This window comes from Eucalyptus grandis, chromosome 4 (genome assembly GCF_016545825.1).
Source record: "Eucalyptus grandis isolate ANBG69807.140 chromosome 4, ASM1654582v1, whole genome shotgun sequence".
In the NCBI taxonomy this organism is placed as follows: Eukaryota; Viridiplantae; Streptophyta; class Magnoliopsida; order Myrtales; family Myrtaceae; genus Eucalyptus; species Eucalyptus grandis.
The window spans coordinates 16,110,739-16,182,827 of NC_052615.1; the positions used below are offsets into that span (position 1 = coordinate 16,110,739).

The window sequence follows — 72,089 nt, forward strand, 5'->3', positions numbered from 1 at the left end:
CCAATTGAGTCCAATTGAAGTCCATAAAATTAATCCAATGTCACCACACTTTAATTCACATCTTCACTTATCCATAGAATCAACTTAAGTCCCAAAAGTACGACTAAAAGCGGGCCTACTAATTTCTCAAGCTAAATTAGCCATTCTCTAATTATTTTGCTGAAAAGCTCGGCTTGCATGAAAAATCTTCCGAAGATGAGTCAATATTCCTAAAATGATTTGTGACACACCCAGACTTCCAATTTCTGAATTCGATCTCAATTCACGGTTAATTTCATTTTGGCACGATACTAGCGCGGCCCAACCTACCAGGTAGCCTTTCGAAATTTTCATGCATTTGACTTGTGGTTGATCATCTCAAGCCACAATGTACATCTTTGAAACATTGGTGACTTTCAGTTGTCGAGGTAATCTCAAGGTTTCAAATATGAACATAGGGTACTCAATCGATAGAAAAGTTGGTCCAGTGCCGATCGACAAGAATTGTGCGATCTGGTGGAATCACCCACACCTGATCACATGCCTCTGTCAAGTCGACCTATCTCCGATCTCTAATCGATTTTTAATTGTGCCGTAATGACCCTTGCAGATTAGCTCGGTCAAAGGTCGCTTCGGTCAAATTCTCAAGTCGATGCATTAGAAATTCTTAACTGACTTCACCCGATAGACTAGTTTTCACATGAGTGGCCGACTCAAAGAAAAGAACTATATGCATGCCAACGAAATGCCCGTCTCAATTTATTGAAAATAGAATTGGAAAATCGGGATGTCACAAAGAGAGTGCAAAAAAGAACAACTTTCTGTCTTCCTTAATTTCAAGAATGGCTTTCAATGTTTGCATAATTTCTTTATAAGAGTCAAATTACCTTGCAACCGATGTTGCATTGCTCCTACTTTCAACCGTTGAATAAAGTCTGTCGATTTTGCAATGCTAACTTAGTAGGTCCAATCATTTTCTCTCTCTTTCCTCGAGCTTCCTTCGTGGAACTTTGTACCGTTCTTTTATGGCTTTTACTTTGACTTGGTTGGGCATTCGTTTCACCTACATCACATCAAGTAGATCATGCACAATCACCAATATCAGCTTGTGTGGCCTCAAGATTCTTAGTATTGTATAAACCTTGTGTAGGATTCTAGATAACACTTTTAGTGGCAACCGTACCTCGGAACATTCTGTCCAACAAAACTTCCATATCCGGATGTATGCCTTTCGTTCAAAAGACTTTAAGCTTAGGATGACTTGTTATAATAAGATATTTTCGTAAGTTATATCACAAAAGATGAACTTATAAAAAAAACATGGCAAAAAAAAGATAAACACTTGAATCTTTCTCTCCCACTATTCATCACTCGCATCAATGGTTTTCTTCCTTGGATCCCATCCTAGTCCTGTTTCCTTTTGAATCAATTGCTTCCATTTTTTTCATTCTTCCTTTAGATTATCTCACTTACTCTTCATTTGATTTTTATCGTATTTTTTGCCCCTCAACTCCTCAAACTTGGTAATTATAACTGTTCATCCGTCTCTTTTGTTGCTCGCAGGACAATTGCCTTTTCAATTTGTTCAATACACAATCGACAAAACGTTTCTATATCTTCCAAGCTCCAATATGCTTTTTCTTTGGATGAACTCGCCATCTTCCAATAAAATAAACACGAACACATTTGAAAAATGAAAATAAATGAGATTAACTATGACCCAATTTCCTATAGATGAATGAACACATGTGTATAGATAGAATTATGCATAGCACAGAAAAATATTTGCTAGACAGTCTAAGATTTTACTTCCATACCAAACACCCCATCACAAGAGGAAAAGATGAGCTGATCTTTTTGTTTCTTGTTTCTTTTTCTTTAGGCTTTTGGGGGATTTTTCACTAGATGGTGAAAAGGGTTGAGAACGAAAAGCTTAAAATGGGATATTTACTTCGTGAGCTCGTTTCCATGTCTATGTGATCTCTCTCTCTCTCGTCCCTCTGTGGTCAACCCCATATTTGATATTAGGAGGAAGCCTTGACTTGAGCATTGTGCAAGTGCTTCATTTGAGCCATGGCCAAAACAGAACTTGGCACAACTCGGAAGCAAATATCACTTGTTTTTGGTCCAAAGATCAAATTCTTACGACTAATGTTTCAAGTTTGTCTATTATAATTTCAAATCATGGATTTCGGAAGGAACTAGAGCAAAACATCCATTATAATTGAAGCAAAATGTTGCTATTTTAGTTGAGTTGATATATCTATCACATACACATGATATCTATGGTATACACTTGTTCTGGAGTAGTTTGAAAGGGAGGTTAATGCTGATAACCAATTTTGTTTTTTTTTTTTTTTCGGGATCGTCCGAAAAGTGGGCTAGGGTTATTTTCTTGTGTTATAAGTTCTTATTTTTTCTTTTGGTTTTCTTTTCGTTTGCACCTGCTACGAAGCGTGGGTTCTATATATAAAGAGAGATCTAATTCCTCAAACAAAAACAAAAAAAGAAATACTCAACTTTAGGTCTAATTCTAATTTTACCTTGTACTTCATTACTAAAATTGTGATTTAATAATCCGTAAGATAAACAATCATGAGATTTAAAATAACTATATTACTAAATTTGATTTTGAGATAGACTTGTGCATAACAATTACTCACAACAAACAACTACTCATAATAGCTACTCACAACAAATTTGATTTAAAGTCACCGTGGGTTCTATCTCCCCAGTCTTCTCTCACTCTTTCTCAAAAAGTTTCTATTACTTGAGCATCGATACATATACTCATCAAGCATGGCATTAAAAGCATCATTCATGAAATCACCACACACTTAACAATCACAACTAGAAAAAGCATAATAAGAAGAAATCGAATCAAAAGAACCTGGATTTAGGGCGAGAAGAGCAAGTACGTTCTCAGTGTAGAGAGAAGCAAACACGAGAGAGCCGAGCGACTTGATTCAGCGAAGAAAGTAGACACTAAGAGAGAGGAGAGCACTGGGAACTGATGAGCAAAGATGGAAGATGACCAAGCGGTGATCAAATAGCTGAGCAATAAAGAGTAGTGACACCAAAGGCACAGCGAAACCAGAGGCGCAACGAAACCAAAAGCGCATTCCACAGAAGATGGCTTTCGGGTTGTATGGGGGAGCTCGGTTTGATGACAATTGATGAGCGAAGACGGAAGATGACCAAGTAGAGCAATAAAGAGCAATGACACCAAAGGCACAATGAAACCAGGGGCATATTCCACAGAGTAGCAACATCAAAGGCGTGGCGTAGCGAAACCAGAGGCGTATTCTACAGAATAGTGACACCAAAGGCACGGCACAGTGAAACCGGAGGTGTATTCCACAGAGCAGCGACAACAAAGTCGTGGTGCAGTGAAACTAGAGGTGTATTCCACAGAGCAGCGACACCAAAGGAGCAGCAAAATAAGAGGCATAGAAAAACTAGAGGCATATTCCATAGGAGCATAACGAGAAGATGGCTTTCGGGTTGTATGGGGGAGCTCGGTTTGATGACGATTCTTGGTGCGTGCTCATGGATTTGAGAGAGAAGAAAAAGAATATGAGAACTTGCGGGTGGGTTAGGAAGGGAAGAAGAAAGCGTGTGCAGATCTAGGGTTTTCAGTGAAAGGCTTAAACTTAGAATTTCGTTAAGTTATAAGGGCAACAATGGTAATCAAACAAAATTCATTAATGGCGACAACCAGCTTACCGAGAATGCTGAAATACCCAAGGCAGAGGGGGTTTTCAGCCTTCAAAAGGCTGACTTCAGCCAAGGGTGTTTACAAAACAAATTGCCATACACTCATTTTTAGCCCAAAGGACTTTGGGAGCCTAGAGTGGCTTGGAAATGCCACATCCAAACGCACCTTAAATCAACATCCACACAATATTTCTTCACCAATTTTATCACATATTGATAAAGATTCAAGATTGTGATAGATTTTTTCTTGGCAAAAGAACATTTCAAGTGCCATAACTTGGCACAAAATGACACTTAAGTGTCATAACTTACGAAAGGTACACTTAAATACTACATTCAAAGAAAAACAAATCACTTGAGTGACACTTCGACCAAAGTCCAGCCAAAATGCCAACGTGGCATTTTTCTGGCAAAGTAAGTGCAAAACGATGTCGTTTTGCTTGCTGACGTGGCTAAATAATGCAAAAACAACATCGTTTTGGGCTGATGTGGTAAAAAAATAATATAAAATTTAATTTAATTTAATTTTAAAATTATTATTTTTTAAATATTTTAATAAAATTTAATTTAAAATTTAATTTATATTTTTTATCACGTTAGCCCAAAACGCGCGTTTTTATTTGGCCACGTCAACGTGCAAAGCGACGCAGTGTTTGGCCGGACTTTGGCCGGATTGGCACTCGAGTAATCCATTTTACTCTGATTTTAACACTTAAGTGTATCTTTTGTAAGTTATGGCGGCACTTAAGTGTCATTTCTTGCCAAGTTATGGCACTCTAGGTCCGCATGTCAATTTTTCTCAAATCCCAAATCTTGCAAAGATGAGCTCGCAAATATTTTTTTGTCACACTTGCTCTATCCGATGATATTGAAAATCTTCATCACATTCCGAAAATTCAAAATCACTATTTCTCACAAGATAATTTTTTGTCATAAAATAAAATGGGCTTGGGCCAATTTGCTCCATTTGTAGGCTTAGTCCAACCTATCAATTTAAAACTCAAAACCATCAATTCGAACACATCTGTCATCAATCTAATGCATATGCAAATTAAAAATAAATACACCTAAAATTATATGCTATGCAATTAATTTTTTAGAGGTTAAAAATTAATCCTAATTTTTATTCAATAAATAAATGACTCGGTCACCAAAAATTAGGTGTTAACGCTTTACGAGCGTGACCACACTAGAGTAATTAGACTTTGAGGACTTAGGACTGATAAATAATAATGTATTTGAATTGACCACCTTCTTGAATAAGGAACTCTATTACCTTAGGAAGAATCAAATTCTTTGGTGGTATGCTATGTCAAGATTCTTTGATTGTTGGAATTAAGAAAAGGCCAACCTTTTTACCACCGCCCTTTCAACCATTCCTGTCCCTTCAATTGAAAAAAAAAAGGATAATATTATGGAACGAAATAGAAGTTGTTACCCGTAAGGATCTCCATCGAATCATGACTCTTTCAAAACAAGAATGAAAAAGGCAATTAGCATTTCACTTATGACTTTTGTGGAACGTTACAGACCACACATAAGGACAAAGGAAGCACCAGATTTCTCAATAGGACCCGTTTGCATCGCAAAAAATCAATGATTTGAAAAAACAGTTCTCTTAAAATGGCCGCTTTTATCATTTGCATAAGTGAATGAGTTGACAAATAAGACATATATGCAGAAGCGAGTAATTGTGTGTATTTGATATATTATAACAAAGATTTCATCAACCTATATATAAGTTTTATGAAATGACTAAATAAGATAACATATTAATCAAGATATGGACAATCATAAAGGATATTCATACAATCTTGAAAGATATAGAAAACCATTAGAATTACCTAAATATCTTTAATAGAATGAACGAAAGGTATTTTCTTCGTCCACGAAGTATTTAGATATAATTTGTTATTAACAATGAAAATATTTTTCATTCTCTAATTATTTCGAGCAATTTAATTTTTATATAATATTTTTAAATTATTCATTTTTCGTAAAATAAACGCATCCTAAATATTGGAGTGTTTCTCCTTTCAAATGATCCTTTCCTTAGGACCATTACAGAGCCATAATATCTAGTGAGTGGGTCAATCATGTAAGGGCACTGTGCTATAAACTAAATTTTTGGTTGATTTTTAAGTTCAAGGAAATGTCCATGAAGAAGTCAAATTACTTATACCATGCATTAAGACTCGACTTTAGTATTAGTGCTTAATCTCATCAACCTGGACAGATACCTAGAATTAACCAAAAGAATCACTACCAAGGTTGGGTGACCATCAACCTAAGTTGAAGCAACTCCTCTAAGTAGCTCAAAATTCTTAATATCAGCAAGCACAACGCACTTTAAATCCGAATTGTCTTAAAAAAATCATTGCAACCTATGAAGCACGGACACGCTGTCCGTGCTCGCGTATCGTGTCCGACACGTGTCGGAGCGTGTCGGACAACTCGACACGCTCGGACACGCTTGGACACGCGGTCAACGCGTGTCGGATTTTTCGACACGTGGTCAACCTTTTCCCGACACGTTTCGACACGCGTGTCCGGGAGGGAGCAGACCACGGCGACGGCGAGAGACGGCGAGCTTAGATTGAGGCGGGCTGGCCCTGTGAGGGAGAAAGGACCAAAGGTGAGAGGAAGAGGAGAGGAAGGCGGTCGTACGTGCGGCGAGGAGCGGCGAGGAAGGGGGTCGCGCGTGCGGCGAGGAGCGGCAAGCGGCGAGGAAGGGGGTCGTGCGTGCGGCGGAGCGGTGACCAGCGAGGAAGGAGGTCGTGCGGCGGCGGCAAGGAAGGAGGAGGAGAAGAGGAAGGGTCGCGAGCGGCGAGGAGGAGGAGTAAAGGAGCTAGGGTTTCTGAGAAACTCAAAAGTAATTAAAAAAAAATGGGAGTCTATGGGTACATATTTTGGGGGAGGGAAAGTGACGGACAAATGGGGGAAATGGACGATTGTGGGAGGGAAAGGAAAAAAAAAAAAATTTGGGTGGGGGAATGGACGATGGTGGGGACTGGGGAGGGAAAGGAAAATAAATTTGGGAGTGGGGAATTTTTTTAATCAGAAAAATAAATAAATGAGATTAAAAAATAAAAGTAAATCTGGGGGAGGGGGATTTCGAAAAATAAATCTAAATTTGGGATAATGAAATAAAAAAAAAAAAAGTGTAAGATTTATTAATATTATTAGTATAAATTCATTGTAAACTCTTTATTTATTTATTTGTGAATTTGGATTAAATTAATTAAAAATAAATAAATTATTTAATATTTAACGTGTTAACGTGTCGAAATTCTACATTTTTGAGAAATGACGTGTCGCGTGTCGTGTCGTATCGTATCGCGTGTCCAGTGTCGCGAGTGTCCGTCTTCACGTAGATTGCAACAGCATCACCTGAGTATTAGGTTAATCGTTTGCGTGGTCCAATTGCTCATGAGGAAACAACAAGTTGGGCCCAAACATATGCTATAGAAAAGCCTAATGGATTTTGAGGCCGGAAACCACGTCGAATTAGGCGGAGGGCTCTGAACTGATATTATAGACCGGGTATCAAACCCTAATCAAAAAGGCAAAGCCCATAAAATTTCTGAATGCATGATTCCTATTTCGGAGGTTGCCTTTTGAACTTTTATTTTCTGAACGCTTGGAAACTCATCCAATCGCGTCCTATTTGGCGTGGTATCACCAAATTAATCATGCTCCTCTCTTTTGCTAACATGAGAACTAAGGATCCTTTTGCTTATAAAAAAATTTCGAGACACAAAATAACTCCCAAAATATTTAAATTTTTGCCTTCGAATACTGCAAACAAAGGAGGAAGAAAATTGAACAGAACATCATAAACCATTAAATTAAGAGCACATTTTGCTTTATACAATAACTGGACAATTCATAGGCTCATTAAGATAATTCCCCAATTATCAAACTTTAAAGTGATGCTTCTTGAACGCTTTCCTCTTGCCAGAAGCATGATGTAGCTTAATTTTCTTCTTCTTCTTCTTGCCTGAAATTTTCCCATCAGAACCAACGGGTACAACGCCTTCTAAGTTCATCCCATGATGTTTGCTCTTCTTACCCCACGTTTTATATCGAACCTGAGTCGCTAGACTCACCTTCAACTGGGCCGTCGCGTTCGCCACCGCACGAGCAACGCCTTTCCAAATCTGCGTATTTTTCGCCTTCGCGTCTTGTCTCACGTGATGAGTCTTGTCCTTCCCTTGGTAGAACGAAGATATCACATCGTCGGCGACTGGATCTTGCCCGAAAAAGAACGTCATGAGAATGTCGTCATAGTAGACCCCAGAGTCCTTGTTCGAATTCTGAATCTCAAGCTCGTACGTCAACGAACTCGAGCCGTTCTGAATGTTGTTCAAGGTCGGAACGGAGAGGTCCACCACCGCGAAGGAAGGCTGATTGGGACGTAGGCTTAACCATATGCAAAATGCAACGATGGCCAAGAGAGAGAAGATTTGAAGCAGCCATACATAGAAGCTCCTTGCCTCGGAAGTGAAGATTTCGTCGGTAAAATTAGGACAAGGCGATGACATTTTTGGGGGAGGAAGACGATTATGTTATTGAGAGAAATAGATCTATGAGAGAAAAAGGAGGTGAACAGGATGAAAGTGCCAGCTTAGTATTTCTCTGGAATCTCTTTGTTTGCCTAAGGCATAAGCCAAGTTCATTAAAGTATTAGGGGAACAGATGCTTTTCTTCTGAAGCATGATGATGCTTTTCCTCTTTAGGAGCTTGTTTGGGTTAGTATGATAGGAGTTTTTGTTTTGTTCAAAGTCAGCACATCATAAATGTGATACCACATTACGACTATCCAAAATGGATTATGTAAAGAATTTATCTGGTCCAATGTCGATGTAAAATATTTCTTCATCATATTCACAGTTGACCGGTGAATAAATAAAAATGATTTGATTGAAAAGCTAGTCTCGAAAACACACGTGGCTCCTTCAATGTTGAATTTTTACACTGACAGTGGACCTAACAAGAATTTTTGTATAAAAATCGTAACACTTTTAGATTGCAATTAAGAGAGTTCACACATGAAATTTTAAGTCGTAAGGCGGCAAATCAGTCAGACTTTTTATCATAACTTTAATAAGCACTTTTACTTCCAGCATCCAAAAGCTTACAAGAAGAGCTCAAATATGTTGTTCTCTGATGCCGTTTGCCACTAACTCTTTCTTTTCCTTGATTTTCCTAATGTTTTACCTTTCATCACCTTAGCGGTTGTACTGCATAACTATGCGATCATCCCACGGCTGATTATCTAATTCATCTTTCTAGGGACGAGTATACTCATTTGTTTTGAAAAAATGGATTTTTTATTTTCTTCTTGCCGGTAGAATTCTGAAAGAATTTGTATGTATCTAAAAAAAAAAAATCTTGGTAAGAAAAGTTACCTGTCCCTTGATTTCCAGATAGTTCGTTGGTAATTTACAACAGATTATACTCTTCTATTATCTTGTAACTTTTATTTGTCTTTTCTTACCAAAGCTTTATATTTATCGACTATTATATCAATTTATTCATATTTATTTAAGTAACCTACCGGTTTTTAATTCGATTGAATTATTAAATTGTTTTGTGCTTCCAATTCTCATTTTAATTACTCGCAGAATTCTCATTTTAACTACTTGCAGATTTTCATTTATCTTTTTTTATCGACTTTTCTTGTTGTTTTCCAACTCTTATTTGTCTCCCATGGCAGTTAAATTCATCAACTGTGTTATGACTTTGGTTTAATACCACCAAAAAATCCCAAATTGATATACGCATACCATATTTATCCCAAATTAATTTTCGTGTCACAAAAAATCTCAAACTGGTACACAATAATCACATTTGTCCCAAACTTAATTCGTGTTAATAAATATATCAAATTGATACACCCCATGATTAATTTACTTTCAACTAGCTTCTATCCCTCAATTAGCTTCTATCTAATATCCCCATTGCAAAATAATTTGAAAACTACAGCAAGAAAATGTTGATAAATTTATGAAAATTTCATAAGTTACCAACAAGTTTCCTGAACAATAGTTGACAGTCATTCTTTTACCAACAGTTATTATTTCTTTTGCATTTGTTGACGTTTATTGAAATTCATTAGCACGAAAAAAATCTGATTTTTTTTTGGGGCACCCAACAATAGAATTGTGCTCTTACTGAGCAACATTTGTCCAAATCTGATACTTCGCATAAGATGTCACCTTTTTGACAGAAATGTATGACATCTGCAAGTCATTTGGGTTCGAAGTCTAATGCATATCATCGTACGTCCTGCAATTCCCAATTACTTTTTTTTTTCTCTCCATCTCGGTGGCAATTTCATATTGAATAATTGCAAAGACAAATTCCCTCATAGATTCACGAAAAGAAATGATACACAAATTGTACATATGCTTCTTAATCAGAAAAACTCAATTACAAAGTTACCAATGAATTATCAAATGAGGCAGCGAACCCAATTATGACTTGGAAGAAAAGCTAGCAAGAGCCAATCAAGTGAAATAAACCGGGCATCTCTTGTCCTTGGAAGCAAGCAAGATGTTCCCATTGGGTCCCACAGCCACCGTACAGCTGGCGTGCATCCGATGGCGCTTGCTCTCCCACGTCGACACCTTGAATCGGATGGCCGACGTCAGTTCCATCCGGAACGTCACGCTCCCCGCCGCACGATCGCCCAAGAACTCCATCCAGCGCTGACTCGTCACGGTCAACGTGGCCCCACTCAACACGTCGGTAACAGTCGTTGTGGTCTTGGGGTCCTGATGTACCCCCGGAAACAACGACTTCGACCCGATCTTTTGATCCTTGTAAAAAACCGATCCGTCCAATGCATCGTAGTCGATCGAGATGTGCTGGTTCGAGTTCCGGAGCGTGATGTTGAACCCTAGCTCCGCGTTCTCGAACCCGTTCGCTTGGCTCAGGCCCGGGACCGAGAAGTCGTGGATGAAGACCCGGGGCCTGTGCGGGCGGAGGCTCAGCCACAGGATGAACGTGATGATGCCTAGGATGAGGAGGAGGGTCAAGAAAATGGCACACACGATCTTGGAGACCCGGGTGGCGAGGCTCTCTTTGACGCGGTGCACGTAATACCGCGGCGTGTGGTGGGGCTTCACAGGCTTCTGCACCTTCTCCGGCGGGTGTGCAGAGATAATCGGTATCCGGTTAGGGTCCGACATCGTCCCCTTTTGTTTCCTTTTCGTTTTCTTTTGTGGTCTGAGCTCGAGAGACTAGCGATCGAGAGTGATCGTTGATGATTATGTAGACAATGGTGAAGAGAATTTCCAGGAGGGTTTTTTTGATCGGAGAAAGAAAGGAATAAGACTATGGTATCAAATGTTGTGCATGTTATCTACGACACGAAGGATCGATACTGTAGTTGTGTAGCTGAGCAAGCAAGGGAGATGCTACTTTTGTGTTGAGCACTCCATCGTTGTCTGCGGCAACCAATAATAAAGGGTGCTTTTACCATTAGGAATCTAACCAACCATGTGCACATATCCCTTGGCCCTTTTTCGCGTGAGTTGATACCTAGATTCTACTTTATGGCTAAACAAATCACATACATGATATATGTATATATAAACACACACTTATATCAATAAAAATGAGAATTCTTAATTTGCTTGTATTACCCATCATAGGGTGCCAATTTATATACAAAATAATGCTTAACATATCATAAAAAAATAAAATCTATCAATTATCTCTAGCCGATTATAAGAGCCAAACCAATGATTATGCTAACTGAAAAGCAGAAATCGAATATTTAGTAAATGTTCCGTTAATCTCACCTAATACTCTCCCTCAAGTTGGCGCACGAAGGTCATACCCAACTTACTTGGTAAAAATGTCAGTTTGTTGAAGATTAGAGGGTATGAATGCCCAAGTTGTATATATTAATCTCGATTTACTTTGTTCGTTAGTGAAATAATAAGTTTGCCAAGATTTATAAAGCAGTTTGGCTATTCCAATATAGACTCATCAATTCATCGTGCAATACCTTGAGAAAGGCGAATAAACTCCACAACCAAATCAATTTACTGGTGACAATTGCCATAATACAATTTTCAGCTTTAGTAAAGGACCGACAACTTGGTTCTCCAAGACATTGGACAACCACCAAACATGACAAAGTAATCAGGAAGTAATCGCCTATTAATTGAGGCACTTGCCTAGTCAAAGTCACAAAAGGCACTCCAGCAAAGTAAAGGCGGAGCCGATAACGTACCCCCTAGGGTTTTCTTGAGATATTGGGAAGGGTTATATAACGGCTTCCCAGTGCTACTCCTTCGGTTCCTACATGAACTGGGAAAGTATTTGGATTGAATAATGTAATTCAAGACGAGTGATAGTAAGATAAAGTAGACATCCAAGTAGACATCCACGCGGTTGCTCTTTTGGGAAAGTCGTTAGTTTAGCTGCCAATATGTTGTACTCAAATAAGATTCAAGTGCATACTTTCTCTAGCACAACCGTCCACTACACTTTAATTTTTAAAAATACTTTAATTGCTCAAGGTCCTTGATATGAAAAGATTTATCAAGTTATAATTTGAGCTCTGCACATTACTGTGAGTTATTTTGCGCATCAAGATGAGATCGTGAACATACACTAACACAATAGAAAAGTATTGCCATGAGAGTAGGTGACTACGTGTAATCGGCTAATGATTGATCAAAACCATATTCTCTCAATGCATTAGAAAATTTTGAAGTCCAATTTTGAGATGCCTTTCAAAGACCATGTAAGGACTTCCATAGTCGATAGACACTATTTCAACTTGTTGTTGTGAAACTTAATGGAAACTTCATATAAATGGTCTCATTCAAATTACCATATAGAAATGCATTGTTGACATCCATCCGATACATCCAATTACGAGCCAATACAACAAGAAGTCATTGTAATGACTGGATTAGCCGCTGGCACGAAGGTTTTATGGAAGTCCAAGCCTTCTTCTTGAGTGAATCTCTTTATGACAAAATGAGCTTTACATCACTCAATACTATCATCATCTTGACACTTGGATTTGTAAACCCACCTATACCCTGTGGGTTTCTGACCCTCTAGCAAAGTGACCAGAGTCCAAGTCCAAATCATCCCTGAGTGCCTTACTTTATGTCGTTGTTGGTTATCTCCGCAAAGGATTTGAAATTGTCTCCTATAATTCTTGGGCTCGGTATTAGAATCAACAACGGCTAAAAAAGCATTGTGAAGCTCAGTAAATCATTCATAAAAAATAAACTTCTCGATTGAATAGGTAGTACCTATAGAAATCAATAGAGTGAACTGAGGAGTTGCGGTCTTCATTTGGATCATATAACGTGCTTTCTCTACTGCTTGCCAGGCTGTTACAGCCTTGCCTCATTGTTTTCTCGCGCACCTATACATGACTCCGCTTTTTGGGGAAAGAAATCCTTCATCGAATTATTAAAAAAAAAAAAAAAAATCGAGCCATTCTCACTCCAAATCATTTGAATTACTTGATCAAATTGGATTTTATCGAATGATGGAAATTGACACAGATTTGGTACACCTTCGATTCTTTTCATCAAATACACCTGAATTGCTTGACTATAAACATCGACAATAGCTAAAAAAAGTAATGTGTACCCGAGAGATTCCCTATTTGAACGGCCCCCAAACATCAAAATGTTACAAATAAAAAATTCCACCGGCTTTGTCATTGCTTAAAGGAAATTAAGTACATTGTTGTCGCACGACAACATATATAACACATTGGGTCTTTTTATTTATCTCAATATCGGTGATCAAATTCAAAACTTATCATGATGCTACCCTAATTGTTGATGCCAGATGTCAATCTTTTGTCCCTTGATCGCTGGAAAAGCTGAATGAGTGTCAAGGCTAGGACCACCTTTTGACAACTGAGAAAAGAAGAATGAGCATTGCAAATACAAACTCAATCTTACAAGATTGCACTTAAGATTGCCACAGTGTGCAAAACAAAATCAAGCCCAAAATAAAAATTGCAATTTTATGGTGTGAGTCACATTTCCATTGAAGTTCATATAGGATATGCATCCGTGATGTTTCACCATTGATTTAGAAGCAAGAGCCACCATGTCAATATTGAGAGATGACACTATCGATAATTCAATCTATGGAAAGATGATTAAACCGATGCACCTCACCTATGAGTTGATCATTCGAAGTGGATGGTTTCATTGCTGAACAAACTAATCAAATGCTAATATTGATCCCAACTCATTGTTTTCATTGTCTCGATCCCTTGAGGACCTTCTTGATTTTTATCACATTCTTTTCGGTATCGACTCCTGATATTACTCTTCTCTTGCCCGACCGTCCCACAATAGTCACATTTAAGTTTCCCGAACAATGCCTTCCTTGGGGCTACTCTTCCAATAGAGAGAGCAGCACTCTCGATCTTCTCTTCCTTCCCTCGGGCAATTGATTGTTGGCACTCCTCCTGTGTGATTGTAGAATTAACTTTGTCAAGGGACGGGAGTAACCTGACGTTGAAAACTTGAGAATGGACATTCTCAATGTTTAGGCCGATATGAAACTTGTGGATCTTCTCCACATCTTTCTTCTCTGCATACTTCATGGCTACAACAGAGGTACATGGACGACATCATAGTCATCAAGTTTATCCCCTAAGACCTTCCACTTTGTGTAATGTTCCACAACTGAGAGTCCACCTTGCTGAAGCAACCTAATCTCGATTTTGATCCAGTGAATGCGAGGTCTGTTCCCTCGGGTGATCTCTCCTTTAGCTCGTCCCGCATTATTCTTGCTTCTTTTGTGTATGCCATGCTTTCCTATAGACATTTGTCAAGGGAATTGAAAATTCACAACATGGAATTACAAATGCCCCAGACAGTAAACTCGAGTCTCCTCGGATCAGGCTTCTCTAGTGATCCAATGATAAGCTCGATTTTGTATTTCGTCCGCAATGCGCATGTTGTTGCTTCAACCATGTTGTGTAGCTTGTCCCAAGTCAGCACACACAAGACAAGTACGTTACTGGGATTGGCTGAGGAATTGAGATAATACTGCGAGAAAGGTCAATCACCTTTTTTAGCAGATGCTTCCTTGACCATATCGCAAACAAGAGACAGATTGTTTGGTATATTTTAATCTCCCTACAGTAATTCCATGTGAGAATTCGTAACTTGTTTGTGTTAGTCATCCTATAGTGCAAATATATGTGCAAGATAATGCTTAACAGATCAGAAAAGGATTATCTCTAACTACTTATGTGAGATAAACCAAATATTATGCTAACTGAGAAGCAGAAAGCAAATATTCAGTAAATCTACAATTGATCTTCCCTAATTTTATATATAAAATAATCTCGGGAAGGACTTCGATCCGTCGTATAGTTCAATTCCCTGAAATCATGACTCCCTTGTAAACTATATCTCGGTCAATCATCTCCGTGACTGATTATTTCCTGACCTTGAAAAAAATTAATCTTTTAGGTCAAGCACTGTGGATATGGTGTGGGGAGAGAGAGAGAGAGAGAGGTTTTCTTTTCCTAATTTGCACGGTCACTAAATACGTGTACGTGTGACAAAAATTGAGTGAAGATTTAATCTGGATAGTTCGAAGGCTGCCTAACTTCATGCTTATTAAGAGAAACAACCCAAAGTGTATCAATAAAATCTTACATTAGTTTCCATAAATCAATAAAATCTTACGTTAATTTCCACAAAAATAGGCCTGAAACCCTATAACAAATTACAATTGCTTAGGCCAGCCGAATTGGAGAAGGGTATTAGCTGTATAAGCTTAGGAAGAGATCTCTGAATCTCCAGGATGACGACGACTTGTCTCTTCTCCCGACTAAGGCGAGCTCCACTCCAGGTCCATCTCTTCCAAGCAACGCCTCGACGAGCTCAGGCAGCTAGCTTGCATTTGATCCACAGAGGAACGGGTCGCCAGAGGCAACAAGGAGGGAGGGAGGGAGGGAGGGAGAGAGAGAGAGGCGAACCTCTGGTGGGATGGGAGAGAGCAACGGATCCGAGAGAGGAGGAGCAAAGATGAGACCAGTGACACACCGGGAGTCAATGGTTGGCAATGGCGTCGCTGGTCTCGCACACCACGGCTCCCGAGTTGATGGCGGCACTACGGCTTTTCAAAAAGAACATAGTGGTCTAGCGAGGTAGTGACTAAAGGAGAGGGTAATCCTTATCTTATGTTAAAGATTTTCGAGTCCAATTGTTACACACTGTAGAAATTAATATAGAAGAAGAAAAGAGAGCGATGTAGAAATTGATAAAGAAGGAACGAGGAGAATGTGTAAAACTGAAAGGAGGAGAACATGAAAATGATTAGGGTTTTCCACGTCGACACTTTTATTATTAAATAATACTTAATGACCATAATAACCCTCACACTTTGTAACACTCCCTCTCAAGCTGGAGTATAGATATTAAGCATGCCCAGCCTGTTACAAATATACTCAACCTTACTACTCCTTAAAGACTTAGTGAAAATATCAGCTAATTGCTCACTAGTCCTAACATGACTAGTAGAAATAACTCCAGCCTAAAGCTTCTCACAGATAAAGTAACAATCAACTTCAATATGCTTGGTACGCTCATGGAATACTGGATTTGAAGCAATATGGATTGCTGCCTAATTATCACACCACAGCTTCATTAGCGCAGGATCTTCGAATCTAAGTTCAACTAATAGTTGACGTATCCAAATTAATTCACAAGTAGCTTGAGCCATAGCTCTATATTCGATTCTACAATGGATCTAGCCACAACACTTTGCTTCTTACTCTTCCAAGATACTAGGTTTCCTCCCACAAAAGTGCATTAATCAAAGAAAAGACCATGATATGTAAGAGACCCGGCCAATCAGCATCCGAAAATGCTTCCACTCTTCTGTGACCATGATCACCGAAGAAAAGACCACAACTTGGAGTTTTCTTCAAGTATCTCAAAATTTTGACTACATCATCCCAATGAGAGGTACGAGGGGAAGACATAAATTGACTTGTAACACTCACAGAAAAGGAAATATCGAGTCGAGTGATAGTCAGATAATTCAATTTTCCAACAAGCCTTCGATACCGTTTTAGATCATTCAATAGTTCGCCTTCCTCTACCATTAATTTTGAGCCAGCTTCCATGGGTTTATCTAGGGGTTTTGCTCCTAGCATACCTGTCTCTCTAAGAAATCCAAAACATACTTGTGTTGTGAGATATGGATACATTTCTTTGCCTATGTCACTTCGATACCCAAAAAATATTAAATTCGTCACAAATCCTTTGTTTGAAACTATTGTTGCAAATGCAATTTCAATTCATCAATCCCTGTAGAATCATCTCCGGTTATGACAATATCATCCACATTAACCTTAACAATAAACACCCATTTACATCCAATGGTAGTTTTTCCTTCAAGTAGAGGAACAAGATCCCAAGTCTTGTTTTGGTCAAGTGCCATTAGTTCCTCTTCCATAACTGTCCTTCAACCTTGACTAGATAATGCTTTAGCAACAGCTTTAGAAGTAGCATATTTATCAATAGTGTCTAGACTAGCTCGAAAAGAAGTAGACAGACCAGAATAGATGACAAATTGTGCAATAGGGTTTTAGGTACAACTGCGAACCCCTTTGGGTGAGCAATAGGGATATTAAGATCAGTATGTGATAGGCTTACCTTAGACTTGGAAGACGGAGAAGATGAAATAGGCGAAGGTACATCTGCAAGAGGCTTCACATGCCGATGATGACATCTACTATATACATGCTGAACTAGTAGAGGGATTAGAGGAGAATCCGAAGTGGGTTTCATAATGACATATATAAAGGAATCATCATCCATTGTAGGAGGCTCCATTAGTTCATCAGAATAAATAGTCGACTCAAACAAGGAAATATCTGTAGTGGTGAAATACTTATGCAAAGAAGGACAATAACAATGATATCCCTTTTGTGTATGAGAATACCCCACAAAAAATGCATTTAAGAGACTGAGGGTCTAGTTTGGAAAGCCATGGATGATGGTCACAAATATAGTAGACACAACCAAATATACGAGGTGGTAAATGAAACAAGGATTCCGAAGGTAAAAGAAGAGAGTGTGGTGTCGCACCCTTAAGAACAGAGGATGGCATGCGATTGATAAGATAGCATGTGGTCATGATAGCATCAGCCCAAAAAGATTTATCAACCTTCATTTCAAACATCAATGATCGAGCAACTTCTAGTAAGTGATGGTTCTTCCATTCGGCAATACCATTTTGCTGTGGTGTATCCGAACAAGAAGATTGATGAAGGATGCCCCGTTGGGCCATGAATTCAGGAAAAGGATTAGAAAAATATTCTTTAGCATTATCACTTCAAAGAATACAAACCGGAGTTGAAAATTGAGTATGTACTTCGTTAACAAATGCACAAAATAGAAAAAATAACTCAGAACGACTTTTCATTAGATAGAGCCAAGTGGCTCTTGAATAGTCATCTACAAAAGTAACGAAGTACTTGAAACCCAACTTAGAAAGAGTAGGACAAGGACCCCATATATCAGAATGAACTAACACAAACGGCTGAGAAGCCTGTTTATTGACTCTTGGACGATAACTAATACGATGCAATTTGCCAAATTGACATGACTCACACTTAAGATTAGATAAAGGCTGAAACCAAGCATCTAACTTCTTTAAACTTTCCAAGGATGGGTGGCCCAAACGACAATGGATCTGATGTGGGGAAGCTGCGAAACAAACAACACTTGTAGTATCATTAAGCAAGTATAGCCCTCCCGATACATGTCCTTTACCAATCGTCTTCCTCGTCTTCAAATCTTGAAAAACACATAAATCAAGATAGAAAGTTACGGAACAATCATATGCTTTGGTAAGTCGACTGACAAACATAAGGTTGAACAGAAAACTAGGAAGATACATGACTGAAGATAAAGATATGGAGGATGTTAGGGGAATTGTGTCTATCCCCTTCACTGTAAATAGAGAACCATCAGCTAATGTAACATTAGACATAGACTCATGAAAGTCAGAAAAGATACCTAAGACTCTAGTCATATGATCGATAGCACTTGAATCAATGACCCGGGGGCAAGAAGCGAGAAGAAAGACACGCTTTTGCATTATCTCGTCCGAACAAAAGTAGGCGTGGAGGAGGACGTGTGAAACCGGCTAGGAAATCTAGAGTTGATTATACCTAGCAAATTCCTCCTCCGACATTCTAATCAACTTTCCTCCCACAGCGGATTGTGAAGACGCACGAGATCTTAAGCGCGATGTCGGGGTAGTGGGTCCTCCGCTAGTGTCGCCCCCGGGTTTACCCGTCGGTTGCCGGTTGTACGGAGTTCCCTGGGCATAAAAAAAAGAAAAAAAAAAGAAACACTAACAACACTAACAACATGATTTTCCTCCATTGTTGGAAATTGGTGATACCTTGTAACTCCTTCTTTGTCAAACGACTAGAATATGTAGACACAACATCAGCTACTACACCTCTATTCTCCGCCATAATTTGATGTGTACCAATATAACGCAAGAACTTTTAGCACAATAATCAAATTCAAATCCCTCCAACTAATTCAATTCAACAAACTTCCGTGATTTGTTTCAAACAATCCAAATCTCCATAATACTTCAATCAACTCATCCTATTTCATCAAGACAAATGCCCAAACATAGATTATGCCCAACCAGAAACCACCTCATCCAACATCAATTTTGTGGCGAACGAGATCAGCATCTCCATCAAGCAACTTGCTACATTTTTTTTTTTTTTTTTAATAAACTGAGAACAACGAACACACGAGTGAACCTTAGAGGACCACACCAATCAAATCAGCTTGCACGAAGGTGGTGTGAGCTCAACCAACATCAAATCTTGAATGGATGGACAAGACTATGTGATGCCGGACGACATTGGATCTAAGCCAACGAAGCCAAATCTGAGCCAACTATGCTCATTGACATCAAATCTAGACTTGGGAGGGCTAGTGTTTGGGTTGAGTGATGCTTGTTGATGTGGCTTTGATACCATGTAGAAATTAATATATGAGAAGAAAAGATAGCGATGTAGAAATTGATAAAGAAGGAACGAGGAGAACGTGTAAAACTGAAAGGACAACGTGAAAATTGATTAGGGTTTTCCACGTCTCACACCTTTATTATTAAATAATACTTAATGATCATAATAACACTATAAGTGTTAATGACCATAATAACCCTCATACTGTAACACGCACAATGGTTTTTTGAATGGTGGAGCCAACATAGGGCCCGTCCAACTTCTTTTGTCAAAGAGAGATACATGTCGCCCTTACCACCGGTAGCCGGCAACCTCCGCTAGGCATCATGATGCCTAGCAACCAGTGGAGGGAAATAAGAAAAAAATCAAAAAAATTAAAAAAAATTGCAATAATCTTCTACGCTAGTGCAAGTCATGCCACGTAGGACCGGTTGACGCCGACTGGACCACCATATCAATAATTTCGATCAAAATTAATCTAAAAATTGGCAAATCGTCAAAAAATTTAGAATTACATTGACGTGTTATTTAGGATTAAATTACCCAAATTGAAACTATATGACTAAATTAGCCGCTATAAGATTTAAAATTTTTGAATAATTTTTTTTGTCTATATAGAAAGAGAATGCGTTAATCATCATGATGATAGTTAACCAAGATGGGATGGAAGAATGACACTCCTACCTATTTAGAAAGAGAAACAATAATAATCCACTATGGTATTAAACTATAGATTCTAATCATGGTTATCACTTGACTTTGTGAAACTACGCCTGTTGATTAGTCACTCTAATCGACAAAAGAAAATCGATTACAATCACTTAGATACACATACAATAGGATATATTTTCTCAAACTAATAAGGGATAATAACAAAAATGGGTCATGAACTTTGGCCTGAGGTAAATTATAGTCCTTAAACTTTAAATTTGTTTAATATTGTTTTTAAATTTTAGCTCAATATGTAACGTCAGCCCTTAAATTTTTAATTTTTTCAATATAATCCCTAAGATGTCCACTGTTGTCTTTTCATTAATTTAAGTTCAAGGACAACATTGAACATTTAAAATTATTTAAATAATCTAATGACTAAATTGAAAATGTATTAAAAATTTAAGGATCACATTAAACAAATCAAAAGTTCAATAACGATATTGCATGCTAAACTAAAGTTCAAGAATCACAATAAAAAAATTTAAAAGTTCAGAGTCCCTGTCGCACATTAGACCCAAATTTAAAAATTCGTTTACCCTAATACAAGTGACTTTCTAATGTATTATATAAACATGTTGCTCAAACTTCAATTGTGGCCATAGCAGGCGGACTGCTTGTGAACTGCACTAGTTAGTCAAAGAAATGCATTAAGAAAAGTTACTTAGCACTTCATTCTACGTCATCGTCGACATTAACTCACACCGATGTACTAACATCCATAGTACACGTAATTCAGCGTGCTCTGGGCTCCAAACTCGATGACCAGCTGCATTTGCGAGGGAAAACTTGTAAAGCTAAGCAAAACCCTAGCTTTTAGCCTGCACAAACTAGACAAAAAAGCCAGTCGTGTGTCAATTTAGGATCTACAAATCAATGCAAACTCGAAGTTCGCAACCTTTTCTAGCTATAATTAATGGGGAAATAGAATAATATCGTGCGTACGCAATTGAGAGATCTGTGAGATTTAGCCAGCTTTCATTTTCTACTTGTTTTATTGTTTATTATTCACGTTCTAACAGGTACGAACTTATTTTAAGCCAAATGTGAAGTTCTAAGACCATAAGAACCCTAGTCCGGCGCTTCAAGTGTTGACTCTCTTAAAGTAATACCAGAAAACTCTTCATCAATATGGTCAAATGGCACATCCTTTCATGTCCATATTTATACATCATCCCTTGCATAAGGAGAATTTTCAAAGAATCCTTCCTAATTCGGCTTCTGATTTCAAAAACTAGGAATGAAACCGGTCACCTTTGCGAAAAATACCTAACATTTTAATTTCCCTCTTGTCCATTCTAATAAAAAATAAATCATTTTCCACCTTTCTACCCAAAGTTCCGTATTTCCAATTATCTCACCATTTTTCAAACGTAGCTTAGTTCACGACATTTAAAATGGAGTCTCACTAGTTATTATCAAATACAGGTAGAGCGATATGAATCACATAGTCAAATTTGGCAATTAAATACGATGTATCTCTTTAAGGAACCATGCGTAGTTCTTTGTTTTTTTCCTGAGGGCATAAATATTCCTTGGCCTTTTTCGTCTCTCAAAAGATGCTCCTAAACACTGATTCGAGCACAAAACCTATCATATGAAGCGTTTGACCACTAAACCGGTCTCTGGACGTTGAGAATGTATTTCTTCTCTAGCTAACAAACAAATTTCAAGCTGTAAAAATGAATAATTCGCAGCTATTCTTCCTTGAGCAAGGCTGTTCTCCACCAAACATGGACTCAATACTCGCAACACGGTAACTTCTGTTTCGAGCATATCGCATTAAGTATTGACTCATTAACCACGCTTATCTTTCTTTTCCTGCATTGTAATAATCCTCACTCTGGTATGAAATTTATATTAAACGTATGCAGCGTGTTCAAATAGCACAGTCAGGAAGTATCTTACATGATTTGCATTGGCTCTCTTCCGAACCTACATGAAACATTTATCACGTCGGAGAAAAATTTCGCATCATTCTGAGGGCGAGGTTTAGCTGCTACCAGGCAGCAGTAGCAACGCTGCCACCCGCAGCCTGGACGCTCGTTGACTGAGCCCCGTTTCCCTCACCTACATGTAAATTACTAGGAAATTTCCACCCATCAAATATTGAAAATGTGCCCCCTTGATCTCATACATTGAAGTCACATGGTCATTGGCATCATGTCTTTGAAAGAAAACTCTTTTTCGTGCATGCACATGCAGGTAGGCCATGTGCACGTAGCTTGCTTAGTTTCCGCTCGCATGGACTCGAGGAGGTTCGCATTGATGATTTTGAAGAAATCAATTAAGTAAAAGACCGCGAATCCCAATATTAATCGTTCACATCGCACAGGTCTCTCAAGAACCCTCAGCATATCATGGTCTAGAAATCACCCACATCTGCATCAAATAAAGTGCACACAATCTCTCTATATATATACAGAGACGGAGAGGGAGAGGGAGGGAGGGAGAAGACATAAGAAGATCCTACGAGTTAGAGAGAACGCAGAATACTTCGTATAATAGTTAAATCGAGCTATGGCAATCTTGGCTCTTCGGGTCGTGGCGACGGCGATCTTGATGAGCATGGTGGTGGCGGCGGCGGCAGCACAGCTGCAGGTGCATTTCTATAAGGACTCGTGTCCTCAAGCTGAGCTGGTGGTGAAGGGGATAATGCAGCAGCGCTTCAGCGCTGACCCGTCTATTCCCGCCGGTTTGCTTCGTATGCATTTTCACGACTGCTTCATCCGTGTAACTCCTCTCTCTCTCTCTCTCTCTCTCTCTCTCTCTCTCTCTCAAAGATACATTTTCTTTCTATGATATCAACAAATAATTTTCCTTATGTTTTCTCTCTTACTTTCTTTGGATGATTTCTTTTGTCACTTCGTGTACATTTAATTTCGTTGGGACTATAAATGGGATGTATTTTCTCATAGTAATGTTGAATTACCTTTCCAAAAATTTAATCTCTAATCCGATAATTTGGATATTCTCGCTCTCTTCTTATTCATCGTCCATTCCTACGGTTAGCACGGATTTCTAATTATTATTCCATCTCATAATTTTTTTTTTTCTTCTATTGATTATATTATAAACTTGTTAGCTCCCTTTTGAAAAATCAAGGAATAGAGGTAGTATGTGGTTTCATGCTAGCTCTATTGTGGGCCTTTCACCCACCTTCATTCACTCCAAGCGCGGGTGGCTACTATACCAGCCTACCCGACGGTAGCCGGTGCATGCTACCTTTATCACCGTGAGGCCCCCAAATTCTCTGTCCATTTTTGTCTTCCCGACAAAGAGGGAATACGAAAGATAGCACGGGGTCTCCCACCTTAGGATGGTTCTCCCGCGTGTTTCTTTTCTTAAGCCTTTTAAGGACCTGCTCAAGTCTATCTACACATATATATCAAGAAAGTTAAAAAATAATAGAAGACCCCAATTTATATTTCACACAATAAAAGATACTAACAAATTTGTCCTCTTTTTTATTACCCTAACCTCTTGGGAATGCTTCCTAAATTAAGCAATTGACTAGGTACAATTCTCTCATTAAATTATGCACCTACGTATTATATCTTAGCACATGCGCTTTATCATCCAGCTCATCAAGTAGTAAGCATCCAATGCTTGAACTAGGGTACTATACATCTCCAGACATTTTAAACATTTTTCTAATAAACTAATATTTCGTCCTCTTCTGTTTACCGCGATTAGGGTTGCGATGGCTCGGTCCTCATAGACAGTAATGGCAACAGGGTGGCCGAAAAAGATGCACCTCCTAATTTGACCTAAGGGGGTTTGAGGTCATCGACGAGATAAAAGCCGAGCTAGAGAAGCAGTGCAAGGGGATCGTTTCTTGTGCGGATATATTGGCCCTAGCCACCCGAGACGGCGTTGCCCTAACCGGAGGGTCGGCCTATGCTCTTCCCACCGGACGAAGGGACGGGACGGTCTCGAACATCAGCGACGTTCATATTCCTGGACCATCCTTTTCCGTTGCTGCGGCAGCTAGTGCCATGCAAACTATCAACCTCTCCCTAGAAGATCTTGTCACTTTATTAGGTAAAGCAACGTTCACTTGCTCGAATCGTCAATCTATAGATAGGACAAGACATGCTTATTGATAAGAAGATGATATCTATGGCCAGGGGCACATGCGATGGGATTTTGCCAGTGCGGTTTCTTTGTGGACCGGCTCTACAACTTCTTAGGTTCGGGTCAAGCCGACCCGAATATCGACCCACAATTCCTGGGCGTCCTGAGGCAAAAATGTCCGCGACCCGACCCCAGTGTCCCGTTCAATCTCAGTACCGACCCCAAGATCTTCATGACGCCATCGTCCAGCACACCTTTCAAGCTCGACACTTCGTTCTATCGAGGGGTCCTCAATGAACAGGCAACTCTTCAGTTGGATCAAGAGCTGGCGTTCACCGACCTCACGCGCCGGATGGCGGCGGACTACATCAGCCAACCCAACGCGTTCCGGCGGAAATTCGCCAAGGCAATGATCAAGCTGGGGAATGTGAATGTTTTGACTGGACGGCAGGGAGAGATTAGAGCAAACTGTAGGAAATTCAATCAACCAAGTCATTGACTAAATTGTTCTATTATTTGGAAAATGATAGTGTTTGTGAATGCTTTCTGTTCAAAGACGCGAAATGACGAATCGTTACTCATTTTTGGTTATATGGTGTGCTGGCGTGACATCAAATTTTCCCTCTACGTTGTGTACTTTTTCGATCACTATTCTCTTCACCAATCTCCTTACTACATAGGTAAATTAAATTGACACTCACGCCTACATGAGAAATGGGTGACTACATAACGAAATTTCGTCCATGCCTATTATTCTGGCCTAATTTTTCGTTTCTCCTCAAAGAAAAAAGAAAAAAAAAGACTATTTTAATAGGAATAATGGAAGTGGAAATCAATTCAATTAGGGGCATAAAAAGAAAGTCTGGTTTCGATATAACCCAACATCGTCAATTATTTTTCGTAATGAGGTTCGCTTCGTAGGACTTCTGGAATTTGTTTTATGAGTTCATGTCAAGCCGAGTCCCAAATGTTGTATTTTCACTGAACATGCCAAAATGAAGATGTAATTTCGGTTCTAGTGAATTCACTGGGGCTTCGGGTTTGACGATATCCATTTCTGTATACATAGGGGTCGGGAATTTTCGTGAGAACAAACGATTTGACATGTTTATGGAAAATGGAGATGACAAATCAGAAAGCGCCATGAGTGTGGCACAGTTCTAGAATTCGGCATGTGGTGCTTTGAGTTAGGATCGTGAATGTTTGTCAACACTTTGGAAATAGCAATTTTGAAATGAAAACGCTTCATTGGAAAACAAAGAACGAGTTGCCGATATTGCTTTTAGCACTTTTAGCTGTGAAGAATTGATATTTTTACTCGAAAGGCCAAGACAAAAACAATGGAAAATAAAACCCAATAATCATTTCATAAACGATAAATGAATTTCTCTGTTAGATTGGTCATATATGAGAAAAATGCTGTCCTTTTTAGTGTAACAATGACACGATCAAATACATTATAACTATATATAGAAGATTTTTTTACTTAACGTACCAAGATTTGTTAAAACCATATATTATCATAGGTATATTTACTTCATAATATAATGAAAGGACCCCTAATAAAAAAAATTTAAAAAATGCCGTTATATTTCGCATGGATTTGTCAGGGAAATAGTTGTCTTCACGTGAACTCTCTAGAAAACTAGGAAAGTTGCACAAGTTCCAAAGTTGTCAGGACTGGAAAGTTCACGACTGCACATGCATGCGATCGGGACTCGTTGGTTTCCAAAACTAGGATAGTTTTTTGGGGTTTCTATTTTCTTCGCTAGAAAGGACAGTTTTTTAGGGTTGTTTCCATCTTTTTTACCCCTTGATTCTTGCAATTTACCGCCATAAATTTCATTCCTCACGTTATTTAGTTTTCTAGTTCGATCTCATTTTCTACATTTGTTTTTCATATTTACGGTAATTAAGGGAAAAGAGGCATTTTTCTTATATAAAATTGAAAATACACTTTTACACTTTAAAACTAACGGGCATTGCACATACCAATAGAAAATAACGGATAGTTAAAGGCTGTAAAAAGTTGGAAATTTCATTGGGGTTTTGTGTAATTAAAAAATAAGAAAACTATTCAAAGGGGTTAATGATAATTTACTTTAGTAGCTCCTGAAGTAACGATCGACGAGTTTATAATATTCTTTGCCTCGACCTGGAATTAATTCCCCACGCCAAATTGCAATGAAAAACGAGCGAAGAGAATGAGTTGGATTGGAATTTGGGCCTACGTACCCATGGACAAAACCTACTTCCCCCAAAAAAAAAAAAACTCCTTTTTGTATGCATTCGGCTTAGCATTTGAAAAAGTCTTTGAGTAAATATAAAGGATTTGTCTGTCATGCTTTGGCAAAAAGCATCTTGTAGGTTCCCCTTCGACGAAGGAACTGTGGAGGACTCGTGGAAAGACCTCACATGTCAAATTATGAGACCAACGCGACTGGACCAGCCGTCGGAAAAACAAACTTGTTCGATGGAATCAAATCTTAGATGAGACATCAGTGCCTCCACTACATAAAAGACAATGTCTACAGCGGTCCTCAAATTGGTTTGATCATTGTAGAGCGCTACATATTATTGAAGTCTAGGTATAGGTGTCTTTTGTAATGGATATTTCTCAATGAACATTCCCAATCATCATTGAAAGTCGCTACTTATCAACTGCAACTCGATAGCCTATATATAAGATGAAACACTCATTCTATTGAGAGGTGCTGACAACTCTCGCTCTTCCTTAGCAATTAAGTTTCTCAATTTCCCTCTCACAAGTACTGATTAAGCAACGGATACTCAATCTGGGTGCAAACCCGAACGTCTTAACCCGAATTTTGTGGCGTAGATTGGCACTTGAAGCGAAGCTTTTCCCGATTGGTTGATTTCTAAGTTGAGCATAAACACTCTTAGTTAAAGCTAAAAGCTATGATAAAGAAGCAACAACTACCCTGATTGATTCCGAAAAATCAAACCAAACACATCCGAACACATGTCTACATTCCCAAGTTTAGAAGATATCTTTAGCTATTTATTAAGGGAAATACGACTTCTAAATAAGACACTCTGGAAAAACATATATACTAGTACGTATGAATAATTAAAAGGGCCTGAAAGTGGATATCTTATGGATGTTCTTTCATAGTAATTATACGTATTTATTTCTATCTTAGCATCTCCAAAATATCAAAATGAGAGAATAAAAGTATTTTACGAGGTTGGTGCGTGAGCCACTTTTATTTTCTCGTTCTTGATATTTATCTTGAGATTTAAGCTAGCGCTAGAACATAATTTCTTTTTGAAATTGATGAGTTAGTCTCACAAATTTCTCCAAATCCATATGCCCAACTAATTTAAGTTTGTTGACTGATTTGGAGAACAACTACACAATGAGTCACCTTACCAAAAAAAAAAACTACATAATGAGTCTTAAATATATTATACGAATGCCAATTCAATCCTATATTTTTCAACTTCGTCAATTTAGTCCTAAACATCTACACAAATTTTTTTTTATGTAAGCATTCCAACCAATTAGAAACAAAAGTCGTTGACATAGCGGTGTGTCACGTAGAACAAATTTCCAATCAAAATTGATCAGAAGAATTATATTGGAATTTTACGCAAATTTTAGGATGGAAAGACAAAATTGAAACATTTAGAATTGGATTGAAATCTTTACAATATGTTTAAAATTAATTAGATAATTGTCTTCTTCATATGGACTTGATCGACTAAAATGGCAATCAAGAAAGTTCTCATTGAGTGCTCCATGTCCACGTGAGCATGATTACTTTAATCACCGATTTTGCAAGTTATGTATGTCCTCATTCCCAGTCACTCTCAATCAACCTAATCTTGACAAGAACAGATCATTCCTCTCCGGAACCCTCCACGTGGCACTTGTTGAATATTTTAATAATTTAATGCATTCTCTAGTGATAACTCCAAGAACATTAGCTTCCCTAGAAAACCCATCTTCTGCATTTAAATTATGAGTTGACCATGCTATGTACACATAACCACATTTCATCCATACACTTGTAAATCCATTCGGTGGGATGCTTTCACGTTCAGGATGTACCTTTCGTAATATGATTGCCCAATAATACCAATATTATAATATTAAGCATAAAAAATAAAGAGAAAATTATCCAAAAAGTTGAAATTTTTATCACACGATGCAAATTTAATTATAAATTTTTAATTTGACCAATTTAGTCATAAATCTTTTGACAATTACCGGTTTAATCCTTCCAACCAATTCTATTTAGAAATCATTGAAGCAATAATGTATTCAACATTGATTGTCCTATGTGGCTTGAGCGATACTAATAAGTCGAACATGAACAACATGGATGCCCAAAGATATAGATACACTAACCCACATCATAACTAAATGAATTTACTAGACTAAGTTCATCAGAAAAAAATCCTTTAAAAGATAAGGAGAATGAACATAAAGCAATGCTCTATTTGTTTTGCAAAAAAATAATAAATTAGAATTATTTTCCTAAAAACAATCTTCATATCACTTGAAATAGTTAATAATGAAATTTTTTTATTATTGACAACAATTTATGTCTAAACATTTTTAAGGATAATGAAAATATTTTTTTTTATTTTTTATTTTAGTAAGAGATAAAAGTGATTAGAAAAATATTTCTTAAATTATTCTTCTTCTTTTTTTTTTTGTAAAATAATCGGAGTGACTACTTATTGGATGAGAAGACTACTACACAACAGAGAAATGAATTTGAGTTACACCCACGTGGCCGCATCTTCATGGTACGTGGCGAAATCTGTTTATTCTAGTAACTTATAATAAATTAAGCCTTCCAAATGAAATATGCTCCGGTGGTGCGATTTGCTAGATCACTGATCATTATTCTTTAAAAATACAATTGTCTTTTATTAATACAACAATATGTCAACCCCAACAGCAAATACCAGCAATATTCCCACAAACACAATCGGATAAAACCACTTAAAAATTCATTAGTCGAATCCGACGGCCAAGAAGCTATCATGACAATACCGAGTATCAAATCAAATCAAATAGGGAAAGTTACTTGCGAATATCTGAGCCTTGAGTTAGAACAATCCTTCAAATCATTAGCTTCCGCAATCACATTGGATGACCTAGAAAATCAAGAAAACAGCTTAGCCTAACACCAAAAATAAGAAATATAATCGGATATAGCCACGAAAAATAGAGAAATAAGCTACGGCAGAAAATCGGGCAATGTAGATAATCGAAGTTGCTTGGTTCAAATTGCCCCCCACAATAAAAACAAAAGGGAACAGAGAAGATACGAAGGAAGGGAATGATTGCCCCAATGACAGTGGTCCAAACCTTGACGCTGACTCCTTGAGATTAGCCATGAAAATCTGCTGGATTGGCTTAACCGCACAACCATGTCGACTCTCGTGGATGGCTCTCGATGATTGTTCTTTTGTCTTACCTTGGTTCGCACTTATCTTGGGAACAAGCTTGTGGATTGTGATAGACCTATCGTCGAGAACATGCCCAAGCCCTCGAGATTCTAGCCAGAAGAAACCAATCATATTTCACATGTAATGTTAAAATCTCAACATGCATGCATCTGACATCTAATCTCTACACAGATATGTTCACAGCGCCCTGAATTTATAGCAGTACTTGCTGCATAGATTCTTTTCACTGGCATTAGATAGAATGAAAATCGATCTAGAGAATATGGTGGCAGTTGAAAGCAATCGATGATGCATACAAGTACCAGAAATTCCACCAATTAGTTTCAATAATTGACTTGCTAATGTGGATTCTTGAGGTGAGCAACCGGGCTGGTCTAACCCGGGACCCAAACCGATCTGGCCTTATCGGACCAAAGCCAGTTCACACAGAGTTTGGGTAGGTTTCTTGATAAAGTTGGGGAACCCGCCTTTTCCACCATAAAGTTAAACGAATTTAAGAAAAGTTGAGTTCTGTTTGTTCTTTGCAACCTTGCATTATGTTTGATCTTTTTGAATAAATGTTATAAAAAATTTTGTCTATACTTCACTATCGAATTTATAAAGAAAAAAAAACATTTGCTTTCTTACCTAATAATTTGTACTTGCACCGTCTTCATTCTCCCATCATGTGCCATGCACCAAGTTTCTCTACTACATATGCGTATTACCTGTCATTCTCTCTGTCATTGTACGATATATCACTCACAATCTGTCATTCTATTACACATGCAGATGTATCACTCATAATATATTTTCTCGAGGCTAATAAACGATTTTATAGTTTATTTGAGATCGAGGCGACATGTGGTTAGACCTTCATCTGCTAACGTGCCCGATCTCTAATAAACCAAAAATTTGATGCACGCAATGCTTTATGCTTATTGTATATGATCTACTTTCTTTTTTGGGTTTATGTAGGGTTAGCTAGCTTGTTATCTTTTGTCAATTCCATTTTCTTTATGCCATTATTGCCAAAACCTCCCTCCACTCTCGCGACAACAACATTAATAATACGGGAATATAAATCTTCATGTGCTCTTGCTCATGGTAGGGCATGGCATGCCAATTTTGAGATTTTTCTTCTACAAATCGCCCATGAATTGAAGTTTTGCTTCTATATAAGCGTTATTATGTAAACAAGATTGAGTTAATTTTAGACTAGTCAAACGGGTTGGTCGGATTGAATTTGAGTCTAGTCAAAAATGATCCGACTCAAATTGATCCAAAACTAAACTAGTAACTTATACCAAACTCGATCCATATTACTAAAACATTTCCATGTTTAACTCAATCTAAGAAAATCAGTACCCAAATTGAAGTGAGAGTACGAGTGAGTGAGTGCAAGGTCGAGTAAAGATGTGAGAAAGTGAAGAAAAATAAAGATGCCTTGGGTCTAAATAAGTGTGAACTAATTTAACACTTGTATCATTTTAGGCTTTGCTACTCTAAATTTATATATGATTAGTTTACTAAACATAATTAATCCATATAACAACTCAAAGTACATCAAATATGGGTTAAGAAATGGATCAATGACCCATTTTGACGATATTATATATATGTTGATGCGCTAGATGGACCTAATTACATTGTAAAAACCGAATGAAATTTTGCACATATTTGTAAAAGGTCCATTGAAAGGTTCGTTATTCTCTTTTACACGATTGGTATGATTTGATGAAATGAGTCTGGATGGTACGTGCTCCCGTTGTGCGCTTACCCTAGCTAACATCTCGAGAGTACGAGCCTAATCCCTAAACCATTAGGCCAACCATCTTTTAAAGTGTGCATAGATTCATAAAAAACTATCCGCATATTAACGCAAAAATTTCCTTGTATGATAATTTGGACAAATTTATACACCTCATGTGTCACGCCCTGAACCTCGAGCGCGCCAACATCCCACTGCGGTCGATCAAATGCGACATTCCCAGGTAGTGTCGCCGACCCCATTCATTTATTAATGCGCAAGCGGAACGTATTATAAAACCCCTGACAATAAAATACGGGATAGAAAAGCAGGAAACAATTTCACAACCAAGCACTTACATAACTCAACAGAATTACAAACAGAGGTCTACGCCCAAAAGTCTACACAAGACAAGGCTCTTAAAAAGGAATTGTCCTATGACCTACAAGTTGGACACGTCCTCCAATCCTTATAACTTCACCTCTGCAACTCCTCAATGCCAACCAAAGCTATCTGGTCGCTCCGGCCACCAGGGACCTGAAATTTTAATCCCACAAGGATGAGACGATGTCTCGGCAAGTTCAAACCCCTAAACCCCTATTAGAAAGAAAATACGCCCCGGTGGCCTAGCCACATCACACGTAACACTTACCTCGCCTCGCCTTCATCTCGAGTTAGCACAATTTATATAATTCAACCACGTACAATTATGATAACCAAACAACCATGGCACAATCACATTATCAAGACAATTCAACCGCTTGGATCGTCTCAGCGATCAATCGACTCGGCCGATTACATGTCATTCTAGCAAATCAATCATTGCTCTCAACTACGGCCCTACTCGGCAAATTTGAATCAGTGGCATCACGGCCCCACTCGGCACGACCTTTAATTAGGTGGTCCATCACGGCCTCACCGGGCACAACCTCTCATAGGTGGTCCATCCCGCCTCACCGGGCACGACTTCTCAGGTGGTCCATCACGGCCTCACTAGGCACGACCTCTAATAGGTGGTCAATCACGGCCCCATTAGGCACGACCTCTCTTAGGTGGTCCATCACGGCCTCACTAGGCACGACCTCTAATAGGTGGTCAATCACGGCCCCATTAGGCATGACCTCTCTTAGGTGGTTCATCGCGGCCCCATTAGGCGCGACCTCTCATAGGTGGTTCGTCACGGCCTCACTAGGCACAACCTCCAATCGGTGGTTAATCACGGCCTCACTAGGCACAACCTCTAATAGGTGGTTAATCACGGCCAATCTCCCATCAATTCCCACACTTAGGGTTTTCTAAAGAATCCTCATAAATCGCAATCACACTCAATTCGCCACAATCAATCATCAAATTCAAATTCTAAATACACGCGGACGATCAAAGACAAAATTACGAGAGAATAAGGTTCCCAAATAATTTTCAGAATTTATTAAATAATTAAATTTATTCCGAAAATTAATATAATAATAATATCCATATTTTTCATGATCCATGCTCAATTTATAATATCCAATCATCAATTTCAAAATCCGACTACACAGCAGCGATCGGCACGAAATTCTGAGCAACCGGGGTCAAAAATAATTTTTCCGCTTTTTTTTTTTATAAATAATAATATTTTAATAATTTCGGAATATAATATAATATTACAAATTCCAGAATTCGAAATCATTAAATAATTCAAAAATAAAACCCTATTATGTCACATCAAGGCTTTATATTAAAAATAAACATACTTAACCTTAAACTAAACACATTTTAACTTAATTAAACACCCTAATCTAAACATCAACCAAATAAACTAATCTAACCACCTAAACTTACTTAACTTAGACTAAGCACACTTAGGGCATCATTAACCCTCTAATCAAGATTTAGTGAGTTAAACTCACCGGATTAGCGAACCGAGCGGACCAAAACGACGGGATGACGCGGGGATCGACTTTCCTCAAAGCGGGCCGAGCATCCGAGCTCGGGAAGGCGGCCAAAACGGCCCACGAAGGGGCTGCCATACCCATTTTCTGCAGCTGCTGTCCATGGCGGTTTGAGGCCGAGAAAGGGTAGATCCGGTGCTTGGATGAGATGGGGAAGGACCGGGGAAGGTTGAGGGGTCGAACCGGACCTAGGCGGGGCCCGAACGGTGGCCGGAGGTGGCCGAATGGCTCCAGCACGGGCTGATGCAGCAGCTGCGAAGCGAGCTGAGGCGGAGCGAAGACGGTGCAACGGCGGGCCGGCGAGCGCGCGCGAGCGGCGCGGGAACGGACGCACGGCGGCGGCGGCGACGGCGGCGTGCGAGCGGGTGGCCGGCCATGGCTGCTCCTTCTTCTTCTCTGCAAATTTTTCTGGTCCTTCGCACCAAGAAGATGGAGGAGAAACCAACGGAAGGGAGAGAGGAAGGAGAGAGGAGGAGAGAGAAGGATGGGGGCTATTTCTTTTCTTTTTCTTTTTCTTTAATCCGATAAAAGTGGCCCACCATGACCTCATCCCATGTCACACTCCACTAACTTCAAATCCCTTCCCACAACAATCTTCAATGGCCCATTTTATTTTTTTTCACGCATTTAAACTTTGTACATCAATTCCTTCCATTCCAATCAATTCTCTCCCATTGAATTAAATGAAGTCATAAAATTAACCCGTGTCGCCACACTTCAATTCACATCTTCACTTGTCTATATAATCAACTTAGATCCCAAAAAGCGCGACCAAAAGCGCCTACTAATTTCTCGAGCCAAATTAGCCATTTCTTGATTATTTTGCTAAAAGCTCGGCTTGCATGAAAAAATCTTCCAAAGATGATTCAATGATCTTGAAATGATTTGTGACACACCCACTTCCGATTTCGATTCGATCTCAATTCCACGGTTAATTTCACTTTGGCACGACACTAGCGCGGCCCAACCTCTACCGGGTAGCCTTTAGAAATTTTCACGCATTTGACCTGTGGTTGATCATCTCAAGCCACAATGTACATCTTTGAAACATTGGCGACTTCCGGGGTTGTCGGGGTAATCTCGAGGTTTCAAATACGAACACAAGGCATCCAATCGATAGAAAAGTCGGTCTAGTGCCGATCGACAAGAATTGTGCGATCCGGTGGAATCACCCACACTCGATCACATGCTCGTCGAGTCGACCTATCTCGAGGTCTCTAATCGATTTTTATTTGTGTCGTAATGACCCTGCCCAGATTAGCTCGGTCGAAAGGTCGTCACGGCCAAATTCTCGAGTCGATGCATTAGAATTTCTTAGCGACTTCACCCGAGCAGGTAGTTTTTCACATGAGTGGACGACTCAAGGAAAAGAACCATATGCGTGCCAACGAAATGCCCGTCTCAATTTATTGAAAATAGAATCGGAAAATCGGGATGTCACATCATGTCAATTCATAGTGGGACTTGCCAGGTAGGTATAACGACGGATATATTGGACCAACGACTCAAAAAGTCAAGTGATCAGCACCTTGGGATATCTTTGGTAATATTTACGTTCTCGAGAACAATTTATTTTAAAAATTAGTTCTTTTTTATTTCTATTTCATATAATATTTTTTGAGTAAAATAACGTATTTGGTAATTACATAAATTTTTATTTGCGGAATAAAAAAAAGAACTTAAATACGTTTAATATGATCCATAATTTTTTTTTTTTTTTTTTGTGACATAGAATTTCTCTAAATTTTTTAATAATTTTTGAGATTTTTTTTTTTTTTCCTCTCTTCTTCTTCCTCCTCTAATCGGTCACCGAGCATCGGCAATGGGTGGCAACAGGGGACGGTGGCAAGTAGTGGCAAGCTATGGGCGGCGAGGAAGAATAAGAATAGAAAAGAAAAGCAAAAAAAAAGACAATGACTTATTTCTAAAAATTATTCTATGGAAGAAAAAGTTACTTTTTTCAATTTCTTATTTTTATTTCAAATCTATTCCTTGGCCATTTTTTATTCCGAGAAATAGAAAAATTAATTGATGTTACTAAATAGATTTCTATTTTTCTATTTCAAAGAACAAAAGAATAGAGAAATAAAAATGTTGACATAGAGATCCTTAGTCTCCCTATTCAACTCTCATTAAGAAAGCAAAACCTTGATCTTCTTTGGGGGGGGTGATGGACGTCGATTCGTAAAAAATGAATGATTTGAAAAAATATTTTTCTAAAAATGATCACTCATATTATTTACAAAAATGAATGAAAGATTTTTTTTTTTTTTTTTGCATTATCCATGAAAATATTTAAAGAAAAATTGTTGTTGATAGTAAAAATATTTTCATCGATTGATTATTTTAAACAATATGAGTGATCATTTTAGGGAAAATATTTTTCAGATCATATTTTTCTTTCACGAATAAGCAGAGCATTAATCTTTATAATTCTTCCCAACACACCGTGTGGAATTAATGAAGTTGTGTAATCAAATGAAGGATATGTTTTCTGCTAATTTGTACTTAATACTCATTGTCGATGGTAGCTTATGACAAATTTAAAGGCGTAAGGTTTGCGGGACTGCCGGTGTCTTTTTCTTTTTCTTTTTTTTTTTAAAGAGAGGACGAAGAGTTAGATCGATGTTCTTAGCGGTGATGGGACCTCTGGCCAATTTACGCTCATTGAAATGTTAAGTAGCTTTGTACTAAAGTTTGTTATTATCTTCCTTTCACACACCTAAGCATAAAATTTTAAACACTTTGTTTATCTAGCTTGCTTCTTTTTCTTTTTTTTTTTGTAAAGAACATCTGGATAGCTTTAGAAAGATCTGCTTTTTCTAAAGGTCAAGTTTATAATAATGCATTTATCTGGAGGATAGAATCTTCTTATCCAAACTATGCAAATATAGAGATAGTTGTTCAAAAAGTCTCAAATGACAACTAATTCAATTTTAAATATTTTTATTTGGTGAATTTAATCGTAATTTTTTTAACGATTCATTAAAAATTATTAACATGGATGCCAGCCAACCATTCTTTTGCTTGACATGAACAATGTTAACTTTAATTTTGTTTCAATCTTTTGAATTTTTTCTTTTTATCTTTTTATTTTTCATTTCCTTCTCTTTCCTTTTTTTTTTTTTTTCATTTTCTCTATGTCCCTTGGTTGGATTCCAAGTCATTGATGATTAAATAAGACGCCATACAATTGATTTTTGAATAATTTTCCTTGTAAGTAGGTCATTATGGGTCTCAATTTCAATTTATAGGGAGAAAGTCATCGAATCATTTGTCCGTCAAATGGTGTAGACTTGAAGTTGGTACTTCTACAGAGACCGTGGGCAATAGAGCATGATAATTATTAATTAATGTATAATACAGTAGAATCACAGTTGCGGTCATCAATTACCTCGCCTGGATAGAACAGACTTTTTAAGCAAAATAAATCTCTCCTAAAAAATAACTGTCAAGATAAATTTCCCCTAAAACTATTTTTAAGGCTGGGTTTCTCACTGACTAATCATCCTTAAAATTGCCTAGTCACCCTCTTCATCTTAACCACTTTTCCTTATCTCCTAAAATTGTAAAAATCATTCCCATTATTTTGCACAATCTTTACTGTTTTAGGATAATTTATCACAAATAATTAAAGTTTTTAAACATAAGTTGCATGCAATCAACATATAAGTTTTCATTTATAGATTTGTTATTGTACAAATTTAATCCCGCATGAAGTTTATATTACAAATATTGACAAAAAATTTCAATATGAATTTTAAACATGTACAGCATCTGGTGAATATGCTATATATATAAAGACACACAAGTATTACAACCCAAATTTAATATAGATTTTATATTATTATAAATATTATTTAATATTAATTTTTTTATATATACTATATGGTGAACAGAAAATACTGACAAAAATAAATTACAAAGAAATCCATTTATTTTCTAATATATTAGATTAAATTCCGAATGTTAAAACATATACATATCCATCAATAGGATTGCGCATTACCTTTCCGCTCCCAGGTGTATCAATCATAACACGGTATAAATTTTGGTTCTTACCATAATTATCCTTTTTTAAATATCTTCAATATCAACTTTGTTTAATGAAAACAGCTTCATAATTAATCTAATCTTTAAATTATCATCTACCTAGAAATAAAACGGATTAATATAAATTCCCCTCTAATCACTTTTGTAATCATCTTCAACATAGGCTATATAGTTTAGTTGTACTTCAAATCTTTTTATCTGTATTTTTAATTTAAACTCCATGAGAGATTAAACTTGTGGGGTAACAAATCAATAAATTCAAATTTACATTTCCAAGGGAATATACTTTTTGTAAATAATGTGAAACGCGATTTTTAATTTGGAAAAAAATTTATATGATATGATGATGCTCAAGTTGTTGGCGCTAACACCTTTATAATAAGGTGCTCCCAAATGGACCACTTTTATGCGATTCAAGAGCAATTGCCGAATCATTTCTAGAGAGAGAAGCAAATCATACTTGAAAAAGTCAAATGATTAATTAATTGAGAAATGGACATTCACTTGTCTATAGGATCAAACTTTCAAAATTATCAGTCTCATGGGATTAAGACCCTAGTTGACTTATTTCATTTCTCTAGATTATAATATAACTACCACACAAAAAAATACATCATGTCATCAAACAAGATGGAAAAACCTATTAACAGTTGAGATTTACTCCAAGCTCAGGCCATGGCACAAGGACTTATAGATGGACTGATAGATCACCTATCAACGGGGGACTGTTGAGGCAAGAGTCGAACCTTGTCAATGCAAACTGCCCAATTCTAATAAGCTAAGCTGGCCCCTCCGTTGGTATCAAGATTCACTTTTTAAGTGATAGACATTACGATAATTCATATACCCATTCTCTATCAGCATTTGTCGCCGTTTTCAAATTCTCAACAAGAATCCAAGTGTTATCTAGTTGAAAAAGAAAAATCAAAAGAAGACCCAATAAACAAATATAATTAATGAAATCCGTTGAGCAGATTTTGGCTGCAACTCAGAGCCATTTAAAGAGAAGTTCAAATCTTTTATGGCCTGAAGAAGACAATCGAATCCAATTTATCAAAGTAAAGTAGGGAAAAATAAGGACTTTATGTAATGGCCAGATCCCAAAAGCAAAATATCTGATATACCATCTCCAAATGGAAAAAGAAACCTCATTTAAAGCCTCGTGCCGAGCGGATTAGCTTGCCAACACGGCACTCAAAAACAGAGATCATGTAGTCATCGCTGGTTGTGAAAAGAAACTTGGAACATCCTCTGACGTTCCCCTCTCCCTCTCTCTCTCTCTCTCTCTCTGATGTTTCTTCAAGCAGAGACTCAAAACATTACCTTGGCAAATCATTTGTCCACTTCTTCTGTCGACAAGATCCCTGGCGCCACGTTCTCGCCTTTCCTCCAGAATCTCTGAAACATAAGAAAAAAGAAGTCGCTTCATCTTACACCCCTCTGTCTGTCTCCTGTTTCCTCTCCTCTCACTATTTATCTCCTCGACAGACAGACATTTAACCTCGGCGTCTGTGCGGCTCGAGAGGCAAAGAAGGGGTTTCTATATTCATTCTTTAAGCGGTCATGAGAAGTGGGTGCGCATCGGGTCAATGAGCACTGCTCCGTTCTGCGTCGTCACAGGGGTTCTGCTGAAGAACTAGGAGAGGATTGCATGGACAAAAAAGCAGGGCAAATCGCGAGAAGACACAGAGGGGGCGGATTTCTTGTCCGTGATTGTTAAGGTCAGCACGCTCTTCCCTCCTCTCCTTTGTCGTGCTTCGCCTTCTCGATTCGAATCGGCTTCGATGGTTGACGTGGAAAAGGCAAAGTCTTTGATGGGAAAGCTTCCTTCCCAATTTTTCTTTTCTTTCTGTTTACTTTTTCTCTCTGTTTTTCGCGCTTTTGGGTTTGGGAGCGTCCTTCATCGTTCACGAGACTTTGTTTCCTTGCGTACTTTGTTTACTCATGCAGCTGTTGTTTTTCTCGGGAAAATCTTAAACACAAATTTTCCTTTTTTTTCCCTTTTTATATAATCGGAGCGTCTCTTCTTCCAATCAGATGGTCGATAGCTGTTCGGTCGCGTGCCCCGTTCGGTGCGTCATTTCGTTTTTTTTTTTCCTTTGACATTTTCTTTCTCTCTCTCTCTCTCTCTCTTCTCTCTCTCTTGCTTGGGTTTTTGGACTTTTTCCTGGGAAGTGACGGAGATGGCGGAAAATCCGAAGTTGGTGAGAATTTCTTGGGTGTTCGGGGGTTGTTGAATTCTCGCGTTTTATGTTGGAAAAAATCACGCCTTTCGCTTGGTTTCCCGACTGTTGTATTGAGCTCAAACCTTCATTTCCTCGTCCAGATTATTTTAGTTTCGTCTGATTCTTCTGAAAATTTCTCTCTGTTGCTCGATCGCTCTCTCTCTCCAGGAATTCGAGGGGAGTGGGTTGGAGGATAAGATGGGAACCCAGAAAATCACGGTGTCGGATCACATGAACGGATTGCCAGCCGATAAGTCCGATGACTTGGTCATCGACATGGAAAGCTTCTCGCATCTCGTTCCTCCTCCTTGCAAGGACATCAATTCCAGAATCACTGTAAGTCTCTCTCTCTCTCTCTCTCTCTCCCGAGTGAACAGGGTCTTCTCTACTCAGAGTGTTTTTATTTCTTGGAGCTAACGCTTTTTTTGGAGAGGAAAACAGAATAATTTGACCTGGTAACGTTTCAAAGTTTGATTCTTGGTTCTTGTGAATGTGTGTGGGGGTGTTAGAAGTGAAAATGAGCAGAATTAGCTTTCGACGCCTTCCTTGATGTTGCTTGAGCTTGTGCAATGTTGTCCGGCATGTACATTGTACAAAGCAGCAACATGAAAGCACATGCACTGCGAGAATTCGAGTGTTCCGATATGACGAATCATTGAATCGGGCTAGTCCAAGAATCATGAAACCGCACACAGAGCAAGTTCTTAGAATTACCCAGGGCAGCGAATTCGTTTGTGGTGAAAAAAGCAGAAAATGTCTGCTAATTCTGGGAAAATTTGAAATGTGGGTGGTGAATTTCGAGATATTTTTCCTTTGAGATAGCGTTTGATTTTGGTTTTGATCGAAATTAGTTGACTGTTTTCTGCAATTTTCCTGATAAACCCTTTATTCTCTGTTTCAAGAAGGAATTTTTCCGCACTCTACTGATTACTAATTGCCTTTTCTGGGGAAGTTGCAGAGAAGCCTTTCTCGAAAAGGGTCTCAGCGTGTGGGCGAGGACAAGGTCATCTCCAATCCCAGTGCCGCAGATAAAAACGATAGCCAACCAGGGATCGTTCTGGCCACATCCTCGCCCAGGGGCACGCCCAGGGTACGCCCAGAGGTACCGTTCCTTCTCTATATATGCAATGTGCGCATCCTTGCGTGATTTTGCTATCAGTGATTCCGTTGTCGTCATTGCATTTATGTCAGCGACAAATTGGAATTTCTTAGAAGCGGGCAAGCTGTCCATTGCGCCCCTTCTTGTCATAGAATGCTCCAAAGAAATGAAGGAACAAAGTTGCTTTCTCTTTTCTGAGGGGAATGATTGTAATCGTCTTACACACAAAGCTTGGAACTTAGTGGAAGTTTGAAGAGTGAGTTATTTAGGTTAGTTGGCCCATCAGGGCCATTTGGTCCACAATTTGATAGGGACAGAATGATGCAGATGAATAATAATGGTACCCAACAGAGTGCTAAATCTCCAGGTTTTGTATATTTGACCAACTAGCTGTATCCAGCTTGATGGGGATGACTTGCTCTACTTTGAAATTTTATAGTAACGTTAATTGTGGACTAGATTATGGACTGATCATTGAAACCTGATCTTCTCCAGCTGCTGGTTAGTTAGATTGAAAAAATATGCTGCCTCTACTGGGTTACTGATCAAAACCACGAAAATTTTATCTTTTTTCTAAAGAAAATTTAGGGTTTTTCATCGAATTTTCTGAGGATTTGGTAGAATATGGAGCCTATTGTTGTCATGGGTTTGGTTTAATAATCGAGCATAGTTGGTGGGAAAGTAAAAATGAGGCTCTGTATCGGCAGAAGCAACTGACTGCAGGTCAACTCAGGGAACAGCAAGTGGTGAATTTGGTTGGCAAAATTATGAAGAGTTCATGAAAATGTCTCACTGGCATCTATGGTTGTTGATTTGCAGCTTCACTTCTAGGGTCCAACTCGATGGACACAGCCACTATGGCTGCTATCGGGATGACGGATCACACCAGTAAACTGCAGAACCACCATCAGATCACTGTCACCACAGGAAGCATCGGGACTGCTAATGAGAGCCGGTTCACTATTCGAAGAAATAGTTTTCGAAGATCTTCTTCATCATGGATTCTCGATCCGAAGAGAATCCTTTTCATTTTTGCTACTCTGTAAGTTTACGATCCATCGTCTTTGAAGTGTTATCTATTGTCAATTATTGTAGACAACACAAGTGGCACTCATAAAAAGTTTCATTTGCAATGCTGTATATTGATCTGAATATTCTTGTGACAGGTCAAGCATGGGAACGATTTTATTAATTTATTTCACCTTTCGATCAGCAAGTCAAGCACGGCTGGTGGTGATTTTGACTTGCCGCAGTAATCCATCTTTACAACAGAGACTAGATTCAGCTTTTACGGTTTGGAGTTTGGACTTTAAATTCGCAGCACAGAGCTAGCGTATGGTGAGGTCATTTTTAGAGATAATTGGGCACTCTCTTCTTGATGTGGAAGTTCAACCAGCAAAAACCAATCAAAATCGGTGAAGAAACGTCAAGAGAAAGGAAGGTGAAAAAGGATTTTGGGTAGATGAGAAATGATTGGTTTAGGAAAAATGAAGAAGAAAAGGAGAGGAAAAGCTGAATCCATTCCATTGTCATTGATGCAGCGGGACCAGAGAAATCTTCATGGCTGGGCTTTCAGAGGATTATTTTTATAGGTGAAGACGCACTGCGAAGTGACAAAGAGGAGGAATCTTCTATTTTCTAAGTAAAGGGAGAGAGAGATCAAAGGCACATGGTTGGGTGCTCTGTTTTTGTTAGCATCTAGTGTCTCTTTACAAGCAATGGGATGTTTCAGAATGTCACTTTTTTTCTGTGAATATGTCTTCTCTTATATAGATTTTGTTCCCTTTTTGAAGTATCTGGCTTGAGATTGAACCTTTTTGCGCGTGCATGCACATTCAAGCATGTGTAGGAACAAATGTCTCTGCCTTTTTTTTCCAGAGAACATTAGTATAAACAGGGCATGTTGGGGGAAAGTACAGCAGGGGAGAGGAATGTTGGAGGGCCCTGTTATGATCTCACTGCCCAGGACTGAACAGGAAAAGGGAGAAACCAAAATCAATTTTTGCACGAAAAGCTGGTCGATTATGATGACCTTCCTTAAGAATTACAATGGAGAGGATATTGGTGCATACAATAGAGAGGATCATTTCTATAACATTTCGTCAACCCACCAATTCTTAAATCGAAAACTCTTAAACCCTATGCAGCCAACATAACTTGCACTGTTGGGTCAAGACGGAAGGTGAAAAGAAGAAGAGACGGTTCGCTCACAACTGGCTCTTCTTCAATTTTTGGTATCATACCGTGTCTGTGACAGCAAAAAGTTGCCAAGATATTGATGATTTATCAGAGTTGGTTCGGATTCTACCATCCTCAGGCCCTCCCTATCTGTCCAGCAGGCATAACCCAGCAAACAATTATTGCTTGTTTGAATGGCGAGCTTTCCACTTCATGTGAGTAATGACAAAACCGGTCATTGCGACTAAGTTCGCGCAAGGGACAGCCATTAAGGCCCATCTCCAAAAGGAAATATCACAACTGCTTTGGCAAGTAGCAATAATTGCCAACGGCACCATCGTGCCAAGAATCAGTCGGTCATGCGCTTTAAGAGCAGGAGATAGCAGATAGCAACATACTAGATAGAATGAAATGGTAGAGAGTAAGAGTAGAGTAGACATAGAAAAGGAAAGCTAAGTACTGATAGGCGAAACCTTAACTGGAAATATGATGGGAAATGATTGCAAGTTGCATCATCTGTCCGTTAAATTCTAGGACCAGCATTAGGACCAGAAGTCGGAAGAATTTTCTTCCCAACAACCGAAAGACCAGCTCCTATAACATTAGGAATAAGAACCAATACCAACCATGCATTTAATTCATCTGACGAGGATTGCCATATGATTTTAATTTATTACATCATTTCTTCAAAAGGTGAAAGACATTATAAGTGCTATGTACAAAAATACAACTTGCATCACGAGTGTACGAGGATGCTTACATACTCTGTAGGTAGGTATTATTAGATATTGTGCTACAGCAACAAAATAACGACCTCAGCAGAAGCATTGGCAATGCTTTTTCCGCCCTAGCAACTATGTGGTTATATTGGAAGAAAAACACATGGAAACATCCATGATGCTTCAGCATAATTGTTGGTGAAATTCACATAAATTAATAGAACACAGTCAGATCACTCTATGCTTTGTAACCAGACCTTGCTCAGATGCGGGAATGAAAGCTCAAGCAGCAAAGGACTCCTTTTGGTGCAGTATACAGCTTCAGCATCTCATCTTGGTACATGAGGACTTGGAAGTTGACTTCCTCTTCTCTTAATATCGCTTTGAGATTCTTGGCATCGAACATCTTTGCTTCCTGTCATGGTAAAGCCTCAAAACAACAGCTGCGGTTTCTTCAATTGCTTTTCCCGTCACCTCTTTAAGAAAGAACAACAAAACACTTGAGACTGATACAGAGGTGTAAGGTTTTCAGAAACTTAAAAGACTTCATCGAGACTTCATTTATCGATCTTCTTACAATGTATGTAGATGAAATTCTCACATTTTTTGCGCCAAAACAGTGAGACTTAATAGTAGCAACAGAGAATGAAAAACAAACAAGCGGATGAAAGATGTCCTCACCAATGACAGGCCAAACTGGATTTTGAGAAAAAATCTTCCCAGCAAAATCCAGTTCTTCTCTGACATGGTCCATCTCTGAATAATTACTCCGAGACTCCTCACTGAAGCCCATGCTCTTAGCTCTGGCTTTTCTTATCGTTTGCAAGACAACAGGATTGATCGTGAGACCAAATACCTTCTCTGGGTCTACTTCAAACAGAGTCTTTGGCAGCTCTACACCCATGACAATAGGCACGTTTGCCACTTTGTAACCTTTTTGAGCCAAATAAATCGATAACGGAGTCTTTCCAGTTCGAGAAACGCCAGCAAGGACGATATCTGCCTTATGCAAGTTTTGCGGCAATGCACCGTCATCTTGCTTTATTGTAAACTCGATCGCTTCAATTCTTTTAAAATACTCATCTGTAAGAGGGAAGCTCCTCCCAGGTGCACCACGGGGAAGGCCAGAAGGAGAGACACCTAAATGGGTAGCAACAGCCTCAGTGATTGGCCCAAGGACATCAGTGGATGGTAAGCCCCAAAGCTTGCAGGCTTGTCTTGCTGATTCGGCCATCTCAGGGTCAGCAAGGGTGTAAACAAGTATTGCACCTTCTCTCGCAGCTTGCCTTACAATCTCCAGCAACTTCTCCACATCATCTATCTAAATATGGATGTCAAAGAATAAAAATCAGGAAATACGATACCTAACTTGCTGAAATACGTATCAGCAGATGTTGATAAATTGACAACCAACTAGATGATGGACTTATCATCAATGCTTCAAGATTTCAAACAAGGGAAGAGGCTGCTTCCCATCACCAATCAACCTTAGAAACAATGCATTTCCAGGGATTCTCATCGTAGGAATCAGCAGGGCAAGCAGTGACAGGACACTGTGGCGATTCAAGCCAGGGTCCTTTGTCCCTTCTTGAGGACAAGTGGTACCGCCACTATGCCACCAACTCAGTTGGCAAAGGGAAACTCATTTACGCTATGTCTCATTTACAAAGATCCAACCAATCCGATCTAAATTTGTGCATCTCCCCTTTGCTCACCGCGACCCAAAACCCACAAGGCGCCAACTAATAGTAATGGGTATCACCACTCACCATCAGAATACCAATTCATCAGGCCGCCATTTACATGATTTCCTCAGAGATGCGAAACTCCACTAAAAGCTTTCCGGTCGGATTAGAGAAAAAACGTTAATGCTTTCGAGTGACTGCAAGTTTGCGACAACTATCGAGCAAACAAGCGAAGCTGCAGCAGCAAATAAAACCATGCATTGAAATGGTTTCTACATAGGCATGGAATCCTCACCATTTCATCAATGAAACACAACAATGCACGTCGCCCCATCATCAAACAATAAGCGATTCAAAGCATATGACCGATAAAAAAAGCAAACTTTATGCAAGGAAAGAGTGAAGACGAACTACCCCAGAAAACAAATGGGTATTCACAGAACACCCACGATCCACCAAGCAGAACTCGAACTGGCCCAGCGCGGCGTTGACGGAGTGCTCCGCCGTCCACCCCGTCCCGTCCGAGACCATGTATATCTGCTTCCCCGCCGTCGCCATCGCCGTCGCCGTCATCTCCGCGTCATCGTCGCCGTCGCTACCAGCCGAGCCCTCCGCGTCCCCCGACGTCCCCGACAACAGCCCGTCGAGCAACGCCGCCTGAGGACCCGGACGCTCCGGCGCCGGGGACTTCCGGACCGGCCGGTCCAGCTTCCGGCCGGACCGGATCGCGCGGGCCCTGGACCACCGGTTCAGCTGGGCGCTGCCCTTGAGCTTGCGGGCCGCGGATGGGTCGGAGTCCGGCCCCGTCCGGGCCCCGGGCTGGGTGGCCGAGGCGGGCGGCGGCGCTGGGCGGTGGCCCGGGAGGTTCACGGCGGCGGAGGCGGCGGCGGCGGTGGACATGTCGGATTTTCTTTCGTGTTTGTTCGTTTCAGTTGTTGATCGATTGATGAAGATATTTTCGATTTGCTGAGAAATGAGGGAATTTCTCTGCACGGGTGGCGCAGTGAAATTGCGAGTTAGACAGCTTCTCAAAAAATGAAAAAGAGAGATACACAATCCAAAGAAAAAAGAATAATTAATTTTTATTTATTTTTAACAAAAATGATCAAATATAAATTACTTTTATTATGAAAAAACTTTTTGATTTTTATAGGATGGCGCTATTTCTATCCCTATATGACATATTCCACCCCGGTTTTTACTAAATAGGTAAAATTGTCATTTATCATTCAATTGCAATTTATATTGGGGGTCCCAAATTTATTTATTTTAGTATTTCTTTATTTATGTAATATTTACTCACCACAATTAATAATTTCATATGTTCAGTTTTTGTTTATTATAGATTTTCCATGTATATTAAAGACACTATTTTTTTTTTTTTATCGTCTAATATTACTTCCATAAGAATTTGCTTTGTCCAGAAGAGAAATTTCTAAGAAATCTAGTTCTTTCCATGTTGTCAATTACATTTATGGATAAATTGTTAAGTAGATGAAATTTAATTAAATCAAAACAATTCATAAGATAAATATTTTTTTGAAAATTTAAGTGAAATATCATTATTTTGGATTGATAGAAATTAATATTATCTATGAATTATTTATGAAGAAAACATGAAAATACGTCATTGTGCACATTATTTTTAGTGTATTCACAGATAGTCATCCAACATTTTACATGTATAAAAGTATTTCTTCAATATAATAAGGAAAATAGATAGATTCTTTGATATAGTAAATAGAGGGACTTGATATATTTATAGTTGGTAAGGTAAGAATATATTGACAACTTGATATATATTTTAGACTAATGAAATTAATAAAAGTTTCACCAAGAAAGTGACCCTTTGAGATAAGAGGAACAAAAAGAAAAAAAAAAAAAAAGGAAAAGATAAGTTACTATAAGATCAATGATGAAAAAGAGATTTTTCATTTTTATATTATATACTATTAATGAGATAATTTTACACGAAACATATAAAACATTATAGGAATATTTGAGAATGCACTTTTCTTTAATATGCTAAAAATGTATGATATATTTAATCATGGTTATTATCTTGAATAAAAAGGAAAAATAGAAAGAATAAAAAGGAGTAAGGCCATTATTTTAAACTACAATTGATAGATGGGTAGTAGTTTTGTCTTTTTAGTGTAAATGTGAGTATATATAATTATTTAAGAGTGGAAATAGTGTTGCCATTCTTAAAATATAAATTAGTCTTTTGCAAAATAAACACAATCCTAAAAAGCCCTCAACTTTAGGTTCAATTTCAATTTTTCTAAGATCATCATACCTCTTTTACGCTCCATCTAAATATCATGGCATTTTTATGTGTGAGAAGTCCATGTTAGTAAGATTTTTTTTTTTTTTTGGTAAAAAATTAAAGATATTTCATTACTAACCCGAGACTGATGGATTACAAAACGATTCGATGTCCAAACATAAATAAGCCAAAGAGGATGAGGGGGATTTAAATTCCAGTTCGTTGGAAGCGTGTCGGTTTGATGAGCCTTAGCAACCTAATCGGCGGCCTGATTAAATTCTCTGGGCTCAAAATATAGTTTAATCTCCTTAAGTTGGCCCAACAATTCCTTGTTGGATAATAGAACGTGTAGCCATGGAGGTTTAGCCCAACCCAAGATGGACCTAACCCAAAATGGACTCCACCACTCGCAAGCTGTCGAACACCAAGACTCCATTAAGAACATTTGAAATGCATGTGTTCTGTTCAGCTGGAAGTGTTGCTCCAGTTCGTTCACTTTGTGCGACTTTTTCTCTTTCCACCAGTTCAACACCTCATAGACAGTGGGGTTTCGCCACAAACGCGGAAGGGGCGAAAATCGGTTTCACAAATCCATCGAGGAGGATGCCCTCTCTATTTCTCCTCACCCCTACTGTTGATCCCTTAAGTTCAGAGCTAATCCATGAGCTATCCACCAAGATCTTGAAGAAGAAGTCGGTGGGCAGGTCCACTAGATTGTGCGATTCTGGGAGGTCCGTTCTCTATTCGGTTAGTAGTATTCATTCCCGTTTCAATTGTAGTTGTGTCGAAAATATAGATTCTTTGACTATTAAACTCGGATTTGGGTCTTTTCCTTTGAAGATTCGACTGTTCCGCACCTTCCATATCCTCCATATAGCTTTGGCGAACTCAACTTTGGCTTGTAGGCTCTTCCTCACGGTGAGATTCTCCCATATCCATATATCCTTTTGATTACTGATTTCTAGAGAAGTATTGGCTGCCATTCACTGATCCGACCATATTGTCTTTGTCCAAGGACAGTGAATAAATACATGCTTAGTGGATTCAGGAACTTGGTCACAAAAAGGACAATCTTGTTCAAGTAAAATTTTCCTCTTGTATAGGTTTTCTTTTGTAGGTAAACCACTGTTGCATGTACTCCATATAAAAAATTTGACCTTCAGGGCAATTTTGAGTTTCCATATTTCTATCCATAGTTTTTTAGGAGGCTGGTATGACGAGGATGGTTGATTTGCCATTTGGAATATTTCTGAGTCTCAAAGCTTGTTGTACCTGCTCTTTACCATATACCCGAATGATTCATTGTTCATATAATCTTGTCTGGCCCAGGTGTTAGGCTCAAAGGCATAGCTGCAATTTCTTTCGCAAGTCTGTCATCAAACATCTCCTGTAGTAGTTGAGAGTTTCATTTCCTTTCAGTTTGATTAATTAATTCTACTACAAGAAGATGATCATTTTTATTTGCTGGACTGCCTATCTTGCCTGATATGAACCATCTATCCTCTCTAATTATGATCTTACTACCATCCCCAACCTCTCATTTTACTTCATGCGCAATTGCATCTCTTCCCACTAATAAGCTTTGCCATCCCCATGAGGGTTAGGGACCTTTTTTTAACTATCCAGAAGTCATCTCTAGGGAAATAGATAACTCTCAACATCCTACTCCATATGGAAGTTTGGTCTTGTATAAACCTCCAAACTTGTTTCCCCAACATCGCTTTGTTAAAATTAACTAAGTCTTTGAAGCCTAACCCCCCCCCTTAAAATGTCCCATTTGTTCCAATGGATGCCCTTTCCGCAGCATTTTGTTTCCACCAGAAAGATTAAATTCTCTTTTCAATCACCTTGCAAATTGATATAGGAATTTTAAAGATCGACATGGCAAATTGGGGTAATGCTTGGACTATTATCTTGATTAGTATTTCTTTCCCGGCCTTAGATATTAGCTTCTCTTTCCACCTTTTCTAATTTCCTCTCAACTCTTTTTAAAACCCAAGAAAACATATGTTTCCTTGTTTGCCCCCAATTTGAAGGTATTCCCATATACTTACCTATTTTTTTGATGATCGACACCCTTAATTCAGCTGTTATATTATGTTTTAGTACTTGAGGGCAGTTCCTTTCAAAGAAAATTCCAGACTTGTTAAGATTAATGGACTGTCCCAATGCAAAGCAATATTGGTTTAGAATATTTACTAAGTTCTGAGCCTCAATAATTGTACTATCTAGAAAAAAATATAGCATCATCTACAAAAAGAAGGTGTGATAGTATTGGACAATGTGTGTTTAGTTGAATACCCTTTAGGCTTCAATCTCGATAGCTTTCGGTAATAAGGAGGATAGGACATTTGCCATCAAATGAATAGATAAGTAGATAGTGAATTACCTTGTCTAATTCCTCTCATTGGTTTGAAATAGTCACACGACTCCCCATTTACTTGGATAATAAAGGACACCGAGGAAATACAAGACTTAACCAAAGTTAACCCATTTGTCACAAAATCATATTTTCAACAAACAATCACAAAGAAAGTCCCATTCGACCCTATCATAGGTCTTTTGCATATCCAATTTTAGGATTGCTTGAAATTTCCGCTTTCTTTTCCTCACTCTAAGTTGATGTAGTACTTCTTGAACAATGAATTATTATCTTGAATTTGTCGACCCCCGACGAAGGCACTTTGTTCTTGGGAAATAATCTTTGGGAGCTAGGGTTTTAATCTATTGGCCATTACCTTTGCGATGATTTTATAATTGAAATTACAAAGACTAATGGGCCTATACTGAGTAATGCCTTCTGGATTTGATAATTTTGGAATAAGAGTAAGATGGGTCTATTAAGTTCAGGATCGAGCATACCTTGGTTGAAGAAATTGTCCACCATGCTGAAAATATTCTCATGAATTTCTGACCAATTACTTTGGTTATATAATCCATTGAGTCCATCCAGTCTCGGTGCCTTTATGACGCCCATTTGATAAATTGCGAGTTTTACTTCTTCCTTTGTAATGCCCCGTTAAAGCTTCATTCATTTCCATAGCGATCACTTCTTTACATTGATTTAACACCGGTTGATATTTCTATACCCCACCGTCGTATATAGAGCTTGGAAGAAGCTTGATATGTGTTGTTTAAGGATCAAAGGGTCCCGACTCCAATTATGATCATCGATTTGTAGCATAGAAATTTTATTCCGTTGTCTCCTCTCAGTATTATGATAGTGTTAAAATATTTTGTATTTTTATCCCCCCCCCATTTAATCCAATTAATCCTGGATCTCATACCCTAGTACATTTCTTCTTGTCTCCAGCTTTCAATATGCTGGACAACTTGGCAATATTCTTCTTGGTTTTGGCTCCTTTTAGCCCTATTCATTAACTCGGTGAGTCTACCTTGTAGATAAGGAATTTCATGGGATGCGTTTCTAAATTTTTTGTTTCTCCATCGCTTTAATGCATTAGCTACCTTCCTAGTTTTGCCCACAATATCTAGCTGGTAGCCTTCCTCAGCTCTCCAAGCTCTTTGGATCACTTTTTTGCATTTTGAATTTTCTATCCAAAAAGTTTTAAATCTGAATTTATTCCTTTTCCTTACCCCAATTGTATCTGTTTGCAGAAAAATCGAACAATGATCTGAACCAATTGTTGGAAATGCATATGCCTCTGCATTAGGGAATGAGACTCTCCAATTAAGGTTGCAAAGAGCCCTGTCAAGTCCTTTTTTGACGAGTTCAGCAACTTCTCGTTATTGGACCATGTGTAAGTACACCCCTTACTCTTTATATCCATCAATGAACAAGAGTTCAAGAAGTCCCAGAACGCCGCCATTTTATATTTATCCATGTCACGTCTTTTGACATTTTCCCACTTATACAACACTTCATTAAAATCTCCAATACATAGCCATGGGAGACAATTTGAGATATGAATAGACTGCAATGTTTGCCATAGTTTCAACCTTTCTTGGTAGTTAGTAAAAGCATGAAGTAAAGAAATTTTCATGATGACTCCACTATTTTGATCTTTGCATCTAATATCAATGAGTTCATCAGTATTTGTTTCCAAATCCACCTTAACTTCCTCATCCCACATAAGAGCTAATCCACCCCCAATCCCAACTGGATTAATTATAACAACATTTTCTTAAATTGAAGACGTTTTCTAACCCTTCAACAACATTTTCCTTATTCTTGGTTTCCATAAGGAAGACCAAGTTAGGCCTCTCTCGAGCCACTAAGGCTTGAAGATGTTGAATTGTCAAGGGATTTCCCAACCCTTGACAGTTCCGACTCAACAATTTCATGTCTCCCCTGGTGGCTTATTAGGGCTAGCGACCAAAGCCCGGTCATTAACCCCTTCCCACACCCGAACTAGGGTATCTAGTAAGTTCTCTTCATCTAGCAAATGCCTTGGTATCCCTCTCTTTTCATATGGAGTAAAGCGCTTCTGTTTTTTCGCAGTTGGTTTTTTAAGTCCTGCCTTCTCCTTCTTTAATGAACTTGCACTTTTGTAACTTTTTGTGGAAGGTAGATGTAGTACCTACGGTTGTTGTGTTCTTTTCCCTTTATACATGGCTGCATCTTCCTCTATTTTTCCATCATATATTATAACATTTTTCTACTGAGTTGTACACCACCAGAGCCTTATACAGCCTTGTCTAATCGTGTTGCAGGTCCATATCTTTCGGGAGGATGTGCGTTTATGGTGCATTTTCCTCTTCCTCAAGATTGGGATCTATTTTCCCATAAAAGGTCTTCCAACACATGTTATACTCCTTCACTTCAGCCTTCAACCATGAGCCATACCTACTAGGTTTGTCTTGAGCTAGACCCGTCTCCTTATAAGGATATTTTAGACAAAATATGGCATAATGTCCAATGCAACTGCACAAATAGCAACAATGAGGCAATCTTTCATATTTGAAATTAATCCACCACTTTTTACTTCTCAGTTCAATTATCTCCACGATGAAAAGTTATTCGATATGAAAATTGGGGAAATTAGGAACAATCAAAGTGATTTTTGGAACGATGATAGATTTGAAATTAGAGTTGAAGTTTAGGATAGATCTGAAACCATATCTAAAGTTGGAAGCTACTTTTAAATTAATAAAAAAATAATAATAGAAGAAGAAGAGTTAGGCCATTATTTTAAGGAATTAGGTCTTAAAATGGTAAACTATTCATAGGAGCAATCATCAAAAGACGTGCTTCAAGTGATAGAGGGGACATTTGCACAAATTGTGGTAATTTTAGGGTCCTCCTTCTGTACATGATCTGAAAAATTTAATTTGAAGGCCTCATTTGGGTGGATTGGCAGGGCTAGTACAAGCCCATGCCCAAAAGAAAACTAATGATGGTTTTATTTTTGGGAAAATTTAAAGTAGTATGGGTGATGTTTTTGGGACACAATCCATATCTATCACCGATGATGATATATTTGGATTTTGTTAAAAATAAAAGAAATACAAATTCTTTAGTTCTTATACACTACCATACCAAAGTGGTCGAAGATTTAGTAGATAATACAAGTGCAACAAAATGGATACTCATCATTTGAGGAATCGATCGATCTGCAGGTACTGAGCATATAATGTTGTAGATCCTAACCGCAAGTGAAATTCATCGGACGATACAATCCCTATTGTTCAAAAGACAACCATATCCAACAATGAGGTACTGAGTTAACATAAGATTCTAATAGTTCAATTATGAAACTTATTGATTTGAATACTTTGACTTCTTAAATGAACTGAGCATAACTTCTTTTAAAAGACTCCAAATAGCATAAAATCCGATGCATTAGAAACTAGACACATTGGGCTTTCCATCAATATATTATGAGAGGATATTGGAGCATGAAATCATCATCAAATCTCATAAGAAAAAGACCTTTGAAATCCTATTGGAAAAGATGAACTTAATATTTAAGCCATGTTTCATTAATTGTTGGATAAGGCTTTGTTGCTTCATCACATCGCCCGAACAAAAAATCGACACTAACACGAGTTACTAATTAATTGAGTGAAATTTGCACATTACTAAAATTTATTATTATTATTTCACAATCAATTAAGTGATCATATGTTAATGGATCAATTACTTAGGGCATGCATGATAATCATTTTATTTCTCGATTCTATTTTTGTGCTATTGAGGACATGTTTGGAATTGAAATTTGTTTGGTAATGTAATTTTATTTTTCTATTTTCAAGACAAATTTTTGGCCTAGAAATAAATTTTGAATAGAAATGAGAAGTATAAATTTTCTAGTTTTCTGTTTCTTTCTAGAAATAGAAACAAAAACTCTTCTTATCATTTATTCCCTCTCTCTCGCATGCGTTCTCCCTCCGCGAGACTCTTCCCATCCTAGACCCCTAGATTGGCCCTCACCTCCTCTGGCCCCTTCGACCCCTCCATTTCCACCTCCACCTCTTCCAGCGGTGGCTATTACACCTCCACCTCCTTCCCCAAGCTCTCCTCCAGCGCCTACACTAACACCAACATCGGCACCTCCTTCCTCTCTAACAGCACCTCCCTCTCCGGCTTTCACCACTCCATGTCGAATAATCTCATCATCTACAACTTCTTAGAGTTTCGCTTTGCCACCAACAACTTCCTTGCCAAGACTTACTACTCCTCATTCTCATCATCCTCCTGGTGCTACTCCCTCCGTGATAATGACATTGTCATCTTCTAATGCAAGTTTAGGCACGAGATTAATATGGGCTACCTCAAGGATCTCCTCGGGATTATTTGTCAGAGCCATGTGATTAGCATCGCGAGACTACTTGGCTCCTCCGTCTTTGTTGACAACATCTTCTTGATCTATGAGTTCGTCGATGGCGCTAGCCTCTTCGATTGCTTGTGGAATCCTAAAATGCCTGATTTCATGATCCTTGGGACTTGGATATCAAGGATGTAAATCGTCATCGATGTCGCGCATGACCTTGATTACATCCACAATAACACCGGCCTCAACATGATCCTTGTCCACAACCATATCAAGAGCAGTAGCATTGTGATGATGAGCCATTGTTCAAAGCAAAGATTTGCCACTTGAGAACCACCTAGCGGTGCGGCAAGGCAAACGAGAATGACGTGTTTCGGGAGCGGATGAGTCTAGCAAAGGGTGGCAGCATGATTAGGGAAGAGCGGAAATTTTATATTATTATAAAAAGAACTTTTGTTTCGGAAACATAAATTTTTGTGTTATTAAACGTAATTAGATGCTCAAAAATTCGTCCAAGTGATAGAAATTAAAATCTATTTATGGCCAAAAATTGTTTTCAATACAGAATGGTTATCATTCGTATCATTAATTGGGTATATGGTAATTGATTTTTCTTTCATGTTGCAAATTCAAGTGAAAGAAATCTTAAAGTTCTAAATAAACTAATGTGGAAAAGAAGCCCCCCCCACAAAAAAAAAAAAAAAGAGAAAAAAGACAAATCAGAACATTCATTCCAAAGTAAAGTTATTGTCTCACAAGCTAGATAGAGTTTTTTTTTTTTTTTTAAAGGTATTGTTTTGAAAAAACGAGTTTTTTGTTCTAAGGCATTTTCAATTTTCTAAATTTAATACGGACCCTTTTCTTCTTGGAAATTTTGGCATGTGAACTTCTTCACAATGGTTTTAAATATAATCTTCTTAAGTAAAATAAATAGTTAATATCATGAAAAATCTCAAATTATTACATCCATTGATAAATTTATTTCACACTAATTTTTTTATTATAAAAATCCAAAAGCCAGATACCTATGACAAATTTAACCTCCGTTATTTTTTTGTTAAATTTTATCGTCAAATTAGTAAGTTGTATGATACGTGACAACCGCGAATATACTAGTTTAGGTGAAGAGTAAGTGTGTATCTAAATTAGTGGTTTTAATGGGATTATTTTATTATAAATGTACCGGTTCAGATTTTTATGTGGTCAAAAAATTAATTTGGTATAAATTTATAGTTTTGAATTTCTAGTGGTCAAAAATTAGTTTGGGTCAAATTTATCATGGCGTACTAGTTTGGAATTTTGTGATATTAACCTAAAATTAAAGAACAAAAGTTTGCATTATACCATCCAAATAAAAGTTGTAAAACAAGCTACATGTTAAATTGCAAAACCCTAGTTCCTTTTGTACGTAGACAGAATTTGGATTCTCAAACCGATATCAAACTTATGCTAAAAACTATAAGCTAATAATCTTCTAGCTCCCTAAATTTTTGAACTTCTAAAGGTACATATACAAACCTGTCCATGTATTTTCTCTTTTTTTTTTTCCTTTTCCATCTTTTTTTCTTCCAGTACCATTCCTTTCTGTACTTTCTTGATGATCACCAAGAACTAGCTTAACTAGCTTGTCAATTCATAAGGACGACATCTGGACACAAAAATTCTCATCAGCTTTTACACGAGAAATCTGGGAAGCCCGATCTTGTGACCCAGCTTTTGTACATCTTCTTGGACCTGTCGTCTGAATTCTCGAAAGCTGAAGTTCCTGTAGACAGGAGGCCAGTTGCAGCTCTCGACCACAGTGTCGTACGATGGGCAGAAGAAGTACGCGGTCGAGTACCGCTCCGTTTCGAGTTGGTCATCACGCGGTGCTGAACGCTCTTGTACACATCGTTGCTCCATGCCTGAAACAAGCGTGTGTAGATGCTCATTCATCAGAAAGCATGCAACCATGACAATCCCCGAGAAATTAATAAACAACGCCATATTCATCTAAAGAAGGGTTAACCCACAAGACATCCGACGAGCATATCCTAATCAACAGCACTACAGCCCAACTCGCAGGGTTCTTCCGGCATGAAGAGGTTCTTGGTGAAGAGAGACTGTTTCGAATGACTAAGTTCGCGGTGTTTTCAGCTGTCAAAAGTGCTAATGATTGAAAGCGAGAAGAAAGGAAAGAAACACGTACATACCTGAAATAAGTCGCCAATGTTAATGATGAGAGCATCGGGATTAGGTTTAACAGCGATCCACTCCCCCATCTTTGACCAATTGCAGACCCCACCTCGTCCCTGATGCAGGATCGTGAGGAAGTCGCTGTCGGTGTGCGGCATCAGCCCAAGCATGTCCGGTGAAAGTGGACATGGTGGGTATCTGTTCATTCTCAGATAGCATGTGCTCGGCAGGCAATTCTCCATGAAGAAGGTCGATTTGTGGCCCAGTTCCTCAGCTAAGATCTTGGCTAATTTCTGCGCTAGGTTTTGATACAGTCCGGCAAATTGTTCCATTGTCGAGCTGGTGACAAAGAATCATAGCCCCACAAGCAAATTTAACATGTAAGTACAAAAAGACGAGCGATGGTCGTACAACGTACAACGCGGGAAAGATCAAACATGAAGGAGCTTGAATTTGAGGATGTTAAATGCAACCCGTCCGATGGTGTACTTAAGGCTTCGAATAAATCCCCGTAAAAATAAAGTAGGATAAGTAGCATAAAAAAAAAATATTTTATAGAGAAAAGAAATTGGAGCTTGCTTGATCATTCCAGGAATTCACCATTTTGCTCTTTAGAAAATTCATGCGTGCATGCCCTATTAAATGCAACATCAAGTGATATCATGTTTAAATAGGACCGCTACATGACCTAATGCACTATTTTTCCTAAGAAAATATACAAAACATAAAGGAAGAGTTGATGGTTAAGAGTGTTTACTCTGTCCGACTAATGGAAATACAAACCGCCATCCATAGGTGGTGCTAACAAACTACCATAGGAAATAGTGTACTGAGAGTGTTAAATGTTGTGTATGGGATGCAATTAAGTCCGAGATCTTTTAGTTGATTCAATTAAGTCCTTAGCCTTTTTTCACAAAGTATGATTAAGGTCTTTTGATGAATAAATTTTGAAATAGTCTATGTGTCACTCAAATATTGGCTACTGGTATCCTTAAATTACAATTTTCAACGTGAGTTTTAGATCGAACTTAAGTGAAACAATCAAAAAGTTTAAGATGCGATTGCACTTTTTGGTAAAAGTTAGGATTAGATTGAACAAGTTGAAAGGTTTAGGCCTTGATTGCATTATATACATAAGGTTTAGGACTTGTAGTGCAAATTACCCTACTAACTTAAATCCATATCTGACTCATTTGTGAAATGGTGAATGGACTAATTGACCATTTCCATAGACCTGGTTGGGTTCGTGCTTGGGTCAATGCCAATTTGAGTTGTAAATTGGATTGTGTTAAATGGATCATGATTCCATTGATAGTTATACATAGGAATGTGAGAAAATATACTAAACCAACATGATTGCATAGGTTTCAAGGTAAGTATTCAAGGTCACAGGATAGATTCCAGAATTCGAAGGTTTGAAACTAATGAGGATTAAGATAGATTTCATGGTATCGCATCACATTCACTCAATACAGAAAATTAATAAATAAATAATGCCAGAAGAAGCTATAATAATCAATACTCATACGTGGAAAAATAATTAGCCGAATGACTTGTTATGGTATTCACATTTAAATCAAGGAAAATCTAGCATTCTAAGGATGACAATTATGTTTATTAGACTGCAATTTTTTCTGCTTTCATCAACTTTAGCTTCGCTTAGCCACGATGATGTAATAGCTGTCCTCATAAGCAACCTGTTTCTAATTAAATAAACGTACATATCTCTTCGAATCTACACAAGATGTGATGACCAAAAGGGTATATACTTTACTTTATCTTTTTCAGGGAATCAAGATAGATTCCAAACCCCACCACACACACACACACACAACACACACAAATTATCAGGAAGATCCGAAGAAAGATGAGGTGCTTTTTCCAGGCCACGTCATGTCCGAGTACAAGCGTGGCAGAATACCAGCTCATCTTTAAGCTTGCGGAGGTCACATGCCGAGGTGAATGCATGCAAAACTTATATCACGTACATTCTTTATGATGTGCCAGAAGTATCGAATGCATGTCCTGGGATCTACAAATAAAAGAAAACTTGGCCATATTATCTTCTCTCTAATAGCTTTTCAATGGGCAAATACCATTTCTTTCAGTTCAAGGGCTGCGCTGACATGACATGGTTAACTTAAAAAACAAGTCTTTCAAGTGGATTTTGATTTTTATGTTTACTTATATGGCTAATTGACCTAACTTATCTCTAAAATTGGCATGATAGTGTGATGGTACAAGGGGGATTCTAACATTTGTGTTTGATTTGAGTTGTGGTTAATGACATCATTTCCTAATGTTTAGAATGACTATATGTATAAAGCTTAGGACAAAAACCTCATGTTATGTACTCGCTCTGCCTATGAAATTTAAGACCCATTCATAGTTTTTACCATGTTTACTTATCTTTAATTAAAAGAAAAATTACCTATGTTGCATATGATAAAAGTTTGAGGGTTTGAGAACAAGATTACTAATTCCCTAATATCAATTTTAGAATATAAGAAAATGGAGGCATGTTCTTAGTCTCCAAGTTGTTTTCTTTCTCTTACTTTCGTTGTCTGAGGTTGCAAAGTCCTTTGAACCTGACTCAAAAGAGCAGGACAACTCATTTAGACTAGGATTAACCAATTTCTAGGCTGGACGATTCTATTGATGTAGAAGTAATCACACATGCTCTAGAAATAAGCTGCTTTGTAGTCCTAGCCCTAGTGGGTTTACTAAACTAATGTTAAGCTTCCTAGATCTTATCTTAATATCCATACAAACGTTAGACATATAAAAGATACATGCAAACGCCCAAGATATGAAAGAATTTTAAGAAAAGAACCTTAACAATAAAGAACTTTGCGTGCGAAACTCCTTTTAAACAGCATGGTGATTGATTGGTTGTGATTAGTACCTGAGGGTGCTTTTGCAACCTCTTGTGCCGGAGATGATATCACTCAAAGGGACATGGAAAGCCTCGGACCACGACAACTGCTGCAAGCATGTTGCGGAAGGAGTCCCCCATCGATAACTCCCCGCCGAGAAATCCAAGTACTTGTCCTCTCTGCTCTTCTTCTCGAACGGCTCGGAACACCTTGATCTGTTCCTCCCTCATTTTCTCCAGGATCTCTCGTGAAATCCCATGGTTCAACACCTGGAAGAACCCCCACTCCCGCGAGGCCCTCGCGATCTCCGCCTTGCACTCGTCTCTCCTCCTTGCTGAGGCTCAGCCGACCGAGGTTGATCACTGGAAGGTCGCGCTCTTCGACGACAATGGGCGTGGTCGGGCCTTTGTTGGCTACCTTCTTGAAGAGGGCCTTGTAGGTTTCTTGAAATGGCGGGTCCGATGAGTCCATGGTTAGAGGCTGCAAGACGGACAGATGGATGTCTTGGGTTATATATACAAGGGACATGAAGAGGGCGGTTTCTGCTTTTCCCTTTGGTTTTGGGACTTTATCTTGTGGGATTGAGACAAAGAGAAACAGATCGGAACACCGCTTACATGTCGTCGTCGATGAAAACATCATCCTAGCTCTCCTCAAGTTTTATTTGGACTCTTAAGACAAAGTTAATCGATTGTGTCTTCTCTCGGTTGATGTATTGAAGATATCTAGAATCCCCTTGTTTTTCTAGTTTCTCTAAGCTACATCTTTGTACTTGCAGCTTATGATTTAAATGTAAATTTATCTTATGGGGAGGCAGTTTTCTGTCATGGAAGAGACAGCGAGATAACTATTTTAGACCAGAATAAGAAGATTCATGGCACTTCTCAAATGCCGTCACGAACTTTGGACCATATGAAATTATCAGCATTAGGTTAGGCTAGGGATGAAGCCATTTACACCCTGGCATCAGTTATCTTCGAAGCCTCCGCTTGTCGAAAGTTCTAGTTCCAGTCGTCATTATCAATCGTACATTGGGGGTAAATCCATTTCATGTCAGGTGCGGTTAACGTAATTGAAAAGTCAATAGTATGTGAAGTTATATTAAAGAATGAGACGTAGTAGAGAGCTAGATAATTCTCGGGTTACCAATTTTTGGGTCCGCCTATTAAAGATTTGACATGAAGCGATTGGATAAAAGAGTCAGAAAGTCTCGAAATTATTCAATCATAAAAGTCCCTCCATTCAGAATGTGACACGTGTATGACTAAATAAGAAAAATCTGTAAAAACTCTAATTTCAAATTGGCAATCTCATCTATATAAATGACACACTTCTAATTTAATCGAAGGTTTTGACAATCTAGTGCCATTTAACTTTTTGCACAGGGGAGAGAGTAGATAACAAACGTAGAGGTTCAAACATAGACCATGGAAAGGCATAACATGAACGGTATATTCTCATCTGCATAGAAATCATAGGCCATCTCATGATCCAACCAAGTCAAGCCATGGCAGCCAAAGGGGAATTTGTTTTAAACCTAAATGGTGTTAAAGTAATGGATATGTTTCCTCACAAAAAGCAAATCCTGGGCCCAAGCTGACCTCCCAATTCAACAAAGCTACCGGCACCGGGTCACTCCCGGAGGAGCAACCCCAAGTTAGCCATCTTCGTCGCTATCTCGGCTCCAATCAAGATCGAGGCCATGGAAGCCGTTCGACCGAGCCAGGGCAAAAGAGAATCAATGAAATTTAGACGCAAATTGCGAACCCCAAGATCACCATAACTAGAACAAGAATATTAATAATTGAGTAGAAAGATTAACGCACATGTTTTGGGATCCATTATTCTTGAAGCGGAAACTTAAACACAATAGCTCCATAAACTTTTCCTCTATTGCCCTCCTATCACCGGCTCAATGAGGCGGTGTGGCATCCTAGAATTCCTTGCTGGTCATTAGGGTGCTCAAATTAATGCTTGCATTTTAAAATTTGGAAAGCCTTACTGAATTATTAATTGACAGAAAAATTCTAGTTTGGCCATATGGAAAATTTAAAGTTTAAAATATTTATAAAAGAAATTTAAAAAAAAAAAAGAGAGAGGAAATGTCAATTTTTGGAATGGGCCTTAGACAAATTGGCCTAAGCTTTAACATGCAAGTTGGATGCCCAATAGAGGCCCAAGAGTAAATCGATTAGCCCTCCAAGGCCCATGATCATGCAATAGGACAAGTGGCATGGAGGAGGTGAACATGGTGGATAATTTGAATTCCTCCACAATTACACTTGTCCCTCATGCAAACCTAGAATGCATAAATATATACAACCAAAAAGAGAGAGAGAGAGTGGCTTGTTCGGCCAAGAGATTGGCCAGAGAGTGAGATGCGAGAGAGAGGGGAGGCCGATAAGGATGAGAAGGGAACTGCCGCCGCCTGCACCCTCGTTCATCCTATGCCGTTGTGCTGTCTCTTTTGCTGTGTCCGTCAGGTCTAGAGGCAAGGGAGTCCTCTTAGCTCTCTTGCATGCTTATATGTTGTTTGCATGTTGAAATCTTGAGTGATAGATGTCAAAACCGAAGCTTGGATGTGTGGTGTGTGAGTAGTGTGACTGTTTTCGTTCGGATCATGAGTCAGAAACTGCTTGAGCTTGCATGTGTGTTTGAGTCCGATTTTGGCTTCGATGTTCTATTAAAGTTGTAGCTAACATCTTGTACTATAACATACTGAAATTTCGTGAAAAATTATGGAGATTTGAGGGGTTAAAGTCTTGTTATACGGAGACCTCAGATCTGGAGAGTTTTTACGACCTCTTGCTGGATTCATGGTTGCATGTTGGTTTTTGTTGAGAATCTCACTTCGATGTCTTCATGGAAGTTGTAGGGACATCTTGAACTACAACATACTCAAATTTGAAGTGAAATTAACAAGTATAGCCTAGTGAATCGACTAGGATCTTGAAGAAGATGATTCTGGTGATGTATTTTGAGATACCCGAGACTTCAAGGACCTAAATGATGACTCTACTCTGGTTATTTGACCTATATCTCTTCATGTAACTTGTAGAGGATATCTTGATTCATAACATATCCAAATTTCAGAGAAAACGAAAGAGAAGAGGTAGGTGAAATCTCAATATTTCGGAGATGTGTACACTGGACGATGCGGTAATGGATCCAGAAGCTTCGTGAGACTGTATAAAATAATCTAAAAAAGAATCTGGCTTGGAGTTCTTCATTAGAGTTGTACGAAAACGTCTTGGCTATAACCCAGTAAAATGTCATAATTTTTGAAGGCCATATGGATATTTTAATTGAATTTCGAAAACCGTGCATTCTGGTTTCCATCCGAAAATTATATGAGGTTTTGTGAAAATTCAAATTGTGTGAAATGCTATTTGGCCATGTATTTTGTATGAAGTTATCATCCTATTGGCTTGTTTAATATTTGTTGTAATTTTTATAATTTTGGGAATTTGTTGATATTAAATTTAATATTTATGGAATGACAAAAGTTGGAATTTAAATAAATGAAAAGGGCATGAAAATGGATTATTTTATTGGCCATAAATTCCATTAATTTTATTTCATAAATAATTATACCATGTTGCATGTATGATGAGGTCTTGATGTATGCATGACATTGAATTGAGATCGGTGAATTCTATGCCAAGTATGACTTGTGTGATGTCACGCCATATGCCATGTTAAATTGAGATTAAAATATTGGCAAAATGTGGATGAGGGGGAAATGAGGAGATGGTTGTGGTGGAGGATGATGGCCGGAATGTATAGGGAGATACATTGCCGAGATTCCCCCGGGAGTGTCGGGATGCCCGGTGGTATACGGTACGTAATTCCGGGAGGCCTACAGGTGGTATGTCGGTATAATTCGGAAGCCCGGAGGTTTGTGCCTGTGGGAATGCCTCGCGATGCCGTGATTGGTGCAGAGTGTTCAGCTAGAAGGGTAAAAGGCCGGAAGCCCCCGGAGGTTTTCGCCCGAAGGGAATGCCTCGTGATGCTAGTTGAGATGCGAGATGCCCGGTGGCCATGGGATGGCTGAATGCGGGAACCCCGTCGGAGGTCTTTGCCCGAAGGGATGATGAAATTGATGATATGAGAAATGGGTGATGCGGTGATCAAATTTAAAGATAAAGATGAAAATTAACCCATGATATGATATGCATGATGATGATGATGATGATGATGATGATGTGATATGATGATCGCCCGCTGATATGATATGCATGATGATATGCATGATGATGATGATGATGATGATGATGATATGTGATGTGATATGATGATCACCTATGATATGATAGCACATGATGATATGCATGATGATGATGATGATGATATGTGATGTGATATGATGATCACCCATGATATGATATGCATGATGATATGCATGATGATGATGATGATGATGATATGTGATTGATATGATGATCACCCATGATATGATATGCATGATGATGATGATGATGATGATATGTGATGTGATATGATGATCACCCATGATATGATATGCATGATGATATGCATGATGATGATGATGATATGTGTGATGATATGATGATCACCATGATATGATATGCATGATGATGATGATGATGATGATGATGATGATGATGATGATGATATGTGATATGATGATCACCCATGATATGATATGTATGATGATATGCATGGTGTGATGATAATGATGATGATATATGATAGGCATGTGTATTGTGATGATGTCATGATGATGATGACATGTATGATGTAATGATGCCATGATGATGAAGACATGTATGATGTAATGATGTCATGACGATGATGACATGTATGATACGATGATGATATATGTATGTAACATAAATTGATATGATGATGCATGTAGCGTTAGGTAAACGCCCTTGTGGTGAGGATGCATGTGAGAATTAGGGTTAGGGGAGGCTGCAGGCAAGACTATTTATAGAGTTTCCAGAGTCCCCCTCATTACGAATGTGCTCATTTCGGCTACAAGACACTGGGCCTAACCCATATTAGACTAATTAAGAAACCCACATCTCACCTTAGACCAAACCCCGTAAACAGTAAACGTTAAACGGTGAAATTACAATATCAATTAATGTAGTCCACAATTAGAAAAACTCTTACATTCTCCCCACTTGGACTATATTATTGAAATCGTCTTTGTATGTGCGCACATTGGTCCAGGAGATAATTCTTAATAGTCAATCCTATCCCATAAAGTCTTAAACACCGAATCATGGCGATCGTATGTATACACACGAGCCTTCCATGGTCACAAATGTTCTCAACTTTATTGATATGGATTCAATATGGTAGTGTGGCAAATGAATAACATCTCTCATAGAGAGATCCCATTTGTCGATCATCATTCTTAACTTTAGGCCACAAAAACTTATGCCATGAGAATACTTTATGGTTCCAATGAATCGACATATGCTTGTCCTTATGGTTAACCTTTCTTTATGTATCACAAGACATATGCACAAGGCTAATAACCGGGATACTAGGATGCCCCTAGCCTTCACTCAAGGTTTAAGCAATACCTTTGAAACTTTCAACAATATATATATATATATATATATATATATATATATATTCAACATAATAACAATCCATTCAAAAATATTTTATTGAATGCAAAAGTTGACATATATATATATCAAAAGTGTTACTAAATTGTAACAAAATAGATGTAAACTTTATTCAAGGAAAAATAAAACACAGCTCCCACTAAATAACAGCATCCCAAGACGCTCCATGCTAATGACATGTCGATCAAAAACACACGGGCTTAGGCCTTTAGTTAGTGGATCTGCAACCATATCATCTAGGAATATAATTTACTGCAACATCACCATTCTGCACCGATTCCTTTATAGTCAAAAACTTGACTTCCATGTGTTTAGACCTCTTGAGACTTCGTTGTTATTAATAAACAACGCTGCGAGTTATTGTCACAGTATAATTGTATGGGTCTATCCACAAAATCAAAAACAGATAACTCCCTAATGAGGTTCCGGAGCCAAATAGATTAAGTAGCAGCTAAAAAACATGCTACAAACTCCACTTGCATGGTAGAAAAAGATATGGATTTCTATTTTTCGCTTTTCCATGATATTACACCTCCTGCCAACATAAATATGTATCCTGTCGTTGACTTCTTATCGTCTTGACAACGAGCAAAAATCTGCATCTCAAATACACTGCTAGTTGCAAGTCCGGGAACATATCTATAAATCAGTATATAATCTTTTGTTCTCTTTAAGTACCTTAAAACCTTCTTGGCAGCAACCCAGGTTATCGTGTCCTCAATTAGACCGATATTTGCCTAGAATCCCCGTTGCAAAAAGCAATATCTCGGCCTAGTGCAAACTTGAGCATACATGATACTACCAAGCACACTAGCATAAAGGTACATCCTTCATTTGAGCTTTCTCAAAATCTGAATTAGGGCATTGTGAAAGACTCAATTTATCACCCTTAACAACAGGAGCAATTCCTGGTTTGCAATCCTGCATATTGAATCTTTCTAAAATGCGATCAATATACGCCCTCTGAGACAAACCCAATGAACGAGGCGTGCAGCGATCCCTATGGATGTCAATGCCAAGAACAAAAGACGCATCACCAAGGTCTTTCATATCAAAATTTTCGATAACATCCGCTTCGTCTCATATAGTAAGCTAATGTCATTACTAGCAAGCAAGATATCATCTACATAAAGTATGAAAAATATATTTCCTCCCCACAGACCTTGGTGTATATACATTGATCTACTTTGTTCTCAATAAACCGAACGAAGTAACAACACTATGAAACTTGAAATACCATTGTCTTGAAGCTTGCTTAAGGCCATAAATAGACTTCTTCAATCTACAAACAAGATTACCCGAGTCATCTACTACAAAACCGCCGGTTGCACCATATAAACCTTTTCAGCAATGTCTCCATTTAAAAAAGCAGTCTTAACATCCATCCGTGTAACTCCCTATCGAAATGAGCTACCAATGCCAAGATCACTCTCAAAGAATCTTTAGAAGAAACTGGAGAAAATGTTGCTTCATAATCTATTCCTTCTCTTTGAGTGAAACCCTTAGCTACCAATCTGGCTTTAAACTTTTCAATCTTTCCTTTGGTATCCCTTTTAGTCTTGAATACCCATTTGCAGCCAATAGGTTTATAACCTTCAGGTAATTCAACAAGCTCCTAAACACCATTGTGTTTCATGGATTGCATCTCATCTTTCATCGCATCTAGCCACAAATTTGATTGAGGACGTGAGATAACATCCATTATAAGTTACGGATCAACAACACAACCAATATCATAATCATGTTCTCCTAGGTAGACAACATAGTCTAGTGGTATAGCTGAACGTCTTTCCTAGTTGATCTTTTGAGTGGAGCTACTTCAATTTCATTCTGAATTTGAGGAGCTTGAGGAATCTCATCAGGAACTGTCTCAACAATAGGATCTTGGGCCACAAACTTAGTTTGTGGCGCAAGAGGCACCATAATTGTCTGCACGAGGATGAGACGGGGATCCGGTAATCCCCACCATACTATCATCTTCGATAGCTTGTGAGTAGCTACCCTTTTCAGCTACATCAAATTTCTGAAATTTTGTAGTCGAGATTCTACAATTCTTGTACCTCCATTAGGGTTATAAAACCGATACCCCTTTGAGTGATCCGGGTAAGACACGAAGTAACACCGAGTAGTTTGGAATCCAGCTTACTCAATGTTAGATTATATAATTTCACTTCTCCTGGACATTCCCAAACTTTAAGATGATTCAAGCTAGGTTTACGTCCAGTCTACAACTCAAAAGGAATCAATGGAACTACTTTAGTAAGAATCCGATTTAGAGAATATAAAGAGCTGTTTTCAAAGATTCACCCCATAGAAAATTAGGTAAATTGGTCCTACTAATCATACTTCTCATCATGTCCATAAGAGTACGATTGCGCCTTTCAGCTACACCATTTTTGTTCAGGAATTCCGGGCATAGTAAACTGACCTATTATTCCAGAATCCTCTAAGTATTTAGCAAACCGCCCTTTAAGTTGTCCAGCATCACCGTGCCTACCAAAATACTCACCACAACGATCTGATCTGATAATCTTTATAACTTTTCCCAACCGTTTCTTCACTTCAGTCCGAAAAATCTTAAATTTATCAAGAGACTCGGACTTTTCTTTAATCAAGTATAAGTATTCATATTGGGAATAGTCATCAATAAATGTGATGAAATAAAAATTTCTACACAAAGTAGCTGTGTATGGTTCACTAATATTAGTGTGAATAATCTCCAACAAGTCTGAACTTCGTATAGTAGATTTCTTCTTTATCTTAGTCATCTTACCTCTGCAACAGTCTACGCAAGTCTCTTGATTATCTTTAAGAGTAGGCAAGATATCACCCTTTTTATAAGCCTTTCTACTCTATTGCCCTTCGTATCACCGGCTCAATGAGGTGGCCCCTCACGTGTAGCATTAGGTAAACGCCCTAGGTGAGGATACATGTGAGAGTTAGGGTTAGAGGAGAGACTTGAGTACTATTTATAGAGTTTCCAGCCAATCCCCTCATTACGGGCCAGCTCAACTCGGCCCAAACTAGCCAGCCCATATTAGATTAATTAAGAAACCTTCTATCTCACCTTAGACCAAACCCCATAAAAAACGGTAAACGTTAAACGGTAAATTACAATATTAATTAATGTAGTCCACAATTAGAAAAACTCTTACATGAAAGACTTTCGGGAGCTCGATCGGCACGCCACGGTATGCAATATTGTCTGCAATCGATTTGTTACCCCCGCCGCCAATGGACTGGAGGGTTATGACCGATGGGTTTTTTCTGCTGGACATCATGAGTGAAGGCTGCGAAAGACTAAGCATGCGACGACAATACGACTACCTGGTTCATCGATGCGTCGACGTCAGCAAATGCGCAGAAGAGATGAGTGAAGAGGGCCGATTGATGTCGGAGGCTATGATGCCGCTGTCCGGGAACCAATAGCCTCCTTTGACGTTTTGGGCCATGCATGAGTTGATTTGGAGGGAGAGAGAGAGAAAGGAGATGAAGAGAAAGAGAAGGATAAGATTATAGTCGAAAGCCATTTTTTATGAGTTACACGGAGGAGGTTGTACGTTTTTAGCTGGCTTTATACAGAATTTATCGGACTGCATACGCATGTGGGGCTCAAGTTTAGTGGTACGGGATGATGATCGTGACTAAGAAATTTCATGTGAATAAGGCTTTCCGTGCTCTAACCCAATCGATTAAGAAGGGGAAGTTCTTTTTTCTGCACTCTTTTTCATGATAGATTACTCACAAGTCTGCGCTACAAGGAGAAATTATTATAGGAGTGGTTGTTCATGTTCTAAAATGAGTTTGAGCTATGATGGATCACAAATGGATTGAGTTCCAAACACCCCATAATGCCAAAACTCGACACGGACGGATACCTAAGTGTCAAAACTTCCAAATGTATACTTAAGTGTCACATGATCGGAGAAGAAATAGACACTTACATGTTAACAGTGAGAAGTTGCAGCCAAAATGCTAATTTGGCATTTTCCAAAAGACTTTTTTTTGAGGTAGCAATTATTTATTAAAAAAAAAAAATTATCCACGTGACGTTGACATAACCAGCTTGTCCCAAAATGATGTCATTTAATCTCCAAAATTAATTTTTAATATAAATATTAATTAAAATAAAAGACTAAATTAAAAACAAAATGAGCGGTAGCAAATTAGCGAGGGCCTCTACGGCCTCACTATTGCTGCCCCCCAATATCACCAAAAAGGGTTGGCAACAATGGGGCAAGGGTCGGCCGAAGTCGTTGGGCTCACCCAATCAAGCCAAGGGCTGCCACTAGCTGGGGCGGGGTCCTCGTTGAATCTGGGGAGGACTGCGCCCTCGCCCCCATATCTAAGCGAGGGCCTATAGGCCCTCCCCAACGTTGGCCGAGGTCGCTTGACCATGCTAGTGACCTCGATCGACCTCGCCCCATCTCATTGGCCCTTTCTAGCAATGGTGGGGTGGCACGCCGAGGGCTGCAGAGGCCTCGCTGATTTGCTACCGCTCCATTTTTAAAATTATGTTTTATTTTAATTTAATTAATATTTATATTGAAAATCAATTTTGGGGGCAAAACAACGTCGTTTTGCACATTTATTGCTGAGTAGGCAGCTCCAGAAGCCACGTCAACTAATTTATTTTAAAATAATGCCATGTCGGATTTCTAGTTGCATCTTGTCGAAATTGGCATTTAAGTGTCCCAATTTTTTTAAAAAATGGCAACCTTTGGAACTTTTGATATTTAGTGTCTATTTGTGCCAAATTTTGGCACTTACGGTGAACCGTAACCCATATGGATCCTCCAAATTTGACGATCCCCATTCAATTTTAATAAAATATATGCACTAAGTTCGTGAAATGCTTGCTTGGGCTACATTTGGTATTCTTTAGATCTGACAACTCAAATCGTCCGATTCATAATATAATGTTACATAATCGAGCAAACTCATTTGATGACTTCATTTTTCAAAGGCCCTATTTAGGGAGTATGCATTGCATGCACCCGATGCATGTGAATCCACTATATCCAATCATTAGATCATGGAGTTCCATGTAAGATCCACACCATTCAATAATCGAGATGTAGTGGATCTCAAGGACAACGGTTGACGCCGTCAACTATGATGCGTTGGGAACGAGCTATTCGTTTTCTCATCAATTGACGGTGCTTCGTGCATGGAACTCCTGACGGTGATTTAAGGGACCGCAAGATGCAGCATTCACTATCTTTCGTGGATTGTGGAAGTGGGAATCAATGCTAATGTCTGGAAAACCTGTCCATCCACGAATAGATCCAACCAAGCCCTCTGATGCCAATCATATCTATCGTTGTCTTGCTAGTCTGTTGATGTTACTTTGTAGATTTCCCGCGTTGTTTCCTAAGGAGCTCATTCGAGTTTCTTGTTGACGCCGTAACTAACAGGGCATGCAATAGGTCGCCCTTTTCGTTGAGCTGATTAAGATGAGATGGGATTGCAAATCTCCTTATTACTACGTTTGGTTGTCTGGATTCAAATCAAAATAGGAGACAGAGGAATAGATGAAGAAATAGGTGATTTTACCTTCGCTCGCCATGAGAGCCAGCTCGGAAGAGAATGTGAAACCGGAAGTGGGCAGTTTGAGATTTACGGGAGGAGGAAGAAACCGCTTTGCTGGGGCCTTCAATCGGGTATACGTCGGAAACCAGAACTCAAGGGTCATTGCTTTCAGACATTGGTCTTTATCAGACATTGCGAAGGAAACAAGAACTCGAGACTCGTCGCTTCTTCTGTCAAATCAGTGTCCGACGGTTGGTTCCTCCACAGTTGTTCAAGGTTCGCTTTCCTCATCGAGGGTCTTGCAATGTGGGGCCATCGAGCGACGACTCGTTTTTAATAGGATGCGATCGCTACGCTAACTAGTCTACTGTTGCCTTACGTACTAGTCGTGGATGTGGACTTTTCATTTTGACAAGTTATCAAAAATTCTAAACTATATTATCATATATTTTTTTCCAACACCAAAAATCTCAAAAGTATATATATGTGTGATATATTTATTCTCTGTCAAAATTATGTCTATAAGAGTTAAAAATGAGAAAAGTATCAAAAAAAAAAAAAGTCTTAAATTTATGACATTTGTATCAATCTACCATAAATTTTTCAATTACATTAAAACATTTTCGTATTGGTATCAATTCAGTTCTTTTGGCTATTTTTAGCCGAGTTGGCGCTGGATGTGAACATCGGCCGGCCAGCCGACAAATGCTGATATGGAAATTTTTAAATGATTTTTTATTTTTTTATTTTTATTAATATTTTTCCTTTTTTTTTTTCTTTTTCCTCTTCTTCCTCTTGGCTTTCTTCTCGTCCAACATTCGGCGAGGGCCACACCCGCACACAAATGCCGCGCAAATGTCACTAGGGCCTCGCCAACCACTAGTGAGGCCGCCTTCTCTTGCGGCTAAGCCATGGCAAGGCCGGCCTTGGCTCATAGCCTCGACCAAGGCCAAGCGAGGGCCACAAGGCCCTCACTAGCGATGGGGAAGGGCCATGACCTTCACTACTGGCCAATAAGGGCTTCGCAACCTCGCCTGGCTGACAAGCTGTCGAAGGCTTGCTCGCCACTACAAGAGAACGGCTCACCGGCCACTACAAGAGAAGAAGGCTCAAAGGAAGAAGAGGAAAAATTAATAAAAAATTCGAAAAAAATTATTTAAAATTGTTACATCAGCATTCACCGACCGCCGATCGTGTCCACTTCAACACCAGCTAGCCGGCATTGACATCAATGCTGCCCAGCCAAAATTGGCCGGAATAACTAAATTGGTACTAATGTAAAAAGTTTAAGATTAAATTGATCTAATTAAAAT

At 38.6% G+C, this 72,089-nt stretch overlaps 5 protein-coding genes and 1 pseudogene across 8 annotated transcripts; 2 read left to right on the forward strand and 4 right to left on the reverse strand.

The window, feature by feature from the left end:
* Positions 1-7,613: 7,613 nt before the first annotated feature.
* On the reverse strand, positions 7,614-8,240 carry LOC104441132 (protein NDR1). The gene has a single exon (XM_010054139.3). It carries the CDS (start codon positions 8,238-8,240, stop codon positions 7,614-7,616), a length of 627 nt encoding a protein of 208 aa, XP_010052441.1.
* A 1,797-nt stretch (positions 8,241-10,037) lies between these two features.
* On the reverse strand, positions 10,038-11,026 carry LOC104441131 (NDR1/HIN1-like protein 26). The gene has a single exon (XM_010054138.3). It carries the CDS (start codon positions 10,890-10,892, stop codon positions 10,209-10,211), a length of 684 nt encoding a protein of 227 aa, XP_010052440.2. The 5' UTR covers positions 10,893-11,026; the 3' UTR covers positions 10,038-10,208.
* Positions 11,027-22,887: 11,861 nt separating this feature from the next.
* Positions 22,888-25,077, forward strand: LOC104441129 (peroxidase 57). The gene is given in 4 exon segments (XM_010054137.3): positions 22,888-23,170; positions 24,134-24,200; positions 24,203-24,481; positions 24,568-25,077. Coding segments are annotated over 4 exon segments (1,005 nt in total). The 5' UTR covers positions 22,888-22,957; the 3' UTR covers positions 25,014-25,077.
* Positions 25,078-38,855: 13,778 nt separating this feature from the next.
* Positions 38,856-42,814, forward strand: LOC104441128. Of its 4 annotated transcripts, none has more exons than XR_005550679.1 (5): positions 38,856-39,399; positions 40,072-40,239; positions 40,862-41,005; positions 41,822-42,044; positions 42,169-42,814. XR_005550679.1 is itself a non-coding variant. In XM_039311780.1 (5 exons), exons 1-4 carry the CDS (start codon positions 39,862-39,864, stop codon positions 41,831-41,833), a joined length of 351 nt encoding a protein of 116 aa, XP_039167714.1. In that variant the 5' UTR covers positions 39,751-39,861; the 3' UTR covers positions 41,834-42,044; positions 42,169-42,814. The 4 variants fall into 4 exon arrangements, 2 of the variants coding, with proteins under 2 accessions (XP_039167714.1, XP_039167715.1); XR_005550680.1 differs by lacking the exon at positions 38,856-39,399 and adding an exon at positions 39,574-39,750; XM_039311780.1 differs by lacking the exon at positions 38,856-39,399 and adding an exon at positions 39,751-39,882 and having other exon boundaries at positions 40,856-41,005.
* A 975-nt stretch (positions 42,815-43,789) lies between these two features.
* Positions 43,790-46,600, reverse strand: LOC104441127 (probable pyruvate, phosphate dikinase regulatory protein, chloroplastic). The gene is made up of 3 exons (XM_010054134.3): positions 45,999-46,600; positions 44,581-45,220; positions 43,790-44,375 (listed from the first exon to the last, which is right to left on the reverse strand). The coding sequence occupies exons 1-3, from the start codon at positions 46,482-46,484 to the stop codon at positions 44,272-44,274; spliced, it is 1,230 nt and encodes a 409-aa protein (XP_010052436.2). The 5' UTR covers positions 46,485-46,600; the 3' UTR covers positions 43,790-44,271.
* Positions 46,601-56,261: 9,661 nt separating this feature from the next.
* Positions 56,262-60,280, reverse strand: LOC120292520 (annotated as a pseudogene).
* Positions 60,281-72,089: the final 11,809 nt, after the last annotated feature.

Excerpts from the sequence above, each read along its gene's own strand:
- LOC104441132 (XM_010054139.3), bottom strand. The coding sequence starts at position 8,240 with ATGTCATCGCCTTGTCCTAATTTTACCGACGAAATCTTCACTTCCGAG.
- LOC104441131 (XM_010054138.3), bottom strand. The coding sequence starts at position 10,892 with ATGTCGGACCCTAACCGGATACCGATTATCTCTGCACACCCGCCGGAG.
- LOC104441128 (XM_039311780.1), top strand. The coding sequence starts at position 39,862 with ATGGCGGAAAATCCGAAGTTG. Across the intron at positions 39,883-40,071 it reads TGGCGGAAAATCCGAAGTTG|GAATTCGAGGGGAGTGGGTT; the intron begins GTGAGAATTTCT and ends CTCTCTCTCCAG. Across the intron at positions 40,240-40,855 it reads ACATCAATTCCAGAATCACT|TTGCAGAGAAGCCTTTCTCG; the intron begins GTAAGTCTCTCT and ends TTTCTGGGGAAG.
- LOC104441127 (XM_010054134.3), bottom strand. The coding sequence starts at position 46,484 with ATGTCCACCGCCGCCGCCGCCTCCGCCGCCGTGAACCTCCCGGGCCAC. Across the intron at positions 45,221-45,998 it reads ATACCCATTTGTTTTCTGGG|ATAGATGATGTGGAGAAGTT; the intron begins GTAGTTCGTCTT and ends ATCCATATTTAG. Across the intron at positions 44,376-44,580 it reads TCCAGTTTGGCCTGTCATTG|AGGTGACGGGAAAAGCAATT; the intron begins GTGAGGACATCT and ends TCTTTCTTAAAG.